Source organism: Manis pentadactyla, chromosome X (genome assembly GCF_030020395.1).
Source record: "Manis pentadactyla isolate mManPen7 chromosome X, mManPen7.hap1, whole genome shotgun sequence".
Taxonomy (NCBI): Eukaryota; Metazoa; Chordata; class Mammalia; order Pholidota; family Manidae; genus Manis; species Manis pentadactyla.
The window spans coordinates 143,937,057-144,007,621 of NC_080038.1; the positions used below are offsets into that span (position 1 = coordinate 143,937,057).

Genomic DNA, 70,565 nt, shown 5'->3' on the forward strand with positions numbered 1-70,565 from the left:
AACTATTGTTCTGATTCCCCATCTTCCTTCGAGACCTTCACTTCCCAGCAACTTCCACCATTTTGTGAGGTCTAACTTCCCATGATGCCCGCAATGGCCCTGCTTCCCTTACTGAACCGTGAGTGGCACAGTTATGGTTCGCTTGTCCTCTTGGACACTGAAGTCACCTGAGGTGGCGGTCTGGTGTGGTGGGGGAGGAAGACTATGCTCCTCTGGGTGGACTGAGCTCTGTGTGAGTCGCTGAAGACTAGGAGATTTCACGTGTAGATGGAAGAACACGGCCTGAGAAGAGCACCATGGAATGAGAAGAATGCTTACTCTTCTCCCAGCCTTAGGTGAGAAGCTGGGCTCAGGATGAGGAGGTGGAGAGAGCCTCCATTTGAGCACGTCAGGCTGAAGAGTTTCGTTTTGTAGACTAAGAGTGGCCCAGTAGTGCAATGGTGAAATTCTTATCCACTAACACGTAGTGTGACCTGGGAAAAAATTGTTTGCCCTCTCTGCCTCAGTTTCCCTCTCTGTTCGATGAGACTGTGATAGTACGTACCTTATAGGGCTGTTGAGATTAAATGAGTTAATACATGCACATTGCAAAGAACAGTACTCCCTTAGAGCCTTAGAGCAGTGCTTGGTGAGTTACACATGCTCACTGGAGTTTTAAAAAAGTTTTATTTCACCCTCATCAAAATTCTAATGGGTCAATAGGGATCACCAGCCCCAGTTGAAGAGTGTGGTACCCAGAGAGGTTAGGGAGCTTATCAAGACACATAGTTAGTCAGGACAAGTCCCCAGTATCCTGGCTCGTTGGTCAACCACAACTCACTGCATTAGGGGGCTGAGAAGTGGTGAGTGAATAGGTCCAATGACAGGCAGTGTTTCAGCCGCCAGGAAATTCTCCTTACTATGTCATGCCTTTGCAGAGCCCTCAGTAACAGCAGCCCTGCCTAACAGTCACCCAAACTGGCTGTCATCAGCTCCTTCAAGCTGAGGCCCATGTTTTCATTGTCTCTGATTTCAGGTCCCTGCCACCCTGCCCCGTTGGTCCTGAGAGCTAGCCTGTGGAAGACTGAATCTGCTCTCAGCCTGACCCAGTGCATCCCACCGAGTTCCTGCTGAGCGTAATGTTCAGAAAAACTATTGATCTGATTAACCTGGGCACCTCCAGCTCTGGGCAGCCCTCTGTGGTGCTAATAGAGGGGGAGGGAGATTAAATTAGCAATGATGCTGAGATGGGGAGCTGCTGAAATGCATTTACAAATGGATATTTAATACAAAAAATCAGGGCAATTGCACTGGCAATTAGAATATAATGAAGGGCCTTGTAGCTTGAGCTGCTGATAATACATTGAAGGAGAAACCCCCGAATCACCCGACTCTTGAAGCAAATATCTGGAGATACTCACGCAACCAGTAACTATGGGCTTTTCTTTGCCATGGGTTGTGGTGACGAAAGAGGGCAGCAGACAAGTAGAAAGCTGAAAGTTTTCCAGTATCATGAGGGGGCTGGGTGGCGTGGGATCTTCTTAGCAGGTGAGAGCAGGGCTGTGTGCACTTTGCAGCCCTTGGCACCCACTAATCTGCTTTCTGTCTCTATGGATTTGCTTATTCTGAAATCCTACAATGTCTGATTTCTTTCACTAAACATAAGATTGTCTAGGCTCATCCATGTTGTAGCACGTATCAGTGCTCAATTCTTTGTTATGGCGGAATAATATTCCATTGCATGGATACACCACATTTTGTTTATCCAGTCATCCCTTGATGCACATCTGGATTGTTTTCACTTGGGAGATTTTATGCTATGAATATTTGTGTACACGTTTTTGTGTAGACATATGTCTTCATTTCTAGTGGGTATATACCTGGGAATAGAATTGCAAAGTCATATAATAACACTCTAAATTTAACTTTTTAAGGAATGTCCACTCTTTTCCACAGTGATCACACCATTTTACATTCCTACCAACAATGTACAAGGGTTCCAATTTCTCTACATCCTTTCATTATAAAAAATTATAGTCCTTGTCTTGATCTGACTGATGGTTGCATGAGTGTATACACATTTCAAAATTTATTAAGCTGTACACCAGGATTTGTGTATTTTATTGTATGTACCTCAATTAAAAAAATTTAAAAACAAAATAAGATACAATTATAGCCATTGTAGTGGGTGTGAAGTGGGATCTCACTATGGCTTTGATTTGCGTTTCCCTGATGACTATTGATGCTAAGCATCTTTTCATGGGCTTATTGGCCATTTGAATATATTCTTTGGAGAAATGTCTATGCTGATCCTTTGCCCAGTTTATAACTGGGTTATCTGTTTTTCTGTGGTTGAGTAGTAAGACTTCTTTATATCTTCTGGATATTTGACCCTTCTCAGATAGATGATTTACCAATGCTTTCTCTCATTCTGTGGGTCGTCTTTTCCCTTTCTTGATAGTGTCCTTTCATACACATTAGTTTTGATGAAGTCCAACATCTTTCTTTTTTCTTTTGTTGCTTGTGCTTTTGGTGTCATCTGATTGCTTTTTAAGGCAGTGATCCTTGATCTTTCTACCCTATGACCATCCCCAGCCCTCTCCCCAGTTGTTCTGTTGAAGGTCCTTGGTCCCAAGCAAACACCTACTTTTTCTGGGAACACATCGACGTGTTTACAGGTATCCTGTTGTGATGTTGCTAATTTATGGGAAACTGTGAGGCCAGGCCCAACTGGAGCAGATGGAAGGAAGCACTAGCAAATTGTATTTCCATAGCTCTGCAACACAAACACACTTGAATATTTCCATTAGTAACTGAAGGTTGTAATAATACTGAGGAAAATATGTGACCTTCACAGTGGCTGAACAACAAAAAGATGGTGCATTTTCAAATGACTCTAGCATTGATGGCAATAAATGTGGTAATGTGGTTGTTCTGATGAAGGACTAAAAGCAAAAATGATATTGGTAATACCAACAGCTGATATGAACGCTCTGTTTCCCACGAAGATCAGTCCTGGATGTAGAGCCCATACCTGTGTTCTTCTGTGTTTCTGCTCCAGGTCTTTGACACTTTCCCCCACTTCATCTTTACATGTGCGAATCCTACTTGGCCTTTAAAGCCCAGGTCACCTCTTCCATGAAGCTTTTCCTGATTTCCCCCATCCCTAACTCTCAGAAGAAACCTAACTGCAGATGGAGTGATGGCCTGGTGGAGAACGGGGGCTCAGGATGAAGAGGTGACGAGAGCCTCTAGTTGGGAGAGCCAGGATGAAGAATTCAATTCTACAGAGTAGGAGTGACCCATAGAGCAATGGTGAAATTGTAGCCATTAACATGCTGTCTGACCTTGGGAGAATTGTTTGCCTGGTCTGTGCCTCAGTTTCCCTATCTGTTCAATGTGATTATGATGGCACCTACCTCATAGGGCTGCTCATATTTCATTAACTAACTGAGTTGATAGGTACAGAAGACTAAGGATAACGCTCCCTTAGAGCAGTGCTTGACAGATAATACACACTTGCTAAAGCTTTTATTGATTTACTTGTAAATTTCGTTTGGTTAAAAATCTCAATGTCACAACATGAAAGCTCAGGGGTAGGTTCTATGAGCCTCAGGTTCCTCCCCACAAGGACTTCTCATTTGCACAAAGCAGGCTAGAATGGGGTGGTTAACAGAGATTCCTGTACCAATGCAGTGCCTCTGGTAATAGTTGTATTTAAAATCCGGAGCCGACATAAAAAAATTTTACAAATCTACCAATAAACTATTAGAATTAGTGAGAAAAGCCATTTATATATACTAGTGAAAAACAAATAGCAAAAATTAAATGATACCATTTATAAGAGCAACAAAAGCATCAATTACACAGAATTTAATATAACAAAAGATTTCTACAATGAATACTACAGAACATTGCTGATAAATTAGAGAAGATCTAGAGAAATGGAGATATATATCATGTTCATGGATTGGAAGGATCAATATTGTTAAGATGTTAATTCTCCCCAAATTGATCTACTGGCCCAATGTGATTCCAATAAAAATCACAGTAAGGGGTGTGTGTGTGTGTGTGTGTGTTTGTGAATTTACAATTTGACTATAAAATTTATATGGAAATGCAAAGGACTGAGGACAGCTAGGATAATTCTGAAGAAGAACAAAGCCGAGGACACTTACACCACATGTCAAGATTTGTAAAGCCACAGTAATTATGTCAGTGTGTTATTGGCACAAGAATAGGAAAAAAAACTGGGCAATGGAACACACTAGAGAGTTCAGAAACTGACCCACACATGCCACCTGATTTATGTCAAAGATGATACTGCAGTTCAGTGAGGGAGAGGATGGCCTTTTGGTAAATGATGTTGATCATCTGGATATCCACATGGGGAAAAATGTATTCAGACTCCACCTGTAGCAATATGCCAAAAAAGAAATTTGATGCCAGATGTATTAATATCCAAAGGTGCAGGGTTAATCAATACATCTTATAGAAGACAAAGTGAGAGAATATCTTCATGACTTTGGAGTAGGTAAAGATGTCTTAACTAGGACACAAAAGGCACTAACTACAATGGGAAAACATCACTAAAATGGGGTACATTAAAATTAAGGATTAGTGTTAATTAAAAGACATCTTAAAGAGAAAATGCAAGTGAAAATGCACGCTACAGAGCGGGAGCTATTGTGATACACAGAATGACAAAGGCGTCGTCTCAAGAGAAATGTAATGAAGGACTACAAGTAGTAAGCGAAAGACAGCCCAACAGAAAACTGAGTGGAAGACTTGAAGGGACCCAAAGAAGCTATTAGAATGGCCAATGAATATGTGAAATGGGCTCATCTTGACTGGCTATAAGGAAAATGCAAATCAAAGCATCATGTGATACCACCACTTCCCCACCAGAATGACTAAAATGGAAAAGGTCAAAATGCCAAGTTCGGGAGAGTAGGTAGAGCAATGGGCACGTTCACACGTTGTTGGTGGGAGACTGACTGGCTCAGCTGTGGTTACCAGCCTGTCCCTTGGCCAGAAACAAGATGCCACTTAAAATAGTCAGCTATCTCCCAGACCACTGAGTCAGACTCAGAGAGCCTCAGGTCGCAGCCCAGTTTGGAGGGTAATCCTTAAGGTCTTCCAAGGGCAACACTTCTGTCCCTGCCCACTGCCACCTCCCTGGCACTTCAGACATATGCCAAATGGAGTGAAGGAGCAGAACCTTCAGAGGACACCTTAGGACACAGGCCAGGTGATCACATCACAGGTTTCCCAGCCACTCAGTCTGGGCAAACAGCCTGCACTTGCCCAAGGTCACCCCATTACAGGAAGGCTGGCTTTACTGATGGCACGCAGCGACACCTACACCACCAGTCTGCATCTGGAGCAGTGCCTGGCGATCGGGCACTTTTTTGGGGGGGGGTCCGCACATCACCTGAGAGGCCCCAGCCCCAGGTGCTGCCTGGGGATGAGACGTTAATGTGAGGGACTGGGCAAGGTGGCCTCACCACTCTGTACTGCTGCCTCCATCGACTTTGCTGAAGACCCAAGAATGAGTTCCTGAGCTCATTTCAAATGAGACAAGCTGCTCTCTGCCTGCAGCTCACTCCCTTTCTCTGCATGGGCTCTGCTTCCTACTGTGGTTCCACCCCCTGTGACCCCGGCTTGCTTAGAATCGGCCCCAAAGCAGACGAGGAGACCCAGGCTTCCCCAGTAGAAGGTCCTGGTGCAAGAGGGAGTATCTGGCACTGCTCAGGTCGCTGAAGAAGTTGGCTTACTGTGCAGCAAGCGCCAGAGGGGTAAGCGCCCGAACAACCTTGACATTGTTCGGGACCCTTGTCCTGAACCTCCAGCACTGCCGCCCTCAGCTGACCCCCTTCCCCACCTGTTCCCGATCCACCCATCGCTGACGGTGCAGCCTCATGCTAGGCCCCTTTACGGACAGCCTCCCTGCTGGTTTTGGACCAGAAGCTGGGCACTACTTCCTATGAACTCTGCCTATGATTTGAGCCTACTTGTGAATGAAATCACCAAAGGAGAAAATATCAAATAGGAAGAGGAGAGGGCTGGAGTCCTAAGAAACACTGACATTGGAGGAGCCTGCAGAGAGAGGAAGCCCATGGCTAGAGGAAGGAGGTGAACAGAAACATGTGGGGCCTTTGTAAGCTAAGGAGGCAGTGCTTCCAGAAGAAGAGACAGGAGCTGCATGCTGCTGAAGGTGAGGAAGAAGAGGGCAGGGATGTGCCCCTTGGATTTCACCAGGTGGGGTCATTGATGGCCTTGACAGGAGTGGCTTTGGTGGGGCATGAGTTTGGCAGGCAGACTGGAGGGATTTGGGAAAGAAGGGGAGGAGCTAAGTCTAAAACCCGTCATGCCTGATCTCATTTGAACCACGCCCCAATCCTGTGAGGTCAGTGGATGCTGTCATTAACCGCGGTTCACAGTGGAGGAGAGAGAGGCTCAGGCCTACCCTTTGCTGCCAAGCTAATCCCAGGCAGGTGACCGCAGAGCCTGTGATCTTAGCCCATCCCAGAGAAGAGGGAGAGCGTGGGAAGATGGAGGCAAGGAAGGGAGACGGGGATAGGTTATGAGAGGACAGAGATCATGAGATCCAGAGCCCAGGGGAGGGCCAACCGGGGGCAGAGAGGAGCAAGACCTCCCTCTAAGTGACCCCTGAGGGACACGGAAGAGGGCAAGGCTCAAGGCATCATGGGGCTTGCGCCATTTAGGCCCCAATGTTTGGGGACAAATAGGAAATTTTGTTATCGCTCAGAGAGAAGAGGCAGGAAGTGGAGTGGGAGCAGGAAGAAACCAAGGACACCAGAACCAGGAGAAGCGCTTTTGTCCTCCAGTCTTAAAAGCTCACATTCATGCCCGCTGGCAAGGGGAGCTGTTCCAGGACCATGGGCAGGCAAGGAAGGTTGAGTTTGGATCTGAGAGGCTGGCACAGGTAGGGACGCAGGAGAATGTGATGGCTCCGGAGCTCAGCCGCCTGGGTGGAAATTCCAGTTCTGCCCCTTACTATCTGTGGGATTCAGCCTTTCTGCACATGGGTCCCCTCATTCTACAGAGCAGGGGTGACTGCAGTATCTACCACATGGGGCTGTTGTGGAGGTTAAATGAGATCGCGTATGATGATCTGTGTCAGCCTATGTTCATCTTTGTGCACAGCGCCTGGCACTTAGAGTGTGCTCAGTGTAAGGCGTGTCATGCTCACCACTGTAACCTAACTGGCTGAGATGCAGACAGAAGACTGTCTTCTATGTGTCCCCTCAGAGATACTCCGTCCTTTGGGGAGAGTGCTGGCAGCGCACGGCTCAGCCAGGGGTGACTGTGTCCTATTCTCGCAGGCACAGATGAGTCAGTAAACGTAGAAGTAATCACACTCCCATTTGATGTGACTTTCAGATCAGCTCATTCCCAAGTCAGAATGATCTTTCGGGAAGGCCGCTCACTACCCCCACAGGGCAGTGCCCAGTTCTAGGTTCTTCACCTGGTAGGAAGACTGGCTTGTTTGCGAGCCTTTTTCAGAGAGCAAGAGGAACAATCTCCCACCGCTGTATGATTAAAGCACTGGCGGGGCGGGGGGGAGGGGGACATGCATGGGCTTCTCATTCTTATTCGGTGAGCATCTGTAACTCAAAGGGCTGTGGGGACCAGCCTAGATGTAATTTCTCTCCACAAATGAAGGAAATATTTTCCCTTAGAACCTCTCATCATTGCAACTTTGCTGTAAGGCTCCATCTGCCAAATGCTTAGAAAAACAAAACTCACCCATATGCTTTTCTAATTCCTTTGCTCTGTGTTTGCTTATAGTTAATTAAACAGTGCTTGATTTGTAAATGTGTGTGTCTGTGTTTTAAACTTACAGGATGCAGGAGCTGGAGTGATCATGCCCTTAGCAGGGCTCCACGGACTCTACCTAATCACTTCACTTCTTTCTGAAAATGGAACAACATTCAGCTGTGTTGAGGTGTAATTGACATATCTAATTGTAAGCCATTGAAGGCACATGTCATGGTGAGTTCATAGACATACACACGGGCGATCACTTAGGTCCCTGAACCTCTTCCTGTCCTGCAGTTGTGAGAAATGCCATGTCTGCATCACTTTTCGTTTTTTTTCAAGACTTCACTCGGAATCCGCACAATGCCTGGGGAAGGGAGGTGAGCTACTGGGATTTTAGTTAGTGACAATTTCATTCTGCAAAATTTGGGTGGGGACACTGCTGCTTCCAGAGGGCTCCCGCTTTCCCTGGTCCATTAAGTGGAGCCAGTCCACTTGCATAGCCCAGACTCCAGGCCCCTGTGGTGCTGGCCCTGTGCTGGGGGCCAGAAACCCAGGGAAGCATCAAACAGAGGCTCCCCTTCAGGCTGGGCGGGTGAAGGAGGCATGGAGAGAACGGCGATGCACAGACCCCGAGGGGAGCTGGGAGCAGAACGAGCAGACTCACGGCACCAAAGGAACAACCCAACTGAAGGGTTTTTTTTTAAAAGAAGAGGGCTTACTCATTCTATCAATATTTTGTTTTTCTCGAAATTTACTTATTGCCTATTTTCTTCTTTCTAGTACAGAGGAGGGAGAACAACACCAGACAGCCCCAAACACACACACACACACCGACCCACCATCCAACTGATCTCCATCTGGCAAAGGCTGTTCCTTCCATCTTCTCAAGGGTCCCCTGTTCAGGTGCTATAAATATGCCAAGTGGCTGATCCGGTTGTCCGTGCTCTTGTGATAATAACATGGGAAGGCGGGAAGCTCTTCTCTACAACATGAACCTTGTTCTTTGCCTGAGGTACTGAGGGAGCCCCAGCAAGCCACCCTGTGTGCCTGTGACCCCCCACTGCAAAGTAAATTAGGGCTCTGGCAGTGGGGTGCGTCTGATCATAGAATGGGCTCCATTAGCTTAATAACAGGCAGGACAGGCTGTGAGTCACTTCCTGTCTGAAGGGAAGGCAGGTAATTTCCACCCCACCATATATCTAGCCAGGGCAGGCTGCTAGCAACGCTCTCTGGGCATACAAATCTCCGGTACCAGCTGTGGCCAGATGCTCTCATGATGACCTGTGAACCACCACTGTGTAGTTTGTGAAGACCAATCACGAAAGAGGGGTCTCCATGACAGTTGTCGCCTTGCTATTTGTAAGCAACCATGAAATACATTTATGAATCAATACTGGTCAGTATTTAGCCAAAGAAAAGGAGAACACAGCCTGCTGGATCACAGAATGCACAGCAATATTTAAAGGGTTGCCAATTCAAATCTTAAAATCAGTTGCAAGACCTTGGTGTGGGGGTGGGTGTGGAAGGACAGTCCGGAGCATACACTCTTGGTGGCAGGGAAAACTCACCCAGCCAACTCGACCCACATGAATTTATCCTCTGGACACTCACGCAAGAGGGCACGCACGAAGATGCTCACTGAAGTGATGCTTGTACGAGTGAAAAGCCGAAAGCAGTGTACACGCCCAGTAGATGTAAATGGTGGTGCATCCATAATGAGAACACTGTGCACTGTGCATCTGTTAACACACACTAGGTGTCTTACGCCGGCCCTGCACCAGCCACTATTGCCCGGGCACTTGGTGCATTCAACTCATTTAATCCTTTAGAGATATGTAAGAGGTTGGACCACTTTATAGACGAGCAACCTGGAGGAGAGAGGTTCAGTAAGTGGCCCAGAATCGCTCAGCTAGCAGGTGGTGGCACCAGATTGGCATCCCAAGCCCACACAGAAAAGCTCCAGAGTCTGTCCTCAAAAGTGGCCCCTAAGAAGCACTCTCTCGGGTGGCCTTCTCCTGGGAGGCCAGGGCAAGACAGCAGTGGCAGATCGTTAGGCCAGAGAAACCAAGCTGCTGGAGACTGCGTAGAGGAGGATCCTGATGTACAGGAAAAAGCGGCTGCATCCATCCTCACACGGGGACAGCAGCTAGAGGGACCCCAGGAATGCTGACAGTGACCCCTTCTGGGACAGGGCCACGTGACTGAAGGATTAGTGAGGAGTAAGGTTTGGTTTTTTGTTTCAAGTCCCACTCTTCTGGAGTATTCAGTTGTTCCCCTGAGGTTCCTTAAAAGTTACATTTAAATACTCTTTGAAAGGAAATATTCTTTATAGAGCTTCTGAACTCAGAAAGGAAACCCAATTTTAGTTGAGGAAGCAGTGTGGGGTGGCTGCAAGAACAGGAAGCGCTGGGAGCCCATCACTGAGGGAGAGTCCTGGGCTGTCCTAACAAAGAGCACCAACGGGGGGGCTTAAGCCAATAGGCACCTATTCTCTCCCAGCTGGATGCCGCGAGTCTGACACTTAGGTCGGCAGGGCCCTGCTCCTGTGAAGGCGGAAGGGGAGGAGCCTTCCTGGCCTCTCTGTCTTCTGGTGGTGGCCGCGGCAATCCTTGGCTGGCAGCTGCACCGGTCCAGTCTCTGCCTCTGTGTCACAAGGCTCTGTCCTGCATGTGTGTCCTCGCATGGTGCTCTCCTCCCTTACAAGGACACCCATCCCATTGGGTTAATGGCCCATCCTCCCCGGTACGTCCTCATCGTAACATAAGTAACCACATCTGCAAAGACCTTACTTCCAAACAAGGTCACACTCTGAGGTTTCAGGCCCACATAAACTCTATTTGTCTTAGTCCGCTTAAGCTTCCATAACGAAATCCTAGATGGGGGGACTTAAATGACAGAAATTAGTTTTCTCCCAGTTCTGGAGTCTGGAAGTCCAAGATCAAGGTGCCAGCAGGGCTGGTTTCTGATGAGGCCTCTCTCCTTCATTTGGGGTTGGCTGCCTTCTTGCTGTGCCCACACATTGCTTTTCCTCTGTGCACAGGCAGGCGCACACACACACACACACACACACAGATTGAGAGAGAGAGAGAAAGAGCGTGCTCTGTGTCTCTTCCTATTCTTATGAGGACACCAGTCCTGTCAGATCAGGGCCCCACCGTTATGACCTCACATGACCTTGGTTAGCTCTGTAAGGGCCTCATTTCCAAACACAGCCACAGTGGGGGGTAGGGCTTCAACATATGAATGGAGGGGGGCACAGTTCAGTCCAAAACACTATTCAACCCGGTACTAGCCCTGTGGTCCTGGGCCAATTGCTTCGCCTCCCTCCTGGCCAGGGCCCCAGCACAGACTGTTCAGTTACCCCGGGGAGGCCGCCTGCAAGGCCCAGCTCCTGCCCTTCCAGTGTTCTTGTCTTGTCTTTCTAGTCCCGGTTCAGAGAAATCCCCCTTGGTTCCCCCAACACCCCAACATGGCTTGACACTGTCTGGTGCTGTCCAAGAAAGCCACCTTGCCATGCAGACTGCACCCGTTCTAACTGGGGACCACCCTGCCCACAGCTGCCTTTCCACATCTGCTCCCTCTCTGGCTACTGCCCGCCTTCTTTCTCATTCCCTTGCGTATCTTCTCGGCAGAGTGTTCTTCACACTCTGTTTCCATTTCCTCACTGAGCCCTCGTTCGTAAGTCCTGGAAATCTAGCTTCAGGCTTACCGTCTTTGAACTGGACCTGAGACCCCCTAATTGTCAAATCTAATGGTGTTGCCTCAGTCCTCACTATGCTCAGTATCTCAGCTTCGTCTGGCCCCATGGATTGCCTCTCCCTTCCGGACATTCTGTGCTCACCGTCCCCCAGGGTGCTCTGATCCCTGGTTCTGCCCTGATCTCTCCAGGGACACCTTTCTGTTTCTGTCCCAGCTCCTTCCATTCCTCCTCTCCATGTCCAAGTCAAACAGGACTCTAGAAAAGGATCTGGAGAAATGGAGAGGAGAATGAGGGGCCTGGGAGAATGCACGCCACACGTAGGGCAAGGTTGTGGCAGTGGCTAGTTTGCAGGTGCAGTCCTCTTAGAAAACTACCACCAGGGCCCCTGAGTCTAAGGCTGTAGATAGCTACACCAAGCCTCACTCGAAAGCAGACATCGAGCCCAAACTGCCTCTGCTCTGTGGCAGGCTTGGTACCAGGCAGGAGGGCTTCTCTGACTGTGGTCCTTGTCACCATACTGTGCCAGGCATTATCCTAAGACTGCTGAGAACACAGTGCTGGACAGGACTGACATGGTCTCTGGCTTTTTGAGCTTATATTGCAATGGACTAAAGTGACATTTGTTAATTCCTTTTCCAACATGGCCGCCCTAATCTACTGTCCTGACTTCAACTTCTGGTCTTCCCTCTACTCTTGGTTTCACCCTCTGCCATACTCCAGACTTCCCAGGTGACAAGGTATCATCTTCCTGGACCACCTTCCTTTCTTCCTCCCTTTGCCTACCAAGCAAGCCCTCCATGTCTCCCTCTCCCCTTCAAGGCACAGACTTCCTCTGGGCACATCAGTTACTCTACCTTCAAAGTGTCCCAGTTGTACTGTCCACAAGTCTTAACTCTCCCACAGCGCAGTGTGGGGATAGATCTTTGATTTAAGGTGACGTTTGCCATCACTCTTCGGTCTTAGACTCAGATAGAACTGACTGGCTTAGCACCAGGCAGAGGTGGTCCTTGTCCTGGGACCTGCTGTTTGCGGAGTGCAGGTCATGGCTTAGAGAGGGTCACAGCTCTAATGTCTGCTAGAGTGAATGACCTGTGGCAGAGGAGCCCAAAGGAGCAAGGGGCTGTGCCAGACCAAAGCTCAAGTTACCCAGGCCTGCAGACTTCTCTGGCCCGAGTGCCCCTCGCTTGCTTCCAGGCGTGTCTTCCTGAGGGTGGACCGAGCCATTACAACGTGCAGACTGAGACCCAAGAGGACCAAGAGGTAGCTGTTCGTGGGAGTGTGGGCAAAGGTGTCCTCACGCATGTAAGGGGAGCTGGGGGCTGACTCTCCCCACACCATAAATTCAAGCATGGCATTCTGGGCAGTCTAAGACACTTACGTTTGAACCTAACCCTCTGATCACTAGGAAGCTATAATTGTTGAGCTGGGAGGAGAGGGCATACTTTTCTTCAACATCTCATTAGTTTCAATGAAGACACTTAAATATTTAGTCATAGACTGTGTGGCCCTCCATTTGGTCTCTTGCCCTCAGTCCTGAAAATATGAGAGGTGGGTCTGGACTTAGGGCCGAGTCTTCAGCATCAAGAGGGGTTTGGAGATTATCTGCTTCACTCTCACATGGACCTGGACCCCAAGACTGTACAGGTGGAGAAAGTAAAGCCTGTACTCTAGAACTGTAGCCAGCAGTTAAATTTTATAATTCCACATTTTTGAAGGCCTTTTCAGGAATGGAAACGATAATAATAATCTCTATGAAAGGTTAGTAGGACCACACCAACTCGAACTGTAGTTGGTTATAAAAACATGATAACTAACATTACGATCTAAATTATAAAGTCCTAGAACTGTAAGTGCTTCTAGAAATCATAAACTGAAGTCCAGAGAGTGGGAACCATTTTTGTCTCAAATGAGTAGTCAGAAATAGCAATAAGGTCCTTTGAGCTGGGTTTAGGGCCCATTCACACGTGGGGTGGAGGAGAAAAAGCTGGCTGGAGAGTCAGGTAGAGTGTGCTCTCATGTCCAGAAGGAGGATGTGCTCAGCTGTATCAAATACAGTGGCGATGTCAAGGAGGATGACAGATGGGAACTATCCATCAACGTTCACCGCATGGATGTTGTTGGGTAACCTTGCCAAAGGTAGTCTCAGGAGGGTGGTGGAGGCACTCAGTGAAGTGGTTACCAGGGACTGACAGTGAACAGAATTACCATTTTGATAGGCTGATTGAGCCCTCCTGTTATTTTCAAGCCCCAGTGAGGCTCTACTGAAAATCGTTAAAGGGACAAAAGGATAGAAGAACAATAACAAAGAGGACATGAGATAGCCCCGTAGCCTAGAGTTGGCCGTGACTGCTTGCAGGGCCAGTGAAAGCGCCTCCTGGGGGCTATGAAGAAGGGGGTGCTGTTACAGAGGTGAGCCGAAGAGACCGTCGGGATGAGGAGACGCCAGAGGCCAGGCAAGGGATGTGGGCCTGAAACCAGTGTGTGAAAGCCTGCCCACGGAGTTCAGGTGCCCGGCCGCAGTACTCCAGAAGACAGGTGCCTCTCTCTGGGGAGGGAAACTTCCTCGCGGAGAATGAAAGGGTTGCGGCAGGCTGGGCCCTTGGGTCAACTAATCTGCTGAAAATAAGATGCTAGATAAAAATGTCCGCTTTAAAAAAAAGTCTTAAAAGCATAAAAGATGTGACAACACAGAAAAGAGTTATCAGTCTAAAATCTAAGGAAGGATGATAGAAAGGTTAATGGAATAAATCCTTCACTGATGCCAGCAAACTTGAACTTAGGGTTTGAGAGCCTCAGAGGGCAAGGGGGACAGAAGCCAAAGGCCAGAACTGGATCATGGTGAGAGGTCTAATAGGAGATGCTCCTCATGATAAAGTGGGAGCCCAAAGGAAGGACTATAGCCTCAAGGTAAGGATAAAACAGAAGTGAACCTGTCCCTCTCCTGGTTGACTGCAGGGAAAGTTACCTTGGCATTGAGGAGAGCAGGGGGTAAAAAATCCCCGAGGAGCAGTAAGCACGTGATGGCCCGCCTGTGGGTTTGCAACCCAAATTCCCAATGCCTGTGTAGTCCATAATACTCCAAACATGAATTTAATTTAAAATATTCCCAGACCAATAGTGACTTTTACCTCTGGCAGAAATAAGGTCAAATGCTCTCTGGAAGAAGGTGTTTTTATTCTGGGCCTCAAAGTATCGTCTCCAATAATTTTCCACGGACGCATAACCAAACACATACAGAAGCAAAATACGGTGAGTGTGAACTTGCAGAAACAAGAGACAGGAGAGACCCAGGTCCAGAAAGACTTTGATCATTACAACTAATACACAAATGCAGTAAAGTTGCAAGATACAGAATCAACACACCAAAATCAGTTGTTTCTATACACTAACAATGAACAATCTGAAAAGGAAATTAAGAAAACAATTCCTTTTACAGTAGTATTTAAAAGAATAAAATACTTAGGAGTAAACCTAACTAAGGAAGGAAAAGATGCGTACACTGGAAACAAAAAGCATTGCTAATAGAAATTAAAGACACAGATAAATGGCAGGACATCCTTGTTCACAGATTGGAAGATTTAATATTGTTAAGATGTCAGTTTTACCCAAAGTGATCTGTAGATTTAATGCAGCCTATTATCAAAATTCCAATGACTTTTTGCAGAAGTAGAAAAATCCATTCTAAAATCCATGTAGAATCTCAAGGGACCCGGAATAGCCAAAACAATCTCGAAAAAGAACAGCCACGTTGGAGGTCTCACATTTCCTGATTTACAGACTTACTACAAAACCACAGTGATCAAAACAGCATGGTACTGGCATAAAGACAGATGTATACGGACCAATGGGATAGAATAGAGAATCCAGAAATACACCCTTGCATGTATGGTCAAATGATTTGCCACAAAGATGCCAATGCTGGAGAAACTGAATATCCACATGCAAAAGAATGAAGCTGGACTCTTATATCACATACCAACTTAACTCAAAATGATCAAACACCTAAGCATTAAAAGCTAAAACTATAAAACTTGGAAGAGAACATGCAGAAAAGCACCATGATATTGGATTTGGAAGTGACTTCTTGGATATCAGAACAAAAGCACAGGTAAGAAGAGAAAAAATAGATAATTTGGACCTACATTAAAATGAAAACCTTTTGTGCATCAAAGGACACTATCAATAGTACGGTGACTCCTCAAAAATTAAAAATGGAAAATAGAACTACCATATGATCCAGCAATTCCAAATGCCAGTATACAACCCAAAGAACTGAAGCAAGGCTTCAAACAGACATTTGTGCACCCACGTTCATAGCAGCAGCATTCACAATAGCCCAAAGGTGGAAACAACCCATGTGGCCATCAGCAGGTGAATGGGTAAAGGAAATGTGCTCTCTCCACACAATGGAGTGTTATTCCACCCAGAAAAGGAAGGAAATGCTGGCACCTGCTACAGCGTGGATGAACCTTGAAGACATTATGCTCAGTGAAATAAGCCAGGCATAAAAGGACAGATACTACATGATTCCATTTGTATGATGCCCAGGGCAGTCAGATAAACAGAGACAGAAGGCAGAATTGTGGTTGCCAGGATATGGGGTGAGGGAGGAATGGTGTGTTGGTGTTTAAGGGGACAGAGTTTCAGTTTTGGAAGACGAGTAAGTTCTGGAGATAGACGGAGGTGATGGTTGCACGATAATGCAAATGCACCTCATATCATTGATCTGGATGCGTAAAAATGGCTAAAATGGGAAATCTTATGCTGTATATATTTTAACACAATAAAAAAGTTAGGTCTAGCTAAAAAAATGAAATTGAAATAGAAATCTGAACAATGCGACAATCATTAAAGAAGCTTAATCAGTAATTAAAATCTTCCATAAAGGACACTCGAGACCAGATGTATTTCACAAAACGCACTACCCAATGCAGTCCAAGAGGAGCTGTTGGTAGCCAGCCTGGAAGGAGAGGCCTTGTTGTCTTGGCAACAGGAAACAGCCCAACCTACTCCCAGTTATGCATTACCTACCAATCAACCCTTATTCAAAGGCAAGGTCAAAGGAGAGCTTGAGAGTGGGATTCAGGTTCCCTCGTCTGTGTCTCCAGATGGGAGTTGTGAACCACAGCTTGCAGAGAAAGAAGGCACTTCATGCCCAGCCAGTCTTTCAGTTTAGTTCTTGAGGAGCAGGGCAGTGGAGTGGCTGGTGCAAAGAAAACCAGGTGAGCCAAGACTGTCTTCCAGGGCCTGCGCAAGGCCTGGGATCCTGGGGCTTTATCTGCTGGCCTGGGCGCAGGGCAAGCATTTAACTAGCCTATTCCATCCCACAATGAAAAGTCCAGCCCGCTGGTCCCCACCCTCCACCGCAAGAGCCCGGGACACTCCTGATGGGGGTGTAGCAGAGAGGGAGGAAGGACAGGATGCATCTGATGGCAGGAGGGCTTTCCCTCTCAGAGCCTCCACTTCCTTATAATAATGCCAGCCTCACCAGGGTGCCAAAAAAAAAAGTGCCATGAGGAATGAATGAGATGAGGTGCTGTGCCTGGCGTATAGAGGCCGCGGATCCGGAGGGACTGTAGTCATTGTCACTGCTGGTGTAGGGATGGCTGCTGAGCTCCAGTCTCCGGTACAGGGCTAGGTGGCTCCAGAAGTCCTCCTGCTCCAAGACTGCACGATGTGGAGCAGTGGGGAGAGGAAAGGAAAGGGCTTGGCAATCCCCTCAAAAGTCATCCCGATCAAATTACTGAGTTTTCCATAATGCCGAAGAGGGTGCTGAGAGGAGGGCAAGTCACAAAAAGCCTTTTTATTTTTTTGAGAAAATGAATGTGGCTTGGGGAGACCGGGAACTATCCTTTGAGGAGACTACGGGTCAAGTGAGACCATTCTGATTAGAGGGCAACTGAACTTGAACTAGCTGCTTGGGAGAGAAGCGCTGGGGCTGCCAGTGTGTGGTCAGTGGGCATCTGATGATGCAGGGGAGGGGCCTCAGATCAGAGCCTCGCAGGCCAGGTGGGACGGGACCCCCAGGAAATGCCTATGGTTTCTATCCCAATTGGGAGCTCAGTGGGGCCAAGTGTTGTGGGCATGCAGCAATCTGCTGGCTCGAATTCCCTGCGGCTCTAAGCCCTGGGAACTGATGCAGCCTCAGCAAACACAAGACGGAAGAGAAGCACCTGTGAGGTCTCGGAGTCTGACTCGGGCTTGGGCAGGATCGTTTCTTCATTTGACCCTTGCACAGAAAGTTTTGATGGCTTCTTTTAGTGGCTCTACAGGCAAATGAATGGTCCTGCCAGGATGTTTCATTGCAGTTCATCCTTTTGCTTGTTTAATATTCCAGAATATTAAAGCCTCTTCTGCTCCTGGGGTGCTGTACACGCTCTCCTCTCCGTTCCAGCCACACTGGGCTTGAGGAGCTGGGCTGGCATCTGCTCAGAACTCAAATTCCCCACTTTTCACTCCTGGGCCTGCCTCTGCCTGGGATGGGTACAGACGTTAATACTAGACAGTACTGACTTGACTCACTGGTGACGATGACAAGTATTTAAATAAAGGTAATCTTTTTTTTCTGACTGCTTGCTGATTATAGCATCATGTAAAAATAGCCAGCTGGATGCTCATCAAATTTGGAGGTAGCTTTGAGAAGATCTGGCTTGGAATACAGGTTACATGGGACATGCAAAATGCCTTTGAGGGCAACCTGGAAAAGACGCTAGAAAGCTCTCTTCCCAGGCAGCTGAGACTGAGGTTCTCAGGCAGGCTTACCATGACCTTTAAGAGGCCATTGGTGGAAAATGCACAATGGTTTCAGATATGAGCCCCAGTCAAAACACAGGGGTATAAATACCTCCAGTGACGGGCCAACAGTCCGCAGTTGAACTGCTGCTCGCAGGGGCAGGGGAATGGGAGGCAAGTATTTCCTTTAGGATGTGTCACGAGTCTCCTGAGTAGATAGAAGATGCTGGCAAAACACACAGGAGACATGCAGGATGACAAGGTGACCGCCACAGAGCCTACTGGGATCCTCCAGTCTTGAATTCATAGTCTTTGTTCCCCAGGGTTGACCAAACCCCTGTCAGAGGAAGGGCTGAAGGGGAGGAAGGCAGGCCCTTGACCCACCAATGCAGAGTCCTCATATTTGGCTCATTCAGGATCAGTCAGAGGCTGTGGCCCTCAGTCACATGGTTGCCAGGTAAAATGCAAGGTGCCCAGTTAAATGGAAATTTCCAGTAAACAATGGATAATATGTGGCTATGGCACAGACTCGGGGGCCAGAGCACGCGTGGTGCACTTGTGGCTCTACCATTCATCATCTCTACCACCTGGGGCCGGGACAGAACCTCTCTGGGCCTGAGTTTCTTCATCTGTGGAGGACGGATCGTAAGTGTGCCTAGCTCATCGGGCCGCTGTGTTGAAGAAGCACACACACATGCTGCCCTTGGGAGGTGCCGAGTGGGCCCACCGGGGAGAAAGAGGACTGCTTGGGGCCCTGATGGGTGCTCATGCCCAGTGTCCTACACTAGAGCAGGCTAAAGCAGAGCTCCCAGGGCAAGGGGCTTGTTGCATCAGAAGTCACGAGGATGCTTAAAAAGAGAGACAGTCTTTTGATCCTGCTTGGCTAGAACAAGAAGCTAGGAAAACGGATATTGTTCATTAAGCCCCAACTAGCAGGTAAATTGTACAAGGGGAAGGGAGTCCAAGTGTTAGTACAAGTCATTAATGTGCTTCTTCTCTCCCTGGTAGCCCTTTGATTTGAACCCACCTAACCTGTAGTCTTTCACAGGCACTAAGATTCCAGAAACACTGCCTGCTAATTATTTTGGTGAGTCCCCGATTACACGAAAGGAAATGAATGTGTCTCGCTGCCCCTAGTGACTGAAGCACAGGGAGAAGATAAAGTGGTTCCAGCCAGGATGAATTAAGCCTGAGGGACCTGGAGAGGACAATCCTTCTCTTTGTTCATTTAACAAATGTGACTAGTGTCTCCACGTTGGTAAAATAAATGTGACCAGACAGAGTCTGTTTAGGACCAAACCGAGCACCTGTCCCAAACTGCTCTTGAGTTGGTTGATGCCATGAGCTGGATAGTGCCCAGGCCCAGTGATCTGATTCCTGCCTGAGTCCCTGCTTAGTTCCTCTGAGGCTTCTGCCTTGCTCCTGGCCGCCACCTCGACCTGGAACTAGACCCTCCTCAGCATGGGCTGGCCCCAGGCTCTGCCGAAACGCAGCTCTCCCTGCCTGTGCTCAGCCAGCCTCCTGTGGACCTCAGGTCTGACCTGCCTCTAGACCCACCATCCTCTGTGTCTTCATTCTGACCAGTGTCAGGAAATCCAATGGTCCCTTCTTGAAGAAAATATGTCCCTTCTTGAACAAACTGTGTCAGTGAAGCATTCTGGGGGGATGGCAGTGAGAAGGCAAGTGACTTGGTATGTCCCCTTCATCTGACACACTGCCAACATGTCATGGTGACCTGGGATGCCAGAGAGTGCCCACTGGGTGGCTTCTGCCAGGAATTAGAGCCAGAGGGAAGAGACCTTGGAGCATGGCGCAGTTGGGGGCAGAGTCTCCAGTGCTTCCGAGAGCCTATGTCCTCTATAGAAGTGCAACAGGATTGAGTTTAGACAGAGCATCGGAAACCTTCAGAATAAGAATACTAACTAGCGCCTGCTGCATGCTTACTCTGTTCTGGGTAGTGTTGTAAGTGCTTGTATTATTCTATTTAATTCTCCTATCAACCGTATGATGAGGCACTATGATCATCTCCGTGTTACAGCTGTGGAAACTGAGACACAGAGAGGCTAAGTATCTTGCCCAATGTCACACAGCCGACCAATGGCAGAGCTGGGTTCACATTTGTTTTTATTTTCAAGAATTGAGCCAAATATAGTCTCCATTCATCAGGCCTCTACTTAGTGCTGGCGTAGGACCAGGGGGTGGAGCAGGGATGGGCTGGGAGGAGTAGCTTCCAGGTTCCTGTGTGTCTTCCATGAAGAGATAAGACATCCCTGAAGGTCCAAGAACGAATGGAGACTGCTCTGCTTGTACTCAAACTGAAAGATACTTTCACTCTTACTGGGGTTGCACCAAGTTCTCATTCTGACAGTTTTCATACATTGGAGCATCAACCGATGGTCTAATGTGGCCTCAGCAGATGATCTGGTGACATCAGGGAAGCACTGACCAAGGAAGGTTGGAGTGCTTGGGACAGCCCTTGGCTGGCTGCCCGGCCCTCCCTGGGGAAGTGGCAAGGTGTGAGCTGGCACTCAGAGGCCCTCTGCTTCCCTGTCACAGGCCAGGGGCTGTTTGGGTCTTAGAGAGAACCCAAAACGTTCATAGCAGCATTAGTCACAGTAGCCGAAGAGTGGAAGCCGCCTAAAGGCCCATCGGTGGATGCGTGGATAAACAAAATGTGGCCTCTCCGTACAATGGACTACTATGTGGCCATACAAGGGAATGAAGCTCTGACCTATGTTACACGAATGAATGTCAAAGAAATGATGCTAAAGGAAAGCAGCCGGACACAAAAGGTCACATGATATGATTCCACTGATGTGGAACGTCCAGAATGGGCAAGTCCACAGGGACACAATGCAGATTTGTGGTTTCTGGGAGCGGGGCTCTGGAGGCAGGGGGAGTGACTGCTAATGGGGACAGGGTTTCCTTTTGGGCCATAGAAGTGTTCTGAAATGAGACGGTGATGATAGTTGAACAACTTTCTGCATGTACGAAACCCCACTGAACTGTGAACTTTAAAAGGATGAATATGGTGCAAAAACACTACCTTATGCAGCTGGGCTGTGGCAGAAAAGCCTGAGCTGAGGGGACACTGGGCCCATCTTCAAACCTGGGCTCCTCCACCAGCCTTGGCACGACCTCGGGCAAGTCCTCTCATGTCTCGGAGTCTCAGTTTCCTCATGTGTGAAATAGCACTGTTGTGAGAAAATATATCCCCAGTGGGATTTTCAGAACGATAAAATGCTTATTTAAAATCACCTTCGCTAATTAGAGGCAAGGACTTACAGCGCTTGAGGGGTGAGCAGAGAGCCATAATAGGTCTGACCAAAGGTGACCTTCCACCATGGCCTCAGCATCCAGGGGTCTGGTGGCGTGGCACTCTCCTGCTGTGTGCAGAGCAGTCACCTGTTGCTGAGCGGACACTGCTCGCTTGTTCTGCTCTCTCACATCTTTAAAAAGAGTGCTGAGTTCCGAGCTACCACCTTGACTGACAGGCCCACTCTGGTCTTCAGTTCTTCAAAAGAGTAGAGATGCGGAGGCTGAGATGAAAGGAAGGTTTCTGTATCAGCAAGAAGAAAAAAACCGCTTCATTTCTACCTTCTGTACATAATGCCCCTTGGCCCCACCTCTGCCTGGGACGTCCCAAGCTTTCACTGCCAAGAGTCCTCTGGCAGACTGCGTAGTCTCCCTCACCTTATAATGAGTGACGTAGGGGAAGGGACCACACGGGGACCTGGCTGGGCTCCAGGACTGCAAATACTATGCAATTCCCTGTGGACTGTGCATTGCTTTATTCTCCTTCTCAATCTCCAGATGGCTTTCCAAGGTTTTCTTGGGGTCCCCAGGGAATGTCTTTGGTCTCCTCTATTTTCATCTGTATCTTACAACTTTCAAATCCCACATAAAGTGCTTTTTCTACACTCTCAGTTATTAGGGTTTCATCACAGTCCTTTAGATAGACACTTAATTAAAAATCCTTTGGAAGCTTCAGTAAACCACGCACTGCCCTCTACCCGATGAAGAGTTCACCCCTCAACTCTGCCAGAGGAATGAACTTACCGCGCATGAGTCTTGTCCTGCCCTTGCAAACTCTGTTTTTCTCCCTCGTATGTATCCAGATAATGGATTCAGTATGCATCTGTTTTTCTTAGCACTAGGACAATGTTCAGAATATTTATTAAGACAGTTCATTAAAAAGAAGAAAGTTTAACCATATGCAGAATCCCTTCCCCTCCCTTATAAAAATAGTTGCGTCTCTCACTTGTCTGGTATTGAAAAATACAAGATCCCTGAAGTCAGGGTCAAGCAATGTCCAAACAGGGCCAGGGGCCAGGGGCTCAGCTCACCCTCTCTCTGTTCACTCCTCAGTCCCAGTCCCAGGGAAGTCCAGGCCATATCCAGGGAGAATCCCCAGTGCCCTGGGCCTCTGCCAGCCCTGGGGCCACCCCATCCAAGGTGTGGTGCACTGGAACACAACAGTGCCCGAACGAACACCTTGCCAGTTTCCTTTACAGGATTGTTTGGGGGGCGGGTAAGGGAGAGAACAGTATCTTAGGTCCTTGTTTCCTTTTTTCCTTAAATTTTTAAAAATCTGAATTAAAAACCGCTCCTTGCCACAGGTAAAAGGATGCAACCTCGCGGAACCACCGTAAGCAGCACGATGTGGACGAGTTTTTGGCTGCCGGCCCCTTCCCGGTGCTCACCGCTTCCTAGGGAGACTAGCAAGGCGGGCTCTTGGGCTGCCTTTAGGAATAGATCCTGACTAAGCCCGGCCCGCTCCAGCCCGCTAGGAGCACTGAGATAATGAATGAGAAAGGGCTCCTGGCGGGAGATTGTTGTTCGTGCCCAGTGCCTCCCCCGCGGCGAGAGCAAGATTGGGAGGAGGGCGGGGGGCGGGTTTCATCTGCAAACAAGGATGCCTTCCTGTGATGGGCTTTTCAGCTAAGTGCGCTCAGTCTTGTTTTCAGAGGAGTCTGTCTTGGCCTCAAAGGTCCCCGAAGGTCGAAGTCTCTCGCGAAACCCGCCACCAGCGCCCCGGTGTCCGCCCAGCGCCCCGCGGGGCAGGAGGCGGCAGTATCCACACGGTGGCGCTCCGGGACAGCGCGAACCCCTCTCCCCCACTGCAGTAAGAAGGCCAGGTTTGGGAGACAAGTCGCAAGGTGTTTGCTCCGATTTTCTGGGAGACTTCTCGATAAGATCCATAACTTTTAGTAGCAGGCAGAAATCCATTCCCGTGCCCGAGGTTGTGGAAGGAGCGAGAACCAGAGCCCTTCGGATTTCCCGTGGCCCGCGCGCTCCCGGAGCCTGGGCCAGGGCAGGGAACCAGCAAGCCTGGGGAGGGAGGTGCGCGGGGCTAGGGGGCGGCCCGGTCCGGGGGAGATTGAATGAGACCTCTGGCAGGGGATGGCAGGGGATGGCAGTGGAGAAGGACCGAGATTTGTTCTTCCCCGGGCGGGGACCCCTGGTCTGCCGTTGGTTTCTTGGCTGCACCCCCTTCCCCGCCCCCAGGCCCCCCGCGCCTGTCCTGCCGCTGCGGCGTCGTTCCCGGAGCCTGCCGGAGCGCTCTGCGCCACTCTGCAGGGCGCGCGGAGCACCTCGAGAGGTTTCTTTGAAGGCATGGCAGCCCAGGAGAAGGGCTTTCTTGCGTGCGGCTGCCGGGAAGGAGCTGGGCCCCAGCTCTCGCTCGACCCGAGTTAGGGTCGTGCGGCCACAAGGTACTCCCTTTGCTCCCAGACCGCAGACTTGCTCCTGGCTCCCACAGACGCGCGCAAGGGCCATCCCACTTAAGGGAGCCAACCGGGTTCTGGCAGGCACTGGAGTGGGGATAGCTTCCTCAGAGACTGGGGACTCAGACTGGGGACAGAAGCCCCTGGCAGCTGTGCCCCGCTCACCACGGAGTGCAGAAGGCTCTGCAGAGGCGACAGCGCCTGGAATGGGATAAACATCTCAAGGAGACTATAGGGGCATATATCTAGGGCCCAGGGAGCTGCTGGCTGCCCCTGACGTTCTTCCGGGGGCTTCAGACTGGCTTGGGTGGGCCCTGGACACCAAGAGGGCCCCCAAACCCCTGCTATGCATTCTGTGCCGCTTTGCAGGGCATTTGCTTTGAAGGGGGAGGGAGAAGAACTTGCTAGAAACAGATGGGATGCGAAGTAGCTGGTGAGGGTTGGATTCTGAGCTCATGACGATACCTAAGTGCTAGAGGGGAAGCACATACAAGACAGTTGGAAGCAAGGCAACACCTCGATGTGGATTTGTCCAAGAAGAGTTGTTGACCAAAGCGGGAGTGGTCAAGGAGCGATGATTGGTCGGGGAGTGGGATTGGGGTGGGGCTAGCCACCTCTTGAGGCTTTAAAAGCTCATCGGAGAGGGCTGGGATGCTGCCATTTTGCTCTCTGATTCTTAGAGGGCAGGCGGCTTCCCAGAAGCTCCTGGTGACAGAGCAGGTGTACGTCGTCTGCACCTGCTGGGAGAGCCTAACGGTCTCCAGCAGCAGCATGGGGCCTGCTCTGGCTGCTCCCCCTCCATACGGCTGTATTGGTTGTAAGGTGCCGCAGCCGGACTACCCACCGGCTCTAATCACCTTCATGTTCTGCGCAATGGTTATCACCATTGTCGTAGACCTAATTGGCAACTCCATGGTCATTTTGGCTGTGACGAAGAACAAGAAGCTCAGAAATTCTGGTAAGCCACCCTTCCTTCTCCCTATCCAGCGTTCTGCCACTTGCAATCCCCAAAGTGTTAATTTGGGTGCCCAGAACAGGGAGCCCATTGACAGTGGCCTCACATTACACGTTCCTTCTAAATACCCCGCGAACCCGGGCGGTGCTGTTCTGCTGGGGCCCCATTAGCCTAGAGCTTCTAGAGTCCGAGGGAGCTCTGCGAATCAGCTTTGGGCGTCCAAGGGCAAAGCCCGGGTTCCCGTGGTTCGCGGCAGACCTCCCAGCCCTGCCCCGCCGGGAACTGATGCCGAGGGAGCGGGCCCCGCAGCGGAGAGTCCAGCGGCTGCCTGGGAACTGCACGCCGAGCCGGACGCTGCAGAGGCAGCTCGGACACAATTGACGCGGAGGGAGCAGCGGGGCGGCGACCCGCTGGGAGAAAGTTAAGTTCGCGGCAGCTGCTAAGCGCTTACCGGAGGAGAACGGCGCAGCGGCCGCACCCAAGCCCGGCCAAGCCGCCGCTCCCTGCGGCCCTGGGGCTCCCGGCGGCTCCCGGGCGGCAGCTGCGCTCAGAGCCTGAGCCCGAGTGTGGAGCAGGCGGTCCGAGTCCGTCAGAGCCAAGCTCCGTCCGCGCGTCCTGGGGCGCACGGCAGTGAGCAGCTGCGGTCCCGGCGCAGCAGGCGGCGGCAGCGGAGATTCCGAATCCGTAAGCGGGGTACTGGGGGCCGCCGGGTGGGACGACGGAGAGGGTCGCGGGCTTGGCGTCTCCGGGACAAGGAGACAGCAGGCAGCCCGGGGCAAGGCTCGCGGGAGAGCCCGGGGGGGAGGGTTGGGGGGCGCCGAGGGACTGCGAAGCGCGTGGACCTGGGATGGGGAGCTGCGGCAGGCGGGACCCCCCGCGCTGCCAGCCTGTGCCAAGGGGGTCCCCGCTGCTAGCGGGGCGGCTGGGGCGGCAGATGCTGAGAAGCAGCGAACCCTCCGCGTGGGCTGGTAGGCAGAGGGGAAGGGGTCCCCCAGCACAGGTCAGGCCCGGTAGGGAGGGTGGCCGGCCACGAGGCCAGGGGCGGGAGGAGGGGACCAGGCACCCAGCGGCCCAGGGCAGGCAGAGGAGGTGGCCAGAGCCTGGGGGATTTCTGTCCTTGGGCGAGGAATCACCAACATCACACAAGTTTCAAAATGCACTGACAGGCACAGGGTCATTCAGAGTTCTCTTTGGAACTCTGGTGGGTGCGCCCGATCGTTCCTTGGCCCTCTTGGGGCGTGGGGCCACACCTTCACTCCAGCAGTGGGTTCCCGAGGTGCTGGCCCACGGGGCCCGGGGCCACTAGCGAAGCCCATTTACTTTTTACTTCATTGCTTTCCTGTTCCTCCGTCTCCTTTCCTTTCCTAATTCAAGGAAAGGTTTTTATAGTTCTTGTGGTTTGGTTTCGAAGGCTTTGCCCTCTTGTTCCCTTGTCTTCTCCTAATTCATTATTTTCAGGTAAACTCTAGAAAGAATTTCTTGGGTAGAAAGCACAGAGGCTGCGCCTTGGCAACGCCAGCGTAAGGAAGCAGGAGGAGCCATTCCTTTGCCCTTTTAAAAAGTGCCCATTTTCTCTCAGTCCAAGATGAAGTGCAGTATTTTGCCAAACCAATGCTAATTAGCAACGAGGTGTTTCCAAAAACAGAGGGCTCTTACTTCTTTTTTTGAAAGGGTTTTACAAAACGTTCCCGCCTGGGCCCTGCAAAAGGGGAGGACCCCGTTCACTTTCCAGCTCAGCCCGCGGCTGGCGCAAATCTCAGGGCCAGGGGCCGGCGCGTGGCTCTGCGTGTGGACCCGCACCCGGCAGGCACTCCTGCGAATCCTCTCAGGGCTTTTCCTGATGTTTTCCCCTCCCTGCTCACTATTTCTTTGGTCTCAGACTAAATTTTACCGGGTTTCCCTCGCCCCTTCCCCTCAGTTTTTACGCTCAGAAATGTTAAGTATTTACGGGGCTGGTCTTAGTTTACCGTCTCAGACAGTTCTCTGTAGACGTGTTTGCACTGCAAACGCAGTGCCAGGCTAGAGAAGAGAGGGCTAATTACTTTTTTTTGGTGGGGATGTTTGAGGCTTCCTGACATTCCTCTAATCTCTCTCTTTCCCCCTTCCCCCTCCAGCCTGCTTTCCAAGGACAGCCTCATCTAGCTCACCTCTACTCCCCTCTCCCTTCTCTACCCACCCCCTGTAGGGGAGAAAGTTTGCGTTTTGTTTTTGTACAAAATGGTGGCAGCATGCAGCAAGTGGGTGTGCAGAGGTCGTCAAGGGGCTTTTGTGCTTACTGCTTTCTTTCCCAAAGCAGAAGTGGTGTTTGAAAGGAAAAAAAGGTGGCCAACGGACAGGTCCTGCAAACCTAGTTGTGCATCGGAATCACCTGGGACATGCTTGTAAATAAAACTGAAAATACAACTGTATTTCTTTGAAAGGATTCTAGAATTGTAAATTGTCATGAGTCCAGCTGGCTTTTCCCTCCAGCTTAAATTAGTAGATTTCCGAACTTAACCATTTATTCTTCTCTGTTACCACCCCCCCCCCCCCCATGTGTTTTTCAGGCAACATCTTCGTGGTTAGCCTCTCTGTTGCCGATATGCTGGTGGCCATCTATCCCTACCCTCTGATGCTGCATGCCATGGCCATTGGAGGCTGGGATCAGAGCCAGTTACAATGCCAGATGGTCGGATTCATCACAGGGCTGTGTGTGGTCGGCTCTGTCTTCAATATCGTGGCAATTGCCATCAACCGTTACTGCTACATTTGTCACAGCCTCCAGTATGAGTGGATCTTCAGTGTGCGCAATACTTGCATTTATCTGGTCATCACCTGGGTCATGACTGTCCTGGCTGTCCTGCCTAACATGTACATTGGCACCATCGAGTATGATCCTCGCACGTACAGCTGCATCTTCAACTATCTGAACAACCCTGTCTTTGCAGTGACCATCGTCTGCATCCACTTTGTCCTCCCTCTGCTCATAGTGGGTTTCTGCTATATGAGGATCTGGACCAAAGTGCTGGCGGCCCATGACCCGGCTGGGCAGAATCCTGAGAACCAGCTTGCTGAGATTCAAAATTTTCTAACCATGTTTATGATCTTCGTCCTCTTTGCAGCGTGCTGGTGCCCTATCAACGTGCTCACTCTCTTGGTGGCTCTCAGTCCGAAGGAGATGGCAGGAAAGATCCCCACCTGGCTTTATCTTGCAGCCTACTTCATAGCCTACTTCAACAGCTGCCTCAACGCTGTGATCTACGGGCTCTTCAATGAGAATTTCCGAAGAGAATACTGGACCATCTTCCATGCTATGCGGCACCCTATCCTGTTCCTCTCTGGCCTCATCAATGATGTTCGCGAGACGAGGGAGGCCCGTGCCCGTGACCATGCCTGTGAAGAAGCCCAAGCTCATGCCTGTCCCACTGTGGAGGAACTGCCAATGAAAGTCCGGAATGTTCCTGGTGATGCTGCCGCTGGTCAACCTGAGCGTGCCTCTGGCCACCTCAGGCCAGCCTCTGGCCCCTCCAGGTCTGCCTCTGCCTACCGAAAATCTTCCTCTGGACATCACAAGTCTGTCTTTCACCACCCCAAGTCTCCTGCTGGCTATTTAAACTCTACTGGTTACCCCAAGTATGCCACTATCTACCCTAAGCCTGCCTCTGTCCATTCTAAGCCTGCCTCTGATCACCCTAAACCCGTTACTGGCCACCACATCCCTGCTGGCAGCCCCTGCAAGACTGCTTCCAGCCCTGCCACCAGCTACCTGAAACCCACCACTGGCCACATCAAGCTTGCTACCAGCCACGCTGAGCCCACCATTGCCAGCAATCTTGAGCCTGCCACCAGCCACCCTGAGCCTGCCATTGGCAGCCATGCTGAGCCCACAGCTGCTGGCCACCCTGAGCTCACTGCCTCTTGCCACCCTGAGACCACCGCTACTGGCCACCTTGAGCGTGACATCGCTGACTGCCCCGAGCCCGCCTCCAGCCCTGCCAGTGGGTCCCTCGAGTCTGCTGCCAGCGCCCTGGAGCCTGCCCCTGCTGCTGACGTTCTTGACCTCACTGTGGTCACCACTGCCACCAATGATTGCCATGAGGTTGTGGTTACCAGTGTTGAAGCTGTTTCTGATGAGATGGCTGTGTGAAAAGTGCTCTTAGGAGGGGTGGAGCATATGTAATCCGAAGTGAGATTACACAGACAGGCACATGCAGACACTGACAGACATGGTGTGAGCTGCATCCACCTTCTAGGCATACTCCTCCTTTACGTATGCACTCTGAGTGTATGTGCGTGTGTGTGCTTTCTATTTTATAGACCACATTTCCCTCAAGTTTGACATGTTGTTCTGAGCCTTGCTTACCTCCTGGTGGTTGCCCTTGAGCCCACACTGATCCTTGAAATCGCAGACTTAGATTACCCCCTCCTCCCGTGTCCCCATTTCCTCCAATTGTTCCTGCTTTCTTCTCCCCTTCCTTGAGGGGCGGGAGGGGAGGGGTGCGTGTGCGCTGGGAAAGGGGTGCTGTGGTGGGGGCTTCTGTCAAGTGAATGTGACCGCTGAGCTTTATGTTGTAAGTGGGTAACTCTATGCTGTACTTTTAATGGTAGTCAGGCAGTTGTGATAGAATGTGAATACTGGAAACTGTCTTTTCTAAATTCCAGCGACAAAATATGACTCGCATCTGAAGAATGATTTGATAAGCTCTTACGAAAATAAATTTTATGCCTATGAGATCAAATGGCAGAACAAAAGATAATGGCTGCACCGAATTATTTCAATCTTTTGAAAATTCGAACACGGGTGCTGATTTTCATTGTCAAATGTGAACGTGGAATGGTGAGATGTTTAACCTTATTTGTAGTCACGCACTTTTTTTTACAGTATTTGCCAGGATTTTCTTTCATTTAGTTCCAGAGAAACGAGTTTATCACAAACTAGTTTCTTCTCCTAAAATCCAAATTTACGGTTCCTAGGATCAATTAGTCGTGTTTTGAATATTAGAATTCATAACTGCTCCTTTCCTCAGAGATTTTTTTCCAACAGCCTGATGCCTCTACAGTCTGTCTCCACATTTTTCTTTTTCATTCAAAAGGGAATTTGAGGCAGCAGCTGGAAGCCAAAACTGAATGGAGTGCAGCCGGGAGGGTGTGAATGCTGCTTCTGCCTCCTCCCTCTGGCCTCCCAGCTGGGGAGGGAGGCGGCGTCGGGAGGAGGCCAACTCCAGCGTCCCCACCACCCTTGGCTGAGCTGCAGTGGTCCACAATGTTAAGCTGTAGATGTCTTGTATCAGCACACTTGACAGCCCAGGAAAGGATTTTTCTCTAGGTTTCAGGAAAAGGTTGCTGTTTAATAGAAATTTAAATGATTGATTCAAACTGACACTTCAAGCAAAATATCTGTACAAAAAGCTTGAGAGGATAAGTGGAAATGCATTACACTGCCTTAATTCAATTCTGTATTTGTGGTAGCAAATAAAAGTGATTTTGTGGCTTTGGAGTGTGATTGATTGATAAATTCGCTTGCTCTACCAGACTTACTTGTGGGGAGGGCCGGTGAGTAGGTGGAAGACCAGTGACCTTGGGGATCCAAAGACCTGGGGTGCAAGCTTGCTCTAGCCCAGGGCAAGTCACGGGACCCTCTCGCCTCAGTTTCTTTACCCAGCACGGTGGCGAGGTCCGAGTGGGCTGCTGGATTTGATGTGCTCTTCTCACCAGAGCAGTGATGACGGATGGCCTGACCTCACCTGCGTGCTCTTGGCCTTCTGGAGCTCGCCTGCCACTGCTTCGGAAAATAGGCCCCTTCTACCTCCATGCAAGGAGTGCATCCAGGCCCCAGTGCGGTCACAACTCCAGAGGCTGCTCGGTCAGAGAACAGCTCATGGGGCAGTGGGGGCAGGCACAGGAGTCGGCGGCAGGACAGGTGGTTTCCTCTCCAGCTGGAGGAGGGGCGGCAAGACTCCAGCCACTGGGCAAAGCTCCCGACTTCAGGAACACAGTCTCAAAAGAATCTCTAATGACAAGGAAAAGCCCCAAATAAACTGCTCCATAGAAATGAAAGTGTATTCAAAATAATACACAGTAGGATATCAATCTTGTTAAAATACAGAGACTTAAAGCATGCACATATACATAGACACAGAGTTGTACATATGTAGTTATTCTATACAGGTTTAGCTAGACTGTGAGCATAGACTGACGTCACCTTCACTTTTCACGCCCAAATGACAGTGATTTTAGCCCCGCCAGAAAGACTGCTGGACCTCAGGCTAATCCCCTGTGCATAGTTTCTGCCAGGCATTCTCCAAAAGGGGGCTTACTCATGTGCTCACATCCTGGTCTACAGGCAGCAGCCCCTCCCCATGTTTTCCGTTCTCCCTCTTCCTTGGGTGACACTGGTCGGTGCTTTCCAGGGGCTCAGGGGTGCTGAGAGGAGCTGCTACGGGTGAGAAAAACTGAGGGTACTTCTTTTAATTTTTTTGCTATCATTAATCTACAATTACATGAAGAACACCATGTTGACCCGGCTTCCCCCCTCACCAAGTACCCCCCACACCCCACCACAGTCACGGTCCATCAGCGTAGCAAGATGCTATATAATCACCACCTGTCCTCTCTGTGTTGCACAGCCCTCCCTGTGCCCCCTTTACTATACATGCTAATCTTAATGCCCCCCTTCTCCTTCCTTGCCCTTCTCCCTCCCTTCCCACCCATCCTCCCCAGTCCCCTTCCCTTTGGTAACTGTTAGTCCATTCTTGGGTTCTGTGATTCTGCTGCTGTTTCGTTCCTTCAGTTTTCCTTTGTTCTTATACTCCACATATGAGTGAAATCATTTGGTACTTGTCCTTCTCCGCTTGGCTTATTTCACTGAGCATAATACCCTCTAGCTCCATCCATGTTGTTGCGAATGGTAGGATCTGTTTTTTTCTTATGGCTGCGTAATATTCCATTGTGTATATGTACCACCTCTTCTTTATCCATTCATCTACTGACGGACATTTAGGTTGCTTCCATATCTTGGCTATTGTAAACAGTGCAGCAATAAACATAGGGGTGCATGTGTCTTTTTCAAACTGGAGTGCTGCATTCTTAGGGTAAATTCTCAAAAGTGGAATTCCTGGGTCAAATGGTATTTCTATTTTGAGCATTCTGAGGAACCTCCATACTGCTTTCCACAATGGTTGAACTAGTTTACATTCCCACCAGCAGTGTAGGAGGGTTCCCCTTTCTCCACAACCTCGCCAACATTTGTTGTTGTTTGTCTTTTCGATGATGGCCATCCTTGCTGGTGTGATGTGATATCTCATTGTGGTTTTAATTTGCATTTCTCTGATGATTAGCGATGTGGAGCATCTTTTCATGTGCCTGTTGGCCATCTGGATTTCTTCTTTAGAGAACTGTCTATTCAGCTCCTCTGCCCATTTTTTAATTGGATTATTTGCTTTTTGTTTGTTGAGGTGTGTGAGCTCTTTATATATTTTGGATGTCAGCCCTTTATCGGATCTATCATTTATGAATATATTCTCCCATACTGTAGAATACCATTTTGTTCTATTGATGGTGTCCTTTGGTGTACAGAAGCTTTTTAGCTTGATATAGTCTCACTTGTTCATTTTTGCTTTTGTTTCCATTGCCTTGGGAGATATGTTCATGAAGAAGTCACTCATGTTTATGTCCATGAGATTTTTGACTATGTTTTTTTCTAAGAGATTTATGGTTTCTTGACTTACATTCAGGTCTTTGATCCATTTGGAGTTTACTTTTGTGTATGGGGTTAGACAGTGATCCAGTTTCATTCTCCTACATGTAGCTGTCCAGTTTTGCCAGCACCATCTGTTGAATAGACTGTCATTTCCCCATTGTATGTCCATGGCTCCTTTATCAAATATTAATTGGCCATATATGTTTGGGTTAATGTCTGGACTCTGTATTCTGTTCCACTCGTCTGTGGCTCTGTTCTTGTGCCAGTACCAAATTGTCTTGATTACTGTGGCTTTGTAGTAGAGCTTGACGTTGGGGAGCAAGATCCCACCCACTTTATTCTTCCTTCTCAGGATTGCGTTGGCTATTCGTGGTCTTTGACGGTTCCATATGAATTTTTGAACTATTTGTTCCAGTTCATTGAGGAATGCTGTTGGTAATTTGATAGGGATTGCATCGAATCTGTATATTGCTTTGGGCAAGATGGCCATTTTGACGATGTTAACTCTTCCTAGCCAGGAGCATGGGATGAGTTTCCATTTGTTAGTTACCTCTTTAATTTCTCTTAAGAGTGTCTTGTAGTTTTCAGGGTATAGCTCTTTCACTTCCTTGGTTAGGTTTATTCCTAGGTATTTTATTCTTTTTGATGCAATTGTGAATGGAATTGTTTTCCTGATTTCTCTTTCTATTAGTTCTTTGTTGGTGTATAGGAAAGCCACAGATTTCTGTGTGTTAATTTTATATCCTGCAACTTTGCTGAATTCCAATATTAGTTCTAGTAGTTTTGGAGTGGAGTCTTTAGGGTTTTTTATGTACAATAGCATGTCATCTGAAAATAGTGACAGTTTGACTTCTTCTTTACCAATCTGGATTCCTTGTATTTCTTTGTTTTGTCTGATTGCCATGGCTAGGACCTCCAGGACCATGTTGAGTAACAGTGGGGAGATTGGGCATCCCTGTCTTGTTCCCGATCTCAGAGGAAAAGCTTTCAGCCTCTCGCTGTTCAGTATGATGTTAGCTGTGGGTTTATCATAGATGGCCTTTATTATGTTGAGGTACTTGCCCTCTATGCCCATTTTGTTGAGAGTTTTTATCATGAATGGATGTTGAATTTTGTCGAATGCTTTTTCAGCATCTGTGGAGATGATCATGTGGTTTTCTTCCTTCTTTTTGTTGATGTGCTGGAAAATGTTGATGGATTTTCGAATGTTGTACCATCCTTGCATCCCTGGCAGGAATGCCACTTGGTCATGGTTATGATCCTCTTGATGTATTTTTGAATTCGGTTTCCTCATATTTTGTTGAGTATTTTTGCATCTACGTTCATCAGGGATATTGGTCTGTAGTTTTCTTTTTTGGTGGGGTCTTTGCTTGGTTTTGGTATTAGGGTGATGTTCTGTTTCTTCCTTTGTCGGTCTTGGAAGGTTGTATTTTTCTAGGAAGTTGTCCATTTCTTCTAGGTTTTCCAGCTTGTTAGCATATAGTTTTTTGTAGTATTCTCTTATAATTGTTTGTGTTTCTGTGGGGTCCATCATGATTTTTCCTTTCTCATTTCTGATTCTGTTGATGTGTGCAGATTCTTTTTTTCTTTTTATAAGTATGTCTAGGGGCTTATCTATTTTGTTTATTTTCTTATAGAACCAGCTCTTGGTTTCATTGATTTTTGCTATTGTTTTATTCTTCTCAATTTTATTTATTTCTTCTCTGCTCTTTGTTACGTCCCTCCTTCTGCTGACTTTAGGCCTCATTTGTTCTTCTTTTTCCAATTTTGATAATTGTGTCTTTAGACTATTCGTTTGGGATTGTTCTTCCTTCTTTAAATATACCTGGATTGCTATATACTTTCCTCTTAAAAGTGCTTTTGCTCTGTCCCACATAAGTTGGGTCTTTGTGTTGTTGTTGTTGTCATTTGTTTCCATATATTGCTTGATCTTTATTTTCATTTGGTCATTGATCCATTCATTATCTAGGAGCATGTTGTTAAGCCTCCATGTGTTCGTGAGTCTTTTTGCTTTCTTTGTACAATTTATTTCTAGTTTTATATCTTTGTGTTCTGAGAAGTTGGTTGGTAGAATTTCAATCTTTTTGAATTTACTGTGGCTCTTTTTGTGGCCTAGTGTGTGGTCTGTTCTTCAGAACGTTCCATGTGCACTTGAGAAGAATGTGTATCCTATTGCTTTTGGGTGTAGAGTTCTATAGATGTCTATTAGGTCCATCTGTTCTAGTGTGTTGTTCAGTGAGTCTGTGTCCTTACTTATTTTCTGTCTGGTGGATCTGTCCTTTGGAGTGAGCGGTGTGTTGAAGTCTCCTGAAATTAATGCATTGCATTCTATTTCCTCCTTTCATTCTGTTAGTCTTTGTTTCACATATGTTGTTGCTCCTGTATTGGGTACATATATATTTATAATGGTTATATCCTCTTGGTGGATTGACCCTTTTTTCATTATGTAGTGTCCTTCTTTATCTCTTGTGACTTTTTTTGTTTTAAAGTCTATTTTGTCTGATACTAGTACTGTGACACCTGCTTTTTTCTTCTTGTGGTTTGCATGAAATATCTTGTTCCATCCCTTGACTTTTAATCTGTGCATGTCTTTGGGTTTGAGGTGAGTCTCTTGTAAGCAGCATGTAGATGGGTCTTGCTTTCTTATCCATTCTTTTAGTCTGTATCTTTTGATTGGTGCATTTAGTCCATTTACATTGAGGGTGATTATTGAAATATATGTACTTATTGCCACTGCAGGCTTTAGGTTTGTGGTTACCAAAAGTTCAAGTTTTGCTTCTTTACTATCTTACTGTCTAACTTAACTCGCTTATTGAGCTATTATAAACACAGTCTGATGATTCTTTATTTCTCTCCCTTCTTATTCCTCCTCCTCCATTCTTTGTATGTTAGGTGTTTTACTTTTTTTTGGTGTTTCCTTCGACTGCTTTAATGGGTAGTTGATTTTATTTTTTGCCTTCAGTTAGTATTTGATTGTTCTGCTTCCGTTGCTCTGATTTTATTTTCTCTGGTGACATCTGTTTATCCTTAGGAGTGCTTCCATCTAGAGCAGTCCCTCATACTGAACAATTTCTACTAAACTATCTTCAAGTTTACTAGCTCTCTTCTCTGCCATCTTCTTCTTTTGTTGAGCCTAACCTGGGAGGGTTATCATTTTTTCACTGTGGTTATTGTATTTTTAAGTTCTACACTTTCCACTTGGTTGTTCTTTATAACATTTATTTCTTTTCTGAGTGGTTCTGTCTTTCTACTTGTTTCCAGAATGTTTGCCTAAGCTCACTTCTTGGGACTTAATCATAGCCACTTTCAGTGCCTTGTCAGATAAGTCTCACACCTGGTTCACTTTGGTGTTGGCCTCTGTCGTCTTTTCCTATAAGAGCTGGGACTTTTCTGGTACCTCTATTCCTTTTTTCCATATTGGTCATTTCCGGTGATCATCATTTTTATGTAAATCCAAGTTTTATCTAGGAATAGAGGAGGAGACCTGTGTCTTTCATGCAATGGTTAGTCTGCTTGTATTATCTGTTTTTGAATTGATTGTAAGTCACAGACTCTACACCTTCCCATTTCTAGTAGGTAAGAACACCATGTACTCTTCCCTGTTTTCTCTTATAGACTGATAGGGTGAGGTGCTGAGCACCTCAGTGCTTGGGACTGGGTTGCAGTTATAATACAACTAACTGAATTCTGGCTCATCCCTCCTTCTTGGGCATGGATGGTCCTCCTGGGCTTTTAATTGAGAATCACCTAAGCCTCTGTTTCCTGAGCCCTAAAAGACTAAGGGATGGTAATGTCAAAGGAGTGAAGTGGTCATGTAAACCCTCCCACAGATAACAATGATAGAAACAGGATAATATGATTAAAAACAATTATTTGAAGTCACTGAAAACCTGAGGATGTGACGCGGTCCAGCCGCGCCGATTCGAACCAGACCTGGCGAGAGGGGGGTGAGACTGGAGAAAAAAGAGAAGACAGACAGACCTGGGAGGGCTGATGCTCCTGTGCATCCCAGCAAAGCTTTATTGGGTACCAGGGTATCTATACAGCAAAGAGATACATGATAGCTTTATCTAATAAACAGCCAAGCACAATATTGACGTCAGCGGCAGCCGGGCAAAGTTAAGAACAATAAGGCTCCTTCAGTTCCTCATGGAATGTGTAAACAAGATGTTCTTTGGGGCCAAGGCCGCTCTTTGTCACAGTCACAGCATGAGGAGAGTTGGCTCGTCTTCGAGGACAAGATATGTGTTTGTGGGCAGATAACTTCCAAGGACGGCACCGGTTGTTCTCAAGCTTGTGCTTTCCCATGCTGCATTCAGACATGGGGGAAGGTGCCCTCCCATTCTACCCCCAAACATGTGAGAAGACAAAGGCGGTCCCCAGCAGGATGGACTTCAAGCCCCACAGCTATGAGTGCTGAAAGTAATGGCTGAAAATGACAGCCTTACCAGCCCAAGGGGCCAAAATTTGGAGTTTGGTTACATAAAAGCAACTTGAAATTTAAAGGAGAAATTCTGGAAGCATGAGTCAGAATTGTAAATGCATCTTCTTATCAAGAAAACCGCAGAAGGGATGTGACCCACCTTTGAATATAAATTCTACCCAAACCCCCGAGGAACAGGAAAAAGCAGTCTGACATCAAAGATAAATCTATTCTTAACAGACAGAAGAAGATAGAGATTTAGGCTACAACAATTTTCCAGAGGTGAGGCCTAGATCTCTAGAGGGAGCCTGTGGCTTTTTTCAAGGGTCTCTAGAACAAAAGATTCTTGTGTGGTGGTGGAAGGGTGTTGGAGAGACTTGAGAACATAGGTTAAAGGGTGGGAGGAATCTCTCCATTTCTGCTCTCTTCTCCTTCTGACAGATGCAGATTGAGGTAGTGGTATCTCAATACCAAAGACAAGGAAGTCCTTGGATTGGAAGAAATGAGTAGCATTATAGCCACTGGCCTATGACAGGGTGGTGTCTTATGGAAATAGTGTTATCCAAACATATTAAATGTGATAGTTCATATTTAGGCAGAGTTTTTTTTTTTAATGAGTGGACAAGATTTTATTAACCTGTTGAGGAAAAGGGAAATCCAAGGAGTGGGCCTGGCATGGGCAAAGGCTAAGATAATGTGGCCATTGCTATCTATTTATTGGTGTTTTCTTTCTAAAAATTTATCTATGTTTATAAGTTGATTTTACCTTCTCTGTTCAATTTTGAAATCAATATTACAAGCTCACAAAATGGATTACATAGCTTTTCATCTTTTCCCAATTTGTGGAACAGTTTGTGAAAGATGAGCTTAGCTTTCATGATAGGTATATAATAAAACTGACTTTTGATTCTCAAGTGATCCCATTTCCCCCTTTACCACAGGGTATGTGGAGGGATATTTTATGTTTGAATTTCTGGTACAATTTCTGTTGCATTTCAGTTTGCTATTTCTCCTTTTGTTTTCATAAGAAGTGGGAAAGGTTGTAGAATCCTGAGCTGTGCAGTTTGGATGAGGCACAAAGAGAAGCCTGCCTTCTGGGGCTCATTCCGTCCACTCCTCCCAATCCACAATCTGCCCAGAGCTACTGATAAAGGGATGGCCTAGACAGGTATTTTATCACTTACACAATTCAGCTGTAAAAAGCAATTCATTCTTTGGTTCATCATAGAAAGCAATTGTAAGAGTCCTAGCCAATAGTTTTGGAAAGGTTTTGTGCTGGGATAGACTGAAAGTGATCTACTTCATTCAATTACATATGTCTTTTAGGATTCTCCAACGTTCCCTCAGACTCTGTTAGCTTGAAACTAGGGAGGATTTCTCCTGCTCCTGAATTCCTATAGCATTTCTTTGACCAAATCTTTTATTTGGCACTTGGTAGACTCATAAAATTTTACAGTTGGAAAGAACTTTAAAAGTCATCTAATTGAGCTTGACACTCAGTATAAGGATTTCTTCTACGTCTCTTGCAGAGACTCAACTGGCCTCTGATTGAACACCCCTAGTGACGGGCAACACTCTACTGTTTAAGGCCTCTCCACAGTTGGAGAGCTAGCCATTTTCTTGGAGCACACAGAGGACAAGTCTGAGCAGGAAACAAAGAAGGAACTACCAGACAAGTAGAAGGAAAATGAGGAGAGACTGGTGTCCTGAAAATGAAGGCAAAGGGAGTTGCAAGAACGACTGGGTTGTTGAGTTGACTAAACATTGTTGCCAAGGTCAGTGAGGTGAGAAGTGACATATATCCACTGAGTGTGGCCTTCAGAACAGTTTCAGGGAGAAGAGTGGGGACGCACTCGGAATGGCGATGGACTGAACCGTGAGTGGCAGGCAAGGGAAAGGAGGCGGTGACCTGGAGCGAGTCTTTCCCCAAGAAATTTTGTTGAGAAGGGAGGGGAGTTATGACAATAGCTAGAACAAGATACAGGGTCTAGAGAAGGGCTTTTGGAAACAGGTAGGGGCATGTGGGTTGGTGAGCGTGTTTGTGCACTGAGAACACAGAGCCAGGCAAGCGACCATAACTCCTGACAGATGGAGGCCCTGGGGAGGTGCCTGGAAGGGAAGAGGTCAGATCAGCAGTGGGCATTTCCTAGCTGTGTGACTTTGGGCAGTCACCAGACTGTGCTACCGAATATGATAACATATGCAAAGGACATCGTAACTATAGAGCATGGCGTGAGTGTCCGTTGTCTTCTTTCTTCTGAAAGCAAGTGGGACTAGGCTGTGAGCAAGAACACTGGATACAAACCAGACGCATCTCTAGTCAAAGCCTCTTTTCATAAATCCCGCTTCCCCTGTTTTTATACCATAGTGCACAGGGAGGGGTGAGGTTAGACAAATAGAGCAGCAGGGAAGGCCTCGAAACCCCGGCCAAAGAGTCAGGAATTGATCCTGAGGATAACAGCAAGCGCTGGACATTTTTGAGCAGAAAAGTGACATTAGGAATGTATTATTTTAAGAAGGTTCATTTAAAATGGGTATGACAGGCTGGGTTGGATAGGAGATCTGGAGGCAGGATGAGTAGTTGCAAGGAGAGTTCAAAGATCAGTTTATAGGAGGAAGAGCTAGGGAAAAGCCAAGAAGAAACAAATCAGAAAGATTTTGAAGGCAGCATCTGCTGGGGGACATGATAGCTAAATTTCCAACTCAGGACCCTTGGGGAACTGGGACATCACTAAGAGGAATAGGGAGCCAGGAAAGAACTAGCTTTGGGATGCATGTGGGTGCCTGCTTGTGTGTGCATGTGTGTGTATGTGTACGTGTGTAGGGACAGAGGAGGAGTCCATCAGTGACAAGTCATATTGCACACACTAACTACCATTCGGCGCCACCTCGTCCACAAGCCACACGTGCCATCAGCTACCTACGCAGAGCCATGTGCCGCAGGCAGGTCAGGGCACCGCCTCCCGCTCCACTGTGCTGGAGGCCAAGCTGTGCTTCTGGCGGTCTGATCTCGCTCCCATGCCCTTCTGGCTTCCTCTTCTCTGCAATGGTCTGGTGGCAGATGAGCATGCCAAAGAGCAGAGACCCCACTTGAACAGGACCCCAGATGGGGAAACGCTGGGAAAACTCACTTGTATTAACAAATTGCTGCCCCAGACATGAGACCTCTTCTAGAAAGTACTACTGATCCTGAAGCTCTGCATGGCATCCGGCGATACCACTTTCAGTCACCAACTATGATGAAGTACTAGCCACTAGGCTAACTAAAAGGGAAAACATCTTATGGCAAAAACCTGCCTCTCTCAAACCCAGCTAAAGTGCCACCTCTTACGAGCTGCCACAGCACTTTATATAGCTCTGTTTCACAAATAAAGAAATGAAGGCTCAGAAAGGCGAAGTAACTTGCCCAAAGCCACAGATGGCGGTAAGCAGCCCAGCTGAGGGGCGGGACAGTGGCCGCCGCTCAAACAGCGCAGCTCCCTCAGGTCGCAGATGCAGCCGTGGGCTTTGGACCGGCCTGGGAGGCCCTGCTAGCGGCCCGCCGAGATTCACAGTAAGTCACTAGCTAAAGTTCTGCTGAGTAAGCAGTCATCCCTCTGGAATAAGGTCTCTTGACCTTGGCACTGCTGACCTGTGTGCGCGTGCGGTGGAGGGCCGCCCTGGGAACTGTAAGATGCTTGGGAGCATCCTGGCCTTTACCCACTAGATGCCAGTAGCACACTTGCCAAGCTGTAACCAGTGAACCCTTCACCAGACATTGCCAGATGTCCCTCCGGGACAAAATTCCTCCGCCTTTCGTTTGAGAACCTTTGCTCCAGGCTGTGATCTGCAGCCCTTGCGTGGAATGCCTGCTGGGCTCCAGACTGCAATCCATGCCTTTGGAGCAAGAGGGACAAATCTTTCTTTCCTGGGAGTTCTCCCGGGGATGTTCTTCACCTCACATGTGACTTAAGAGTTTCCTGCTTGCAACTGATATTTCCGCTTTTGTCTTATGAAACTTATCACTCTTTCAATAGTCATGGAATTACAAAGAATGTAAAAAAACCTTTTAAATTTACTTAAATGTTCTGTGAACATGCAGTGGGCATCTGCTGGGATGAACTATAAAAAGTCTAATTAGTTAGTAAATAGCCATATAATTAAGGAAAAAAAGTGAAATGAATTGAAGATTTAATTACAGATATTTTCATGTTGACTTACCATTTCTGTTTGTTTTTCCCTCAAACCTAAGATGAGCAGTATTCTTTGGACTTGTTTTTCAAACTCCACTTACTATATGGGCTTCTGGACTTCTTGTAATTCTGATCTGTCCAAGGTATTCATTTCAATTCTGAATCTGAAGCAATGGTTGTAGCTATTGTAATGGCAGAAGATCTCTTTGGGCGGGATTGGTGGAAAGGGACATCATTGTGGCCCTAGAAAACCTTGGTCTCCCACCCACCAGACTGTGCTTCAAGCCTCCTGGATGGAACCCTCTATTACACCATTTAGGGCAAGACCATGATAGAGGGAAATAACAACTTTATTTATAGTAGCCAAAATCTGGAGAAAAGTACGTATCTATTAACAGGTGACTGGATAAATAAATTCAGGTATCCTTACAATGGACTACTCCTTAGCATTCAAAAAGAATGTGCTACTGATATACATATAATACGAATAAACCTCCAAAACATTTTGTTGAGCGACAGAAGTCAGACATGAAAAAATACCCATTTGATTCCATTTGTGTGCAATCCTACAGCAGATAAATCTAATTTATAGTGAAAGGAATCAGAGCAATCTTGCCTTGGGAGGTGGGCATTCACAGAGACTGTCCTTCCTTCTATTCCTGCATCAGCGATGAGCCCTTGTACACAAATTTAACCATCAACATTCACAAAGTTTATCAGTTTCACTATGCAAACTCCTTATGGCCTAAACCTCAAGTCAACCAGGGTGCATTACTAAATCGATAGACAAAATGTGTTAGATCGATCTAACAATCCACCTGAATTGACCTTGCTCTGAGAAATACTCTTACAAATGTCCAACGATCCTTCTCAAAGGATGAAGGTTGGTTGGTATGGACAGATGGGGAAACTGAGGCTTAGAGAGATTAATCAGTTTGCACAAGGTTACAACTACGGCTGCAGGTGTGACTCAAACCCTCATATGACTGATTTGCAAGCAAAGGTCTCCTTCTGTTTTTCGGATTTTCTTTGAAAATCCTGAGTGACTCATCAGCATGCTGTGGCCGCTGAAAGGTGATCACAGTCGTACGCGGCATCAATCAGTATGCTGTCTAGAAAGAGGGCTGCAGGAGTTCTTGCCTTGCTCTGACCTATCAGAGCCATTCTCAGCTATTGTGTCCAGTTCTGTGACACACTGTTAGAGGGGCTGAGGCCGAGCTTCACTGTGCTCAGCAGAAAGCCAGTATGGAATGCAGAAGAGCTTCAGTGCAGCTTGGGAAGGGAGAAACCAGAGCAGAGATGATAAATAGCCTCAGGCATTGCAAAGGCTGTCTTGGGAAGTTTCCAGTGGCGGGACTTGCTGAGGAATCTAGGGCTTGGCTCCGTGAGCTTAGGGGTCCTTCCACCTCTCATAGTCTCTGAATTCATGATCATAGTGAGTTGCTGCTTGTGCCTTATCAGAGTGCTTCCTCACATTCTGGTCCTCTGTACAGGGCCTTAGCGCAGTACTGATTCGTTGAGTGTTTGTTGAATTTAATTGAATCCTTGCTATGTAATCGAATCATTAGAAAACTGAGCCTCATTATATTGAAGTTTAACTAGACAATAGAATCACTACCCAATTTTTCCACCCCTGAAACAAAAATCCTTTGTTAAGTGCTACAATATTTATGTGAATTAGTACCAACCTTTGGGAGGGCATGAAACATGTAACATGTTTTCTCTCCCACTATTCACAGCATTTAGTGAGAGCTGTGGCTCACTTGAGGTGAGGGAATAAAGGACAAGGGAGCACTTGGATGCCTCCCTTTGCTCTTCACATTGTGACTGGTGAACAAGGCTGACTTCATTCCACAGCTGGATTGATATGCAAATTTACCCCGACTAATTGGCTTCCCCAGCTGTCTCCAGAGGGCGGATGTATTCATGTATAAAGTGCTGTCTATGGGCACTGGGAACATTAGAACTGCTTAATTGAATATCAATGAATCTTTATAAACTAATAATGAAGGGGAACCTGGGAAGCATGATGTGGATTTCGCATATTGAGAAGAGGAGAGCCCTGATTTGAATTTGTGGGAAGAAGAATTTTCTCTGGATTTTACAAAACCCAGTTTAGTCTTCTTTGATCTGAAGTCCTTGAAAGCCCCAGTGGTGCCTTCTTGAAGACATCATGTGGTGAGTGCTGGACACGAGCAAGTGTGTGAGTCTATGTCCAGGGAGGACTGTCTCTCCCCAGCCACCACCCTTCCACAATAGAGTAAAACTGAAAGATTTGTTGTGGTTAATTCTTGCTTTTGCAAGAAGAGCCAGTACTTTCCAGATATGATTATTCATTTGATTTTTATACTTGACTTATATGTGAATCCCACATTTCTCCCTTATTTATTTATTTTTTTAAAATAAAATGCTGAAGTGGTAGGTAGATGCAAGATAAAGTAGAAAACATAATTTAGTGCTGTAAGAGGGCAAATGTAGATGATCAGGTCTGTGCCTACAGACTAAGTATTAATCCAAGCTAGACCAGGGCAACAAAACATCCACGGATGCAGAAGATTTCTCTAAAAACAGGGGTGTGAGGTTCTAAGCCTCACCTCTGTTGATCCCCAATTTCTCACCTGATGGTCCCCCTGTGACTGTGCCTGTCTTAGGTTGTTCCTCCCTTGAGGAATCTTACCCGTCTCTGGCTAACCAGCCATCTCCAGGGGCCATACAGGGAAATGGAAAGTTGGTAAGTGAGAGAGAAGCAATATTCTTTGAAAAGGTTAGCTTTTTACTTCTTTGCAGATTTATGCCCTGTGGCTTCTATGCCCAGCATTTGTCTTGAGGTATCTTTACCCCTTGGAAGAATTATGATATTCAGTAATTTTCGATATGAGGCATGAATTCTACTAAAGGGCTGTAATTAGGAAGGAAGAAGAAAAGTTATAGAAGTAGCAGACGGAAGAAAACATGGGAAGATTGATTATTTCTTTGACATAACTTCTTGTAGAGTAACATAAGCATGTATAGGTTTTAACAAACTTCTAATTAAATTGGGTACACACATTAACAGAATAGGAATACAAATACATGACAAAAGCAGACCTACAATTACCAGCCATATCCAGTGAAACCAAGAAAACCAGTTAGGCACCCTAGGCATTTGTGAAAACTTATCAATAATATGATGGATATTATCTAACTGAATTTGAATAGTTTGAGAAAAATCAGACAAATTAAAACAACACATTCCTGGGAACTGTTCACATCCCATATGTTCTTTTAACAGTCTATAGTCTCACGATTTTGGAGCACTGCTACTTGCACTTCTCCTAATTCTTGGTTGAGTTCCGACAGTGTAGATCCAGTCAAATTTGTTGTTTTACTGTATGCACAGGCCAGCTTAGATATCTCCTTCCTCATTCCAATTTCAAGTCCAGGAACTAGGGTGATGAATGCAGCTACAACTGCAACAGCGCCAGGATCTTTGTTGAAGTTTTTGATGATCATCTTCTGGAATGACTCTTCCAGACGATGTTGATGTTGGAAGTTCTTCTTCACATCGTATCTTAATTCATTTCCTGGGTAGCCAAGTTAGGCTTTGATCCTCTGTATAAACACAAACAAACCGTTTGCCCACACTTTGATGTGACCTTTATACCATTGTGAAGAACCTATTGGAGACCACCACACAGGAACTGCTTTTTTTTTAAGAGAAATAAATATTATCAGAAAAATGTACTTCCATAGCTGATCATCTGACACCCTTTAAAAGATCAAAATTAAGGATATGTAAAGCATGCATTAATTGTTGATTTGCAGTTAATTTTATCCTATCAGGGAGTAATCCCCCCCTTTTTTGTTATCATTAATCTACAATTACATGAAGAACATTATGTTTACTAGGCTCTCCCATACACCAAGACCCCCCCACAAACCCCATTACAGTCACTGTCCATCAGCATAGCAACATGTTGTAGAATCACTACTTGTCTTCTCTGTGTTGCACAGCTCTCCCCTTTCCCCCAACCCCCACATTATACATGCTAATCATAATACCCTCTTTCTTCTTCCCCACCCTTATCCCTCCCTACCCTCCCATTCTCCCCAGTCTCTTTCCTTTTGGTAGCTGTTAGTCCCTTCTTGGGTTCTGTGATTCTGCTGCTGTTTTGTTCCTTCAGTTTTTCCTTTGTTCTTATACTCCACAGATGAGTGAAATCATTTGGTATTTGTCTTTCTCCACTTGGCTTATTTCACTGAGCATAATACCCTCTAGCTCCATCCATGTTGTTGCAAATGGTAGGATTTGTTTTCTTCTTATGGCTGAATAATATTCCATTGTGCATATGTGCCACATCTTCTTTATCCATTCATCTACTGATGGACATTTAGGTTGCTTCCATTTCTTGGCTATTGTAAATAGTGCTGCGATAAACATAGGGGTGCATATGTCTTTTTCAAACTGGGCTGCTGCATTCTTAGGGTAAATTCCTTGAAGTGGAATTCCTGGGTCAAATGGTAAGCCTATTTTGAGCATTTTGAGGAACCTCCATATTGCTTTCCACAATGGTTGAACTAATTTACATTCCCACCAGCAGTGTAGGAGGGTTCCCCTTTTCCCACAACTTCGCCATCATTTGTTATTGTTTGTCTTTTGGATGGTAGCCATCTTACTGGTGTGAGGTGATATCTCACTGTGGTTTTAATTAGCATTTCTCTGATAACTAGTGATGTGGAGCATCTTTTCATGTGTCTGTTGGCCATCTCAATTTTCTTTTTTGGAGAACTGTCTGTTCATTTCCTCTGCCCATTTTTTAGTTGAATTACTTGCTTTTTGTTTGTTGAGGTACATGAACTCTTTATATATTTTGGATGTTCCGCCTTTATCAGATCTGTCATTTATGAATATATTCTCCCATACTGTAGGGTACCTTTTTGTTCTATTGATGGTGTCCTTTGCTTTACAGAAGCTTTTCAGCTTGATATAGTCCCATTTGTTCATTTTTGCTTTTGTTTCCCTTACCCGGGGAGATATGTTCATGAAGAAGTCGCTAATGTTTATGTCCAAGAGATTTTTTCCTATGTTTTTTTCTAAGAGTTTTATGGCTTCATGAGTTACATTCAGGTCTTCGATCCATTTTGAATTTGCTTTTGTGTATGGGGTTAGACAATGGTCCAGTTTCATTCCCTTACATGTAGCTGTCCAGTTTTGCCAGCACCATCTGTTGAAGAGACTGTCATTTCCCCATTGTATGTCCATTGCTCCTTTATCGAATATTAATTGACCATATATGTTTGGGTTAATGTCTGGAGTCTCCAATCTGTTCCACTGGTCTGTGACTCTGTTCTTGTGCCAGTACCAAATTGTCTTGATTACTATAGCTTTGTAGTAGAGCTTGAAGTTGGGGAGTCACAGCACCCCCACTTTATTCTTCTTTCTCAGAATTGCTTTGGCTATTCAGGGTCTTTGGTGGTTCCATATGAATTTTTGAACTATTTGTTCCATTTCGTAGAAGTATGTTGCTGGTAATTTGATAGGGATTGCATCCAATCTGTATATTGCTTTGGGCAGGATGCCCATTTTGCTGATATTAATTCTTCCTAGACAAGAGTGTGGGATGAATTTCCATTTGTTAGTGTCCTCTTTAATTTGTTTTAAGAGTGTCTTATAGTTTTCAGGGTATAGGTGTTTCACTTCTTTGGTTACGTTTATTCCTAGGTATTTTATTCTTTTTGATGTTATTGTGAATGGAATTGTTTTCCTGATTTCTCTTTCTATTGGTTCATTGTTAGTGTATAGGAAAGCCACAGATTTCTGTGTGTTCATTTTGTATCCTGCAACTTTGTTGAATTCCGATATCAGTTCTAGTAGTTTTGGAGTGGAGTCTTTAGGGTTTTTTATGTACAATATCATGTCATCTGCAAATAGTGACAGTTTAACTTCTTCTTTACCAATCTGGATTCCTTGTATTTCTTTGTTTTGTCTAATTGCCGTGGCTAGGACCTCCAGTACTATGTTGAATAACAGTGGGGAGAGTGGACATCCCTGTCTTGTTCCCAATCTCAGAGGAAAAGCTTTCAGCTTCTTGCTGTTCAGTATGATGTTAGCTGTGAGTTTATCATATATGGCCTTTATTATGTTGAGGTACTTGCCCTCTATACCCATTTTGCTGAGAGTTTTTATCATGAATGGATGTTGAATTTTGTCAAATGCTTTTTCAGCATCTATGGAGATGATCATGTGGTTTTTGTCCTTCTTTTTGTTGATGTGGTGGATGATGTTGATGGATTTCTGAATGTTGTACCATCCTTGCATCCCTGGGATGAATCCCACTGGGTCATGGTGCATGGTCCTTTTGATATATTTTTAAATTCGTTTTGCTAATATTTTATTGAGTATTTTTGCATCTACATTCTTCAGGGATATTGGTCTGTAATTTTCTTTTTTGTTGGGGTCTTGGCCTGGTTTTGGTATTAGGGTGATGTTGGCTTCATAGCATGAGTTTGGGAGTATTCCCTCCTCTTCTATTGTTTGGAAAACTTTAAGGAGAATGGGTATTACATCTTCTCTGTATGTCTGATAAAATTCCGAGGTGAAACCATCTGGCCAGGGGGTTTTGTTCTTGGGTGCTATGCCCTGCTTTTTATGGCTACATAGTATTCCATGGTGTGGATGTATTGTAATAAATTGAAATATTTTCCTTGGTAGATATGTAGGTTTTCGACTTCGTTTTTTATTAAGTATTTTCATTTTATTGGAAATAAAGCTGAAATAAACATCTTCATTTTGAGAAGAAGGTAAACCATCTTTGCAAAGGAAAGAAATGTGATAAGCAACAGAGTGGGTGGAAGGGGTGATGAGGGCAAAGAGTGGGGAGATTATTGTGCCCCCCTACCCCTCTTCTGCTCACAGAACTCCATCAAGGAGGTGCAGAAGGTGGATAGGGTGCTTAGTTAAACACAATTACTCACAGTGTGTCTATTATTAAAAGATCAAGTCATTCAGAGACTTCGCTGTAACCAGACCCTCCCTCAATTCCTCAGTGGCAGGCGTGGTCTGGGAAATGAGGGTTATTCACAGATGGTTGGTCTAATGCAGAAGTTACTTGGGTAATGCATCGTGGCAGCATCTACTAGACAGAATACCCAGCTAAGAGCCAGGAAGCCTGAGTCATAGTCTTGCCCCTAACACCAACTCACCAAGGGACTTTGGCCCAATCGTGAAATCTCTCTGGGCTTCGCCTTTCCCAAATGCAAAATTGCGATGTGACCCGATCCCTGCCCTCTTTGCCTAAAGGGGCACCAGAAGTCCAGAACTAGTGTTGCCTGTAAGTAGACGGTGAATTCAGGGAAGAAGACATCATGGCCACCATGCCCAGAAATGAGACAAAGTAGCAGTTCAGGCTGCCAGCCCCAGAGGTAGAAGAAGAGGATGACAGACAGGGTAGGCGTAAACCATGGTGGGGAAGGACACTTGCCTGCAACCTGCTTTGGAGCCAGCTGCAAGCAAGAACCCTTCAGGAGAGCTAAGACATGGAAAACCCCAAGAACTGGGGCACATTGGAGGGAGGGAAGTAATGTGAGGAATTTCGAGGATGAAGTGTGAAAGCAAAGCGGGGTGATGTTGCTGTGTCCCTGGAGTGCTGATGAGAGGCATTGAGAGGAGGGAAAGGGAAGGGGAAGTGAGAGGCAATTCTCCATTTTCCTCAGGGTGGGCGAGACAGGCAGGGGCCGATCTGTTCAGAGGACAAGAGCAACTGCTCAGTCAGAGACAATCTTGTGGGGACCTTGCTTATGAATTTGATTGCAACTGACCCATGAGACCGATAGCAGTAATTCACAACCTGAGGAGCAAGAGATTTGATAGGAGTTTCAGAGGAGCAGGGAAATTCGATTCGTGGTAGAAACCGTATCAGGAGAGAAGGGGCCAGGGTGGGGGTGGGATGAGTCCACTTGGCAGGCCATAGCCGGGGGGATCTGTTCATTCTGTGCGGAAATGAAACCCTGACCGGATTAAGGAGCTATTGTGGATGTATTTGCAGTCATAGGGCAAGAAGCAGACAGCTCTGGGAGCTGGCCTGAGGGTGCTGAGTGACCCAGCAGGCTGGAGGGCCAAGCGGGGGCCCTCCAGCTGGAGTCGGGCAAGCGCTGGGTCTGGGAAGGGGCCCTGCATCTTTGGGATGGACTTCCTCGAACGTACACATGGAACACACTGTGCAAGCTCAGTGGGGTTTAGTCTCTGTTGCTCTGGGGGGCACTTCATTGCTGCAAAACTAAGTCGGCAAAAGTTGTCAGTTACAGTTTTGGTTTGGAAATTGTTTTCAGTGCTGGTGTTGGGGACATTCAGAGACAGGACATAGGTGTACAAGAAATCACAGGTGAGACAAGGGGCTTTGGTGACTCGGCTGCGCCATTGCCAAAAGGGCACTGGGCATAAGCTTTCTTTTGGAGGAGAAGCAGGGTCGCTAGGTCAGCCTCACTTGCTAGAGGGAAAAGAGAAAAGGAAGAGCGGAGCCTCTCCTAGGAGGGGAGATGCACAGAGAGGAGGCCGCACTTCCCCTTTCAGCGAGAGCGCAGAACGCAACCAGCAAAGGCGCTCGGGAGGACAGAGGGCCCCTGGAAACGGTGGCCTGAGCCAAACACAGTGGACAAGAAGACAGGAGCCCTGCCCCCTCAAGAAGAGGCTGCTTTTGGGGAATCCGCAGGGCAGGAAAGGATAAGATGGAGGGGCTGGCAGAGGCAGGGAGGTGGGCTTCCAAGGTCCACTGAAGGGAAAGAGCTAAGAGACTGAGCTCAGCAGAGCCGGCCTGCATGGGATCCGCCCAGGGAGGTAGGGGGGAGCGAAGAGCTGGAGGGGAGAGTGGGTGGGGGGCAGGGAGTTCAAAGGCACCCCAGAAGGACTCATTACAATGACACAAACACAAATGTCCACTTCATGCTGGGACGTGTAGGACAAGTGGGCTAAGAGTGCAGAAGGCCAGAGTGGTAGCCTCTGGGGCCCTGGGAGAAGAGAAAGGGGATGTCGCTTCAGTACAAGGACAAGGCAGAATGCAAAGCGGGCAGTGTATTGTGGGGAAGGCCAAGGGGGCTGGGGGCTCTTGGCAAGCGCCAGCGGGGAGGGGAGCCAGAGGCAAGGCTGGGGGTTTTTCACGCAGTTTGCATTTTCTAGGACCTGTGAGGTGTGGGTTTTAAGATGTATGTATGTGAAGGTGAATTAGGGAGAGAGAAAGCAGCACTGTGAACGCGAAAAGCAAGATACGTATGAAAGGGAAATGCTATTTAAGCAATCCACACTTTCTCCCAAATAAGGAGAAATACAGGTTGTGAAAGGGGATTTCCTCTGCACCTGCCCTGCGAGGATCGGCTTTCTGAAAGCCACTGGAGAGTGGCTGATGGCAAATTTTGTCATGTGTATTTTCTCACAATAAAAAAAATTCATGTGGACCAATTCGGAGGTTTGTGTATTGAAGCCATTCTTCAAAGAGATGCTGTTACTCAGCAAGCTAGCCGTGGGAGAGGACAATGAGCCAGGACACCTGAGTACAACCAGCCACTGCTTGGCGGTGTAGCCTGGTGGTCAAGCGTGCTCTCTGGAGGCGGGATGCCTGCATTAACCCCAGCTCTGTCACATATTGCCTGTGTGACCTCAGATGGGAGGCTTTCTCCTACGTAAAACTGGCATCATCATCATCAGAGAGGTTGAAATAAGGCTTGCTGTGAGCTGACACAGGAAAAGCACTCAATAAATGGGAGCACTTATCACTGTTCCACAGCCTCTTCCCAATAAGGTGCTTTTAGCTTGGGAACCAATTTACACAAAGCACCATGCGTGCACAATGCTGGGGCCAAAATACATGCTCAGTGAACTTGAATTTTCTTTCAACTTTTTAGTTTATGGATGATGGCCTGCCTATTCATTCTCTCATCAGTCAAGTGAAACTCAATATTTTTTCCCCAGTCCTGGTATGGGAATAACGGAATCATTCTATAATAAGCAGGTGGTGATTGGAGAGAAACAAGGCCCTCCTCTCTTGAGATTTAGAGCACATCTTCTCAATGCTCAGCTCTGGGGCCCCCTGCTCCATAATGACCCGGGGCACTGCTTTAATGGGGAGACTCCTGGGTCCCCTCCAGACCTACGGAAGCAGACCTCCTAAGGAGCAGCCCAGGAATCTTCATTAGGAAGCTCTGGACGTGATTTTTCTATCCATTCAAGCCTGAGAATAGCTGCTTTGGGGCCTGTATTGGTTTGTGCAACTCTGCTTCTCTTGAAAGTGGACTGTCCTATGTTAGGCTTAACCTCAAAGTGGGGCTTGGGATCTTACTAAGCACTGAAACCTAACTGCCAGCTTTCCCCAGGAGCATTGCACCCCCAAGGTGTCTTGATTCTGAGACCCCTTCCCCACTGCTAAGACATCCCACTTCTTCACCTTGCACTTAAAGCCAATGACTAACCTAGACTTCCATCTGCTCTTGCTGTTCTTGGCCACTGGCCATGCATCTTACCTGCCTCACCAGCCACCATCTGCATCTGTAGCTATTAAACCCTAAAGAGGTGCACTGCTCACAAAAGATGGGTCAACTTCTGCTGGTACTCTGTGCTCCAGTGTGACCTAGAAGGTCATCTTTGCTTGGACATTTTGTACATTTTACTATTATTTGTAAATTGTGTGGTACACTAATATAAGTAAAAGTTTACAGAATACACACACACACACACACACACACACACACACTAGCATCATACTATTTTAAGAAAAAAGCATTTCTTAAAAATAAGACCATTGTTAAATGACTCTAGCAAGCAAACTCAGAGTAAATGTTTAAAGATTAGGGTTTATTTGTTTAGGCACACCTTTCCTGGTTATCTCTATTTTAAAACTAATTTTCTCATTCACAAAGTCAAACTCTAGTCTTGAACCTTGTTCTATTTAATGGATACAGATTCTACAGAAGCAAGCAGAGAATACGTCAGCAATACCCACACACCTCCCCACAGCCTCCCACCAAGGCTCTCCTCATGTGTTTAGAGATGATCAATGAAAAATTATGTTCCTTTGGTTGAAAATCAACCAAAGTAGAAACTATTATGAAAATTAGAAACATCCACATAAAGCCAGGCATAGGATAATATGGGAACTAGGGTCTGAGCCCAAGATGCAGGAAGACAATAGTCCCATACTGTCACATCCTCAGATTCCCTATGGACTTAGTGCCTCGGCATTTTTCGCTAAGGAGCTAGTATGTGTACTATTCCTCTTCTGAGGACATGTTCACTCCTGATTTATCAGAAGAAAGTATTTTGCTTTTAATACTTTAAAGGTTTTTGTTTCAAAAGCTATTCCGCTGCATTAGACAGTTAACAAAATTTTGATCATTCTAAAATACATACATACTCATTTTCATATGAAAATCTTCAAACATGCATAAACACAGAGAATAATATAATGTATCCCCATGTGCTCATCACTCAGCTTCAACACTTAACATGATTTTGCCATTTTTATCTCAACTTACAGTTTTAATATAATAAAGGAGCTGATCTTTTAAAGGAATGCCTTACTCCAGCTTTTTATAAGTGAAAGAATTTTTATTCTTCATCCCTACTCCCTATCTGTCCAACTTCCATTCATCCTCAAAGTGCAGTTCCACTGACACCTCCTCCAGAAAGTCCTCCCTGAGAGTTTTTCCCATCAACAACTGTAAACAGTTTACATCCTCTCAATTTTCCTAACCTTTTATACTTCTCATTTGTCTATTTGTGTTTTCCAGTGATGTGTGTTCATGTCTCAGTCCTTCTGTTAAGCTATCTTGCTTCCTTCTGTATCTACCAGAACCCAGCCTAAGAAATTATATCTTTGCCGGTATGTTGAAGCCCACAGTGAGTGTACAAGTTTCCTTAGGGTGCTGTGACAAAGTACCACAAACTGGATGGGTTAGATTGCAGATTCTGGAGGCTAGAAGTCTACAGTCCAGATGTTGACAGGGTTGGTTCCTTCTGATGCTCTGAGGGAGAGTCAGTTCCCCACCTCTCTCCTAGCTTCTGGTAACATCAGGCATGCTGTGGCTTACAGATGACCATCTTCTTCCTGTGTGCCCACATTGTCTTCCCTCTACAGTTGTCTGTGCCTAAACTTCCCCTTTTTATGAGGACACAAGTCATATTAGATTAGGGTCCAATCTAATGACCTCATTTGAACTCGACTGTCTTCCTAAAGACCATATTTCCAACAAAGGCTACATCAGGACTTCAACACGTCTTCTTTGGGGACACAATTCAACTCATGACAGTGGGCATCCATAGTTGTGAGATGACTTCATGGATGCAAAAATTTATGTTTTTGGAGTAAAAGGTCACCTCCTAAAGTAGTTGGTAGTGAGAACTCCAAATCACCTTCTCTAAAACCGCTCATGCAATTTCCTTAGAACAGCACACCCTCGTGTGCTTTCTTTCTAGAAAAGGGGGTTAAATTACAGTAACATGATGACACATTTTTTCTCTCTCTTACTTTCTAATTTTGCAATCCTCTAAGCAGACCTTTCTAGAGAGACTGTATAAAGCATAGCCTTTTTATTTGTGCCTAGAAGAAATAAGATAACTGGTTAGTGACGGAAAGATTTCACTTTATCCAATAAAGAAAAAAACGTTTCCCATTTTGTTTTTGGGCGACCAATATTCACTGCCTCAGCTACTTAACCTGTATTTATTGACAACCTACTATATGCCAGGTTCTAAGTCGGCACTGCAAGCACAGCACACACAAACGCAACTGCTGTTCTCACAGGGCTGACTTACAACAGGAGACACAATTACTCCAGCCCAATCTCGCCATCAAACGCTGCTTCCTTCTCTAGGGTTCCGCTTTCCTGGTCTGGCCAGACTGCACAGCACAGTCTTCTGACTTCCATGGCTTCTGGTTAATGATTTATCTTCTTCCCTCTCTAAAAAATGGCTTTCAGAGCACTCCTTTGTTTGTGGGTCCAGCCATTCCCTCAGCCCTCCCCCCAAGGCTTGGCCAGGACAGTCATCATGCTTATTGCTGCCTTTTAAACCCAACTTAGATTTTCCCTTCACAGTCGCCTTTGAATTGTTTCCAAACTGTTCACGTGCTCACTAGACTAGTGATTGTCCACATTTAGTGGGCAATGAACAGGTTTAGTGGCTGGTCCATTAATCCAGGCAACATATGGTAGTAGCATGGACTTAAATGTTGGTAGTAGAAATTTGGACAAGAAGGTGGTTTAGAGGAGCAGTTCATCAACTTTAATATGTAAAAGAATCACCCAAGATGTGGGTTTGAGTGCATATTTCCAGGTTTCACTCTGAGCAGTTTTGATTCAGTAGGAAGACCACAGTAGCCCCAGTTCATGCTGAACTACAGCACAGGGTGCTTGCATGAGGGGCACGCATGTTAGGGCCAGAGAAGTCAAGGCCACGTCCCTGGGAGCCTTCAGTGCCAGGCTCAGAAATCTGTACCCTGGACTTCCCGATCCACGTGACTGGTGGGAAGCTATGGGAGGCTGTGTGGTTCCGGGAGAGGCCCCCTCACAGCCTGGGTCTGGTGGGAGCATTTACCTTGCCAATGTGGGGAGGAGGAGCCGGCATGGCATCAGGGATCCCAGCCAGGGCACCGGCACAAGAGTCCCCTGGAGGGCGGGGTGATGAGTGAACGCCTGGGCCGGGACACTCTCCTTCCAAATGCATCCCTGCTGGATGCGCATGGAAAGGAGAGAGTTGCTTCCCAAAGCCTGGGGCCAAGAAGGAGGGGAAGGAACTGCTCTTTTCCCGAGGGCTTGTGGAATTTTGCTGATGATTTATTGAAATTCTTCCCAAAGCTGGAATTACCCAAATAACTCACTGAAGCCATTCCGAAGGGATCTGATATTGCAGTTTGCTTTAAGAAGTCAACTCTGCAGAGATGGGTGCAGATGTAATTTGTTGTAGTTGGAAAGACAGAGATTTTCCAAAATTTTATCCTTGGAGGCAGAATATGTTAGTGCTGAGTAGGACCTTAAAACTCACTTGGATCTCACTAATTAACAGGGAAATGCAAATTAAAACCACAAAGATATATCACCTTACACCAGTTAGGATGGCCAACATAGGAAAGACTAGGAACAACAAATGCTGGTGTAGATGTGGAGAAAGGAGAATCCTCCCACACTGCTGGTGGGAATATAAAATAGTTCAACCATTGTGGAAAGCAGTATGGAGGTTCCTCAAAACGCTCAAAGTAGAAATACCATATGACCCAGGAACTATACATTTAGGAATTTACCCTAAGATTGTAAGGTCCCTGTTTCAAAAAGACATATGCACCCCTATGTTCATTGCAGCACTATTTACAATAGCCATGAAATGGAAGCAACCCAAGTGTCCATCAGTAGATGAATGGATAAAGGAGATGTGGTACATATACACAATGGAATATTATTCAGCCATAAGAAGAAAACTAATCCTACCATTTGCAACAACATGGATGGAGCTACAGGGTATTATGCTCAGTGAATTAAGCCTGGCAGGGAAAGACACGTACCAAATAATTTCACTCATCTGTGGAGCATAAGAACAAAGCAAAAACTGAAGGAACAAAACAGCAGCAGACTCACAGAACCCAAGAATGGACTAACACTTGCCAGAGTGAAAGGGACTGGGGAGGGTGTGTGAGAAGGGAGGGAGAAGGGGAATAAAGGACATTATGATTAGCACACACAATGTAGGGGGGGGCGAAGTTGCAGGATGAAAAATTAATGCACAGAAATCTGTTGCATTCCTGTATGTTAAGAACGAATTAGCAGAAAGAGAAATCAGGAAAATAACTCAATTTACAATTGCATCGAAAAGAATAAGATACCTACAAATAAACCTATCCAAGGAGGTGAAAGACCTTTACTCTGAAACTCATGAGAGAAATTAGAGAAGGCACCAAGAAATGGAAATACATCCCATGCTCACAGATAGGAAGAATGAATATTGTCAAAATGGCCATCCTGCCTAAAGCAATCTACAGATTCAACACAATCCCTATCAAAATACCAATAGCACTCTTCAACGAACTAGAGAAAATCATTCTAAAATTCATATGGAACCACAAAAGACCCCGAATAGCCAAAGAAATCCTGAGAAGGAAGAATAAAGCAGAGGGGATCTCAGCTTCCCAATTTCAAGCTCTACTACAAAGCCACAGTAATGAAGACAATTTTGTACTGGCACAAGAACAGAACCACAGATCAATGGAAGAGAATAGAGAGTCGAGATATTAACCCAAGCATATATGGTCAATTAATATAAAAAAGGAGCCATGGATATACAATGGGGAAATGACAGCCTCTTCAACAGCTGGTGTTGGCAAAACTGGACAGCTACATTCAAGAGAATGAAACTGGATCATTGTCTAATCCCATACACAGAAGTAAGCTTGAAATGGATCCAAGACCTGAAACCATAGAACTATTAGAAGAAATCATAGGCAAAAATCTCTTGGAATATAAACATGAGAAACTTTTTCTTGAACATGTCTCCTCGGGCAAGGGAAACAAAACAAAAAATGAACACGTGGGACTACACAGAACTAAAAAGCTTCTGTACAGCAAAGGACACCACTAGCAGAACCAAAAGGCACCCTACAGTATGGGAGAATATGTTTGTAAACGATTTAGCTGATAAGGGGTTAACATCCAAAATATATAAAGAACACACATGCCTCAACACCCAAAATACAAATGACCTGATTTAAAAATGCGCATAATACCCAAACAGACACTTCTCCAAAGAAGAAATGGGGATGGCCAATAGGCACTGGAAAAGATGCTCCACATCATGCTCCTGCTGATGCTAATCACCAGGGAAATGCCAATTAAAATCACAATGAGATATCACCTCACACCTGTTAGGATGGGCACTCTCCAAAAGACAAGAAAAAACAAATGGTGGTGAGGATGCGGAGAAAGGGAATGCTCCTTGTACTGTTGGTGGCAAAGTAAATTGGTTCGACTGTTGTGGAAAGCAGTATGGAGGTTCCTCTAAAAACTAAAAATAGAAATACCATTTGACCCAAGAATTATACTCCTAGGAGTTTACCCAAAGAAAACAAGATCCCTGACTTGAAAAGACATATGCACCTATATGTTTATTGCTGCACTATTGGCAATAGCCAAGATATGGAAGCAACAACCTAATTGTCCAGGAACAGATGAATGGATAAGGAAGAAGTGGTACACATACACAATGGAATATTATTCATCCATGAAAAGAAATCCTGCCATTTGCAGCAACATGGATGGATCTAGTGGGTATCCTGTTCAGTGAGAAAAGCCAGGCAGAGAAAAACAAATAGCAAATGGCTTCACTCATTTGTGGAGTATGAAAACAAAGCGAAACAGAAGGAACAAAGTATCAGTAGACTCACAGACACTTAGAAGGGACTAGTGGTTACCAAAGGGGAGAGGTTGGGGAGGGTGAGTGGGGAGGGAGAAGGGCATTAAGGGGCACTACAGTTCCCAGTCACAATGTAGGTAGGTCACGGGGATGGCAGTACAGCACGGACAACGCAATTAGTGACTCTGTATCATCTTGCTAGGTGATAGACAGTGACCGCAATGGAAGGGGTGAGGACTTGATAATATGGGTGAATGTTGATCCACTGTGCTGTGTATGTGAAACCACCATAAGATTGTATATCAATGATACTTTAATAAAAAAGGAAAGAAAAAAAGACAAGTGAAAATAAAAAGGCAAAGGAGAATGCTGTCATAAAGACTGATATCTGGAATATATGAAACGCTTCCACAAAGCTGTGAGGAAGTTCGCCCTGCCCAACTGCAAAGTGGTCATGACACCCACATAGGTACGTCATGCAGAGGGACACTGCAATGGCCGATCAGTGTAAGAAGGAGCTCAATCCCATTAGCCTTTGGAGAAATGCAAAATAGGACCCTCCACCCACCCCCGTGTGATTTTACACCCACTAAAATGGCAATGTTAAGAAATCTGATTATCCCAACTCCTGGTGAGTGTGTGGAACAATCAGAGCGCAAGCTGCTGGTGGAGTCTTAAGCTGGAAACCACATGGCTGAACCCAATACTCACCTAGCCTGTGACCTAGCAATAGAGGCCTAAAGTCCTTTAAGCTCCTTAAAACTCCTTGACTACTTTAGACGCTGCAAAGCATATATGCACGTGTGCCAGACATTAGCATATTTGTAGCATCCCTTCTTTGGTCAAGGCCCCTGAAGAGGGAGGTGTCCAGATGTCCACAGACAAGAAAATGGGGGAGTGAATGGAGGAGTGGTTCCACAGTGGCACGTGCTACAGCAGGGACGGCAGAAGCACTGTGGCTACGTGGAATCATGAAGGTCCTGCTAGCGACACAATGTTGACTGGAAAAAGGAAGTGGCAGAGAACTGCACAGAATGTGACCCAGTTTACTGTAATGCCAGGCGAGACAGCAGTAGGCATCCCTGTTAACTGATGCACACATGGGCCTCTGGAAACACGTGGAAAACGGAGGGAGGTGGTTTACAGAGGACACTCAGGGGATGGCTGTTCCTCTGCGAGGGGCAGGGGCAGGCGGGAAGGACCCCAGGAGGGGACTGACTGCAGTTGGTAGACCCTCCTTCATCGGGAAGGTGGCGGCTGAAGCGCCTGTTCTACACTCTCGATTCCTTCTGTGATTTTCCAGAAAGACAACCTGTGAGATGTCTCTGAACAGAGGAAACGGAAATGACCTGTCCCCGGCTCCCAGTCTCCTCCCTGGCGGACTAGTCACTCCAGGGGCGTGGCCTAACCGAGGCCCCGCCTCCCGCATGCGCACTGTGCCGGCCAATCGCCGGTGTTCCTTCGCAGTTGAGCGGCTGGCTCCTGGCTGAACGAAGGCCACCGGGGGAATGGCGCTGAGGTAGCAGTTGGGCGGGAGGGATGGAGAGAAGGTCGGAGAGACAGAGGGCCGGGGATCGGGGTGCGAGGGAGCCTGGGGGTGAGGCGGGGGTGGCAGGGGCAGACAGAGGGATCCTTGGCGCAGCCAGATGGCGTGGGGGTTAATGGGCAGCGCTGCGTGTCCATGGCTGGCGGGGGTGGGGGTCCTTAGGTGTGAGTGGGCCAGGGAAGGGGCCAGGGCGGGCGGGGCAGACACTGGGGGCCCCTCGGCGGGGCCAGGGGGCGGTGGGGGCGGCGGCGCTGCTCAGGAAAGGTGTGCGAGGGTTCGGGATTCATGAGATATGAGCCGGGTGGGGTGGGAACGGGGCGCCTGAGTCGTGAGCGGGCTGAAGACGGTCTCCTGAGGCGTGAGCTGTCCATGGTGGGGGCAGGGTTCCTGAGACGTGAGCGGGCCGGGGGCGGTGCTTCTGATGCGTGAGCGGGCGTGTTGATGGGGGCGGACCTCCTTAGGCGTGAGCGGTGGGGGGACGGGACGCTGCAAGGCGATGGAGTTTCTGAGGTGTGAGTGGGCCAGTTGTGGGGGGCTCCTGAGCAGTCAGCAGGCCGCGGCGGGGGCGGAGCTCCTGAGGTGAGCGGACCACAGTGGGGGCAGGGTTCCTGAGACGTGTGTGGGCCAGGGGCGGGTCTTCTGTTGCTTGAGCAGGCTAGGGTTGACGGGGGCGGGGCTCCTGAGGCGTTAGCCGGCTGCGGCAGTGGCGTGCCTCCTGAGGCGTGAGCCGTGCGGGACGGGGCTCCTGAGGCGTGAGAGGCGAGGTGATGGGGCTCCTGAGGAGTCAGTAGGCTGGGGGTGGTGGGCTCCTGAAGGGTCCGCAGCCTGCGGCGGGTGCGGGGCTCCTGATGCATGAGCGGGCTGCGGCGGGGACAGGGCTCCTGAGGCGTGAGTGGGCCAGGGGGGGTACTCCTGAGGGGTGAGCATCCCGCGAAGGAGGCAGGGCTCCTGAGGCGTGAGCGGGCCGGTGGCGGGGACTCCTGAAGCGTGAGTGGGCTTTGGTGGGGGCAGGATTCCTGAGGCTAGAGCGGGCGGAGGCAGGAGCGGGGCTCCTGAGGCGTGAGCGGGCCGGGGTTGGTGGGGGAGGGGCTCCTGTTGTGTGAGGGGGCTGGGATTGTCTGGGGAGGGGCTCCTGATGAGTGAGCGTTAGGGGTTGGTGGGGGCGGGGCTCCTGAGGCGTGAGCGGGCTGCGGGGGTGGGGCTCCTGAGACTCCTCTGAGGGGTGAGCCTTGCGGGATGGCGCTCCTGAGGCATGAAACCGCCGATGGGGACGGGGCTCCTAAAACATGCGTGGTCCGGGGGCGTGGCTTCTGAGTCGTGAGCTGGGTGGGGGTGGGGCTCCTGAGGGGTGAGTGGGCCGGGGTCGGTGGAGGCGGGGCTCCTGTGGCGTGAGTGGGCTGCATCGGTGTAGGGGCTCCTGAGGAATGAGGGCAGGGCAGGGGCGGGGCTGAGGCGTGAGGGGGCGGGGCTCCTTAGGGGTGGGCGTGCTCTGGAGTGGCGCATGTCCCCTGAGGCGGGAGTGTGCAGGGGTTGGCGGGGGCAGGATTCCTGAGGCTAGATCGGGGGCTGCGGGGGCGGGGCTCCTGAGGCATGAGCTGGCCGCGGTGGGGGCAGGGCTTCTGCGGCGGGAGCGGAAAGGTGGAGCGTTCCTGGGTTGGTGGGGGCAGGGTTCCTGAGGCTAGAGCAGGCTGCGGCAGGGATGGGGCTCCTGAGGCATGAGCGGGGTGCGGTGGGACATGGGCTCCTGAGGCGTGAGCGGGCTGTGGAGGGGGTGTGGCTCCTGAGGAGTGAGAGGCCAGGGTTGGTGGGGGCAGGATTACTGAGGCTTGAGCGGGCTCCAGTGGGCGGGCCTCGTGATGTGTGAATGGTGCGCCGAAGGGGCTCCTGAGGCGTGAGTGGGCCAAGGGGGGGGTTACTCCGGAGGGGGTTGCAGGCCGTGGTGTGGGCAGGGCTCCTGAGGCGTGAGCGGACCGTGGGCGGGGGCTCCTGTGGTGTGTGGTCGCTGCGGCGGGGGCAGGCCTCCTGAGGAACGAGCCGTGGTGGGGGCAGGATTCCTGATGTGTGAGTGGGCCGGGGTTGGTGGGGCGGGGCTCCTGATGCGTGAGCAGCCGGGTTGGTGGGGGCGGGGTTCCTGAGGCATGAGCGGACTGTGCTGGGGGCAGGGCACCTGAGACTCCTTTGAGGCGTGAGCCTTGCGGGAAGGGGCGGGGTGGAGACAGGGATCCAGAGGCATGAGCCGGCCTTATTGGGGGGCGGGGCTACTGAGTGAGCGGGCTCCAGTGGGGGCAGGGCTCCTGAGACGTGAGCAGCGAGGTGGTGTGGTTCCTGTGGCATGAGTGGGGGGGGGGGGCGGGGCTCCTGAGGCCTGGTTTGGTGGGGGCGGGGTTACTGAGGCGTGAGCGGGTGGGGGAGGGTTTCCTGAGGAATGTGCGGGCCGGGGGCATGGCTTCTGAGGCATGAGCTGGGTGGGGGCGGGGCTGCTGAGCGGTGAGTGTGCCGGGATCAGCGGAGGCGGAACTCCTGAGGCGTGAGCGGGTGGGGGCGGCGGGTGGACACCGGGGGCTCCTCATTGGGCTTCCGGGCCCTGAGGCGCTGTCCCTACAGTGTCCTCAGACCCCGCGGGATAGGGGGAGGCCCCTGAAGTCAGGGTGGGGGCTGGGGGGAGGGGCCGCCGGCACCATCTGCTTTGTCCGCTCCTGGTCCAAGAGGAGCCATGAGGACACGCAGTCTGATCTGCGCCCGGGCCGATGCCCGGCATCGCGCACTGACAGTGTCCCCGTTCCTTTAACGTGTGCTTGCTTGGTCCCACAAGGTGCAGGACAGTTGTGTCCACCGCGGAAGACACCTCCGGATGATGCCGGCTGGGAGGAAGCACCTGGAGAAAGCTGAGAAGGCCTCGAGGGAGGCTGAGGACATGGCAGCCTGTGACCCTGGCATACAAGAGTGGAGAGAGCTCATGGGGCTAGAGGAGGGCCCCGAAGGTACCGTCTGTCTGACCCCTTTGCCGGTACAGCACGCAGCGCAGGGACGGTGCCGCTGGGGGCACTGCTTCTGAGTCCTACACATTGTAAACAGCAAAATCCATGTGTGTGGGAAGCAGTTTCGTGTACTGGAGGTCGCCCACCTGATCCTCCTGTCCCAGACCAGGATCACAGAAGCTGTACAGAAGCTTCTTGATCACAAGAGCTGATTACAGAAGCAGCTCTGCTGCCCAGGGGGTTAGAGTGCCTAGAGTTCTGCGGGATTCCCAGCTGCTGGGCTAAGTGTCCCGGGATGCTTCCATCCAGCTTTGGGGTCCCTGTCCCTTTAAGACTTTCAAAAAGCACTCGCTTTTCTTTGTCCCTGGGGTGCTGGCTGCGGGGACCCGCTCACAAGTCTTGCTGTCCTGTTTCCCTAGTTTTCAGGACCCCACGCACACACTGTGTCTGCGCTCTGGTGCGGATGGCTAAGGCTGGCTATGTAGCAGTCCTGGTCTCCCTCTCTCTTCCCGCTCCAACTCCTCTCCTCCCACCGGGAGCTGGGGTGAGGTGCGCTCGGGTCCCGCCGGGCCGCGGCTTGTATCTTACCCCCTTCGCTAGGCGCTGGGTTCTCACAGGTGTGGATGTAGTCTGGCTGTTGTGCTCTGTCTTCTGGTCTCTCTTTTAGGGAGAGTTGTATTTGTTGTATTTTCAAAAATATGTGTGGTTTTGGGAGGAGATTTCCTCTGCCCTACTCTTGCCGCCATCTTAGCTCCTCCCTCTAAGTAACTTTAAATAAAACTTTTACTCTGCTTCATTACTATTTCTCTGCCCTTCAATTCTTTGTTGCAGCAGGGACATGAACCGAGGAAAATACACAACGCTCCCCCGTAACAGATATTCTCCATCAGATTATAGAAAGACTTTTTTGTAGATAGACTATCAGATTAGGAGAGTCCCCCTCTGTTCATAGTTTGCCATTTTTTAAAATGCTGAATATTTTATCAAGTGCTTCATCGACATCTATTGAAATTATAATATAGGTTTTGTCCTCTAATCAGTTAATTTGGCCAGTGACATTTGTAGATTTTGCAGTCCTATGTAGGGCAAGCCAAACTTTGCTGTAAACCTAAAATGGCTCTAAAAAACGTCTATAAAAAAACCCCACCAGGGAGCCTAGTAAACATAAAGTTCTTCATGTAATTGTAGATTAATGATAACAACGAGAACAAAAATCCCCACCAAATTGCAGAAGCATCTATACAATACAGTATAATTTATGTAAAGTTTAAAAACTTACAGGAGTATTTACATATTTATGGAAATGAGTAGGAAAAACACAAGAACATGAAAAAGATGAAACATGCTATCATACGGTATAAAATCAGAACTCTTTATGAAACGTAGTCGGTGTTTCTTGAAGTAGATTTAAAATAATTAAAAGGGTTGTTGCATTTGGATCTATAAACCCAAATGGGCCAGCAGTATTTTTACGTATGTCTATTTACAAGTTGTTTTCTTCCTCTCAAGTGACTTCTTTCCCCTTCCGGTCATTTTTTAAAAACCTTTCATTTTTAAGTCACCATAGACTCATGCATAGTTGCAGCGCTGATCACCTTTGAAGCTTCTCTTCTTGCTGGCTCAGTTTTGTGATTCCATCTTTTCTTTACACATTTCTATTTCCCATGTTCTGTCTGACCGCCAATTTTAGAAGTCCCCAAGGGTTTCAGCCTGTTCTTATTTCTGCCGACAGAGGCACAGTGCTTCATTTCCTTGTATACTTTAGTGAAGATTATGAGGTGTTTTTTTTGATTGATCTTAATCTATGGACAACCTGGAGGCCTAAACTGAGCTCACTTTTCTCTAGAGGTTTGCTTTTGCCTCTGCGGGATGTGCCACCACCCTGGATCCGTCTTTGTTCCCAGCCGGGTCCCAAGCTCAATGTAGCGATCTCTGCCCCACCTCCCATCACGGTAAGTGTTGCTCATGGTGGCTCACTGGGCCCTTCAGAGACCTTTCTCTTGGGAACTGGCCTGAGGAGGATCAAATTGCTGCTAGCTTCCCCTACCTTGCTAGCTTTGAATTCTGAAGAAAGTCCATTAGCTTTGCTCTGCCTCCTCTGCGAGGTTGGTAGGGGATTACAGACGATGACTTAAGTCTGACATGACTGGTGCACGTTGAGTTTTATGGCTGTCTGCTCAAGTGTTCTTGATTTTTGCCCAGGACTCTATAAACGCCCAGTCTCCCTGTCCAACAGGTCACCTCCCATCCCCACCTCTACAGAGAGGCCAGAGGTAAAACAGTACAACACAGATACTTTATTGTTTACAAAACATGAAAACCTAGGCTCCATGGTACTTGAGTGATGCTAGGGGGTGGGAAGGACAAGAGAAGTCAGTGAGCCCTGGCTACAGGCTGTTTGACTGGGCTCCACTTCTGGCAAATGGCTGCTCTTCTGCCTGCAGCCTGAGGCTGGGCCCTGCCCAAGAGTCCCACACCTGTGGGAAGCATGGGCAGAAGGAAGACGTGGCTAGTGGCCATCCCTGATCAGGGTGGGTGGTCGGAGGCCTGGGCCCACCCCTTCATGGGCCCCTCCCTGAAGGTCTGTCCTGGCCACCCCACCTCCTTCAACTACTCTGCCTCCTGACCCCAGCCCTGGAGGGAAAGCCTGGAAGCAAGCAGGAAGGAGGCTCCAGCCTAAATTTCTTCCTCCTTTCATGGCCAAGTGGGAGGAGTAGCTGAGAGCCTTCCTTCACGTGAAGAACGAGAGGAGCTGGAATGCTCACCATCTAGGGGAGGGTATCCGTTAAGGGTTATGAACAAATCTGTCTACAAAACCAGAGCTGAGCTCAAAGCACGAGTCCATCCCCCAGCCCCATCTCTGTGCCAGGCAAGAACCCAAGGATGGTGCTGAGAGCCCAGCAGTTGGGGCTTGGGTCCCAGGACAGCCTCTTTCCCGGGCCTCAGGGGCTGGCTGCCCTCTCCTGAAAGGAAGCAAGGACAGGGTCTGGGCAGGGTGGTGCCTATCTCCGAGGCTGCAGGTGGCTGTGGAGCTGCTCAGCCTGGGTCTTCAGGCGCTGGGATTCCTCCTGAGTGAATTCAGCCAGGACTTTGCGCATCTCCACCTGAGGGGAAGGACTGGGGCTGGCGTGCAGCCGTGGGGAGCTGGGCCCAGGGGCCCTGGGAGAAAAGGGAACTTGTAGGAGGGGTGGGGCATGACTCACAGCTGCCTTGTTCTCTGCCCGGAGCTGCTCATGCGTGGGCAGGGCACTGAAGGGCTTCCCAATCAGCACGGTGATTTTCTGTGGGGAGTGCAGCCAGAGGCAGGTTACACAAACGGGGAGTGCCCACAGTCCCAGCCCAACCACCCCAGGGAGCCAGAAGCCTGAGTCTTGCCCTAGACTTGTTGCATGCTCCCTCAGAGCCACTCTCTCTCTTTAAAACAAGGCATTCGGGCTCTATCTGCCATTTCAGTCCTGGGGTCCCTGCCCTTGATGTCCCGTTCTGTCCCTGCCCCAGGGCCCAGCTCTTCCTGATTTCCTTTGCTCTCCTTCTATCGGCCTTGGTGCCAGTTAGGCCCTCTCTCTGCTCCAATCAGTCCCCCAGCTGTGGCCTCAAGCTCAGCTCCTCCTGAGTCTGGCCTCAGTAGTGCTGGGCAGGGAACATGGGGTAGATGGCAGACAGACAGGCACAAAGGTCAGCAGCCCCTACCCACCTCTCCAAAACGGGGGAAGTAGGGTGGGCTATAAGGCAGGACATGGTTCATTCCTGCAGCACAGTGGACAGAAGAGAAGACCGAGAAGCATGAGGCAGGGCGTGGAGCAGTGCAGCCTGAGCCCAGGTGGATCCCCTAACCCAGACATCCTCTCCCTGCCACCCAGTGGAACTCCCTGCCAACACCATCTAGAGAAACCCCTCTCCCCGCCCCCATGCCCAGGCCACAGCCTTGGCCTGAGAGGGAGGCTCACCAACATGCCACAGCGGCAGAATGATGGGGTTGAGATGACACTCTGCAATCAGGCGTCCAATTCCTGCCCCACAGAGAGGCAGAAATGTTGGCATGAGCAGAGCTTACGTGCCAGCCTACAGCCAGGCCACCCCTGCCCTTCCCCCACTTAAAACCAGCTCCCTGGGCCGGTCCCTCTGCATGACAATCCCTCATCTCAGCACCAGTCTTCTTCCTGCTGCTACCAACACACCCATGTGCCCCCATCTGCCACAGTCCAACCCAGCCAGAGAAGGCCAGCAGCCCCTACCCCATTTGAAGCGCAGGAACTCAGAACTCATGTTCACTTTCCCTGATGAGGGGGAACACGGCAGAAGCTTGGGAGCTGCCGGAGGGAGGTGGAGGAGGGGACTAGTTCCACCCATATACTTGGTAGGGGTGGGGTGGGTTGTGACCCTGCTGGCCCCACTGACCTTCTGGGAAGATGTGCACCCAGTCTCCATACTTGAGCTTCTCCAAAATGAAATCCATTCCCTCTTGGTAGACACCATCTCCTGCCAAGAAAAGGCCTCTCCCCATCAGTCCCCATTCCCCTGAGCCCCTCCTTCCCCCTCCCTGGGAATGAAGGGCAGATGAAGCAGCAGCTCAGGGACTTCCTCACCCGTCACTTCGCCATCCACAGGGACACCCTCTAATGACTGTCTCTCCTGGGCCTGTTCAGCCCTGGCTGCATTATGGCCCTTAACATCCTTAGTTGACTAACATACTCTAAACCTCTAAGTGCCTGTCACTTACAAGGCCGCATCGTGGTTTGGAACTGTGACTGAAATCCTGAGCTGGCAGCTCCTCTACTACTCTAGGGCCATGCCTGCTGGACCCACCAGTTTCACCCGCTGAGCCACTTCAGCTGCCGCACACCCGCAGTCCACTCCCTCACAGCTGCCCAGACCAACGCATCACCCTCACTGTCTTCCATCCCTAGCCAGGCTCTTGAAACTTTCTCTTTCTCCTTGGGATGCACTGCCCCTTGGGTGGGCTTTCCATATGTAGCCCCTGGCACAGTGGGAGCTGCTGGAGCAAAGCAGTACATTATTTCCAACCTCACTTGGGCCCCAGATTCTGGACAGCACCCTTTCTCGGGGTCTCACCTAGGCCTCTGCCTGAGCTCTACCATCCCCCCTTTGCTGGCCCCTTCCTTTCAGGGTTCCCCCTGAAAACTTGACTCCCCCTTAGTGAGGCCTCTTGGGAAAAGGAGAACACATTATGGGACAGACAGGGCCATTGAGAGTTGGGAAAAACTCAGACTTGCTACGCTGAAAAAAGTGGATTCATGCTGCCCCCCATGCCAGCACCACTCTCCTTGCAGATGCCTTGAGACCATGAGAGTGGAGCCAGGTGTCCTTGTGATCAGCAGCAACAGAGATGCCTTATGTTGCATGCTTGCTTTCAGCTTGGGGTTGCTGTGGAGACAATCTGTGATCACACACAGTAAGAAACTCATCAACCTTTATATAGTGGACAGAGACAGAGACAGCGAAGGGGGGAGGTCAAAGGAGTGGGGTCAAGTAAATACCCTCACCTTATCAAGTAGGGAATGGAGAGCCATCGCAAAGAAGGACGGAGACAGACACTGGGACTATCTTGGCCCAATGCACTAAGAAATGGATTTTTTTTTTCAGCCCAACTTCAGTAACTTCATTTGAACGATTGATATTTTGAGCATTAGTGAGCCAACAGGACATCAAAACAGTAAGTTGTCTTAAGTTAAAGTCACAATTAACAAATGATCCTTAGTCACAAAATTATAAATGCAGTTTGGGGTGGGAATAAGCAGGAGGGGGTTTAATCCAAACTACATCAATTAAATCTTTAAATCGATTTATTAATAGACTGTTGACTACTCTTTTCTTTTCTCTTTGAGCTCCCTTAAATTTTCAGGACGATCACAGTTGGTAATGTACTGAAGTTCTTAAAGCTACACAATAGTCTGGCTAAGTTGCATGTGGTTTCCATGAGGTTGTTTAAAAGGATGACTTTGTTGTAAAGCAGATTCAATTGCCCCACCAGTCGACCCCCTGGAAGCTGTTATTTCCTCCATATCCATCACTAGTGTAGAAGCCTCCATAACCACCTCTACCAAATCCTCTGCTGCTGCTGTGACCACCTCCACCACTGCAGCTGCTGGTTGCATGACTACTACTAAAGCCAGAACTGGTGGAACCACTACTTTGTCGATAGTCTCTGGCACCAAATCCTCCACTGAATCTACTCTTGGAAGGTCCACGACTGCTACCCTTATGGCGGTGTCCATGAGCCATGTTTCCCAACAAGAAGATCCAACAAATCCTTCGTGATATTTCTTCATCAAAGAATGAGACGGCAAGGCCAAGGTTTCCCACACATCCTGTACGACCAATCTGATGTACATATTCTTCAATATCACTTGGCAAATCAAAATTGATTATATGTTTTGAAAGGAAAGGAGCTACACACAGCAGCAATTCACCGGAGAATTCTGCTTTATTAGGGAAAGGTGCTGGGTTATATAGGAAGGGGCATGAGCTGATTGAGGTGTCACTTCTACAGGGCTGGTGGCTATTGGCTAGGTGCTGGGATTAGGGGGGCGAGGGGTGATCGGGCTTCAGGTGGTGCCGGCGGGAACCGAGGACCCGGAAGAGAAGCAGGAATTTCGCCATCTTATGGGTGTTGGCCCTTCATTCCCCCCTTTCTCCTCTATGGGGTTGTGGACGTTGCTTTCTCTCTGACTGCTTCCTGCTGAACGGGGGCGGAGAAGGGAGTGAGGGCTTGAGGACCGGGAGGAAAGGGTTGATAGGACTCCCCACAGTAAGGACGAGTAGATGTGGACTTCTTCAGGTTGGAAATCAATGAAGGTTCCCTGTAACCATAGGTCGAGGACTTGTTGATTCTAATGGTGCCAAGAGGATACGGGTGCCAGAAGCCAGGCGTCTGCGGCCATTGTTTCCAGGAACAGTTTCTAGCGGAGAGAGCGGTCCATCTCAGTGTGTGGTGAGGAGGTTACGTGAGGGTGAGGGATCTTCTGTGGCTAAAAGCTGGTAGTTCCTGAGTAAAAGCTGGTTGAAAGTTTGATTAGAGATTTTACCAACTTGGGATTTGATAAACATTACAAGGCAAGGAGAGACAGGAGAGGAGAATGATTATTATAGGGCCTGTAATGGGCCAGAGCCAGGTAAGGAAGGGGTTTGTTAGTATTGAAGAAAATGGGTTGGAGGAGTAATACTGTGGGTACCAGGAGTTACCCATGTAGTGAATGGCGCAAGACCAGTAGGGACATCCCCCATAGGTGTCTGTCCATCGCCTGCAACAGGCTTGTTTTTGGTCATAGAGGAAGCAGAGGTAGGGAGAATAAAGGTAGCAGCTAGTGAACACTTCAGTGGAGGGAGGAAAGTGGTGGTATAAAGGCTCGGAGCAGCCTTTCAGGGGGCAGTCTGATGTGGCAATGAGGGCAGTAATTTTTGTTTGATGCTGTGTGTAAGTCTGTCTGACTTTGAATCGCCATACAATGGTGGCTGGGGTGGTGGGGAAGACAATAGGAATGAGGAAAAAAAGCGAGAGAGAGCAAGGGAGCAGGAAAGGAGGAAAAAGTCATGATTTGGGTATGGATGGCAAAGGGGGTGAACGGGATTTTGGAGGAAAGAGGACAGTAAGGTCAGGAGTCTGGAGGGAGGGAGAGTCTGTAAACTTTTGTAGGTTAAGAGATCCTTTAGGTGATGTGGGGAGAGAATGGTAAGGGGCGCCCCGAATGTCAGTTTATGAGCTTCCTTCTGCAAGAGCTGTCCAGTGGCTAATGCCCGTAGGCAGGGGGCCCATCCCCGAACTGTGGGGTCTAATTGCTTGGAAAGATAAGCTACTGGGGCAAAGGATGGGCCATAATATTGGCCTAGGACTCCTAGAACTTGACCGGACCTCTCATGAATGTATAATGAGAAGGGCTTCGACAAATCAGGAAGATGGAGAGCTAGGGCTTCCACAAGGGCTTGACGGAGCTTAATGAAGGAGTGTCGGGGTGAGGAGGATAATGGTTCTTCAGGGGGGCGCTTGCTGAGGTTGTATAGGGGTCTTGCCAACAGGGCGAAGTTTGGAATCCACGCTCTAAAATACCCAGCCAGGTCTAGAAAGGAAAGGATTTCTGTCTCGGTTTTGGGAACGGGCATGTCAGAGAGGAGCCGTTTTCTGTAAAAAATCTTGGGAGGAGGGGTCCAGAGGGATAGAAAAAAAAATGCGTCCTTGAGATCTAGCAGTGAGAAGTGGGAGGCTTAGGGATCCGCAATAAAAGGGTGTATGGATTTGGAACTAAGGGATGGATAGGGACGACGGCCATGTTGACGAGGCGAAGGTCTTGGACAAGGCGGAATGATCTGTTGGTTTTTTTAACAGCTAATATGGGGGTATTAAACGGGGAGTGAGTGGGTCTGAGGTAATTTTTGTTTAAAAGATCTTGAATGATGGGTTGGAGGCCTATGAGGGCTGAAGTGGTTAAGGGATATGGGGCCTGGCAGATATACTGAGAGGGGTCACGTAATTTGATAGAGGCAGGAGGACATAGAGCCATGGAGGGACTTGT

At 48.2% G+C, this 70,565-nt stretch overlaps 2 protein-coding genes, 1 long non-coding RNA gene and 1 pseudogene across 3 annotated transcripts; 1 reads left to right on the plus strand and 3 right to left on the minus strand.

Annotated features, from left to right (window-relative positions):
• Positions 1–24,576: 24,576 nt before the first annotated feature.
• LOC130681831 (melatonin-related receptor-like) lies at positions 24,577–30,350 on the plus strand. The gene is made up of 2 exons (XM_057495408.1): positions 24,577–24,883; positions 27,427–30,350. The coding sequence occupies exons 1-2, from the start codon at positions 24,577–24,579 to the stop codon at positions 29,004–29,006; spliced, it is 1,887 nt and encodes a 628-aa protein (XP_057351391.1). The 3' UTR covers positions 29,007–30,350.
• A 33,961-nt stretch (positions 30,351–64,311) lies between these two features.
• LOC130681859 (uncharacterized) lies at positions 64,312–65,688 on the minus strand. The gene is made up of 2 exons (XR_008995067.1): positions 65,241–65,688; positions 64,312–65,141 (listed from the first exon to the last, which is right to left on the minus strand). It is a non-coding gene; the product is annotated as an uncharacterized LOC130681859 (long non-coding RNA).
• A 25-nt stretch (positions 65,689–65,713) lies between these two features.
• On the minus strand, positions 65,714–66,661 carry LOC130681832 (tafazzin-like). Its single transcript, XM_057495410.1, has 4 exons — positions 66,436–66,661; positions 66,273–66,314; positions 65,985–66,047; positions 65,714–65,784 (listed from the first exon to the last, which is right to left on the minus strand). The coding sequence occupies exons 1-4, from the start codon at positions 66,539–66,541 to the stop codon at positions 65,714–65,716; spliced, it is 282 nt and encodes a 93-aa protein (XP_057351393.1). The 5' UTR covers positions 66,542–66,661.
• Positions 66,662–67,032: 371 nt separating this feature from the next.
• LOC130681858 (ATP-dependent RNA helicase DDX3X-like) lies at positions 67,033–68,577 on the minus strand (annotated as a pseudogene).
• Positions 68,578–70,565: the final 1,988 nt, after the last annotated feature.

Excerpts from the sequence above, each read along its gene's own strand:
- LOC130681831 (XM_057495408.1), top strand. The coding sequence starts at position 24,577 with ATGCTGCCATTTTGCTCTCTGATTCTTAGAGGGCAGGCGGCTTCCCAG. Across the intron at positions 24,884-27,426 it reads CAAGAAGCTCAGAAATTCTG|GCAACATCTTCGTGGTTAGC; the intron begins GTAAGCCACCCT and ends TGTGTTTTTCAG.
- LOC130681832 (XM_057495410.1), bottom strand. The coding sequence starts at position 66,541 with ATGGGGAGAGGCCTTTTCTTGGCAGGAGATGGTGTCTACCAAGAGGGA. Across the intron at positions 66,048-66,272 it reads GTTCCTGCGCTTCAAATGGG|GAATTGGACGCCTGATTGCA; the intron begins GTAGGGGCTGCT and ends TCTGTGGGGCAG. Across the intron at positions 65,785-65,984 it reads TCTGCCGCTGTGGCATGTTG|GAATGAACCATGTCCTGCCT; the intron begins GTGAGCCTCCCT and ends ACTGTGCTGCAG.